This window comes from Anabrus simplex, chromosome 8 (assembly GCF_040414725.1).
Source record: "Anabrus simplex isolate iqAnaSimp1 chromosome 8, ASM4041472v1, whole genome shotgun sequence".
NCBI lineage: Eukaryota > Metazoa > Arthropoda > Insecta > Orthoptera > Tettigoniidae > Anabrus > Anabrus simplex.
The window spans coordinates 68,055,772-68,127,860 of NC_090272.1; the positions used below are offsets into that span (position 1 = coordinate 68,055,772).

The 72,089-nt window shown below is 42.4% G+C and overlaps 3 non-coding genes across 3 annotated transcripts; 2 read left to right on the forward strand and 1 right to left on the reverse strand.

Moving 5' to 3' along the window:
* Positions 1–20,805: 20,805 nt before the first annotated feature.
* Positions 20,806–20,878, reverse strand: TRNAR-CCU (transfer RNA arginine (anticodon CCU)). The gene has a single exon. It is a non-coding gene; the product is annotated as a tRNA-Arg (tRNA).
* Positions 20,879–38,164: 17,286 nt separating this feature from the next.
* Positions 38,165–38,246, forward strand: TRNAS-GCU (transfer RNA serine (anticodon GCU)). The gene has a single exon. It is a non-coding gene; the product is annotated as a tRNA-Ser (tRNA).
* A 698-nt stretch (positions 38,247–38,944) lies between these two features.
* TRNAR-CCU (transfer RNA arginine (anticodon CCU)) lies at positions 38,945–39,017 on the forward strand. Its single transcript has one exon. It is a non-coding gene; the product is annotated as a tRNA-Arg (tRNA).
* Positions 39,018–72,089: the final 33,072 nt, after the last annotated feature.

Below are 72,089 nucleotides of genomic sequence, written 5' to 3' on the forward strand. Positions count from 1 at the left end.
GTGTTGAAACTGTCAAATTGGGTTCTGTCAGAAACTAGTTTGCGTGTACAATATTTTCTCTGAACCATAGGGCCAAAGTGTGTAGCAAAGGCTACAATTAAGGTGTCCGAATAATTATGTGAGTCACTGTATGTTTTTACTTTTTCTACTTGTTTACTCTCTTATCACTTAGACAGAGGTACAATATGAAGAAAACGTTGTCACAATGTCAAATGTATTTGTTTTGCACCAAACGAGTTGGCCGTGCCATTAGATGCCTGCAGCTGTGAGCTTGCATTTGTGAGATTGCACGTTCGAACCCCGCTGTCGGCAGCCCTGAAGATTGTTTTCCTTGGTTTCCAGTTTTCACACCAGGCAAGTGCTACCGCCTTCCTTCTCACTCATATCCCATTGTCCCCACAAGACCTATCTGTGTCCGTGCAGTGTAAAGCAACTTGTAAATAAAAAAATTTAAAAAAATAAAAAATCTGTCGGGCAGAGTAGCTGAGACGGTTGAGGCGCTGTCCTTCTGATCCTAACTTAGCAGGTTCGATCCTGAGTCAGTCCGGTGGTATTTGATGGTGTTCAAATACGCCAGCCTCGTGTCGGTAGATTTACTGGCATGTAGGTATAAGAATTCCTGCGGGACTAAATTCCGGCACCTTGGCGTCTCCGAAAACCGCAAAAGTAGTTAGTGGGACGTAAAGCCAATAACATTAATTGTTAATTAAAAAGTCTAAAGAAAATCACAGTCATTAGTCTCTTCCTTGGGTTCCAGAGGCACAGTTTCACTTTCTTTTGTTGACTGGAGGAAAAGATACAAATTGGGAAAGAACCTGCATGACAAAATCGTCGTCACTATTATAAAGCACTCTGTTTCTATCTTAGACATCACCTTTAGGGCACAACAACTTAGTAATATTTGAATCCATGTATTATGAACTGAAAACAAAATGTGTTATTGTATGACATGACCAACTCGGCTTGAGCCAGACTGTTACATAAATAACAAATTTACGCACAGAAAAAACAGAAAACATCTGAACTAACACGAATATTAAATTCAGTTCTCTTACACGTGTACTAGAACACCAACTTCAAACCTAATGTAATAATAGATTACATGTAAATAAGAATAATTAAAAATAATGAAATAGCAGTTAAATAGCATACATGTTATTTATTTACTTGCGTCAGAAATATACATTTAAATTACATATAACAAATGACATTAGAGAAGTAATATACAGGTGTATCCATGATGATGTTACAAACTTTCAGGTATGATGAAGGACGGCAAATGGAACAATTTGAGATAAGGAACCATATTGCGGAAATGATCGAATCAAAAATTATTAATAATCCAGGATGTCGGTATTTCGTCCCGCAGTACAGAGATGCCATTTTTTAAGAAAGGCAATTCGTAATGCAACCGTTCGTACACGGGGTGAGTGAGGGGGTGGCTGGCGCGGCGGCCGTAGATTTTTTTTTTTTTAGATCTTACTAACTTACATATTATCATTGAAAAATCAATGAACACCATACAAAATGCTCTTGTCAGATTATGAACTAAGGTGATGAACAGCTCACTTCCCATCCACCAGGATGCAGAAGAAAACGCCGTTGCGAGACTGAAATCCCGGAAACCTGCCTGGAAGACGGCCAGGGAACTAACTGACATATCTTTTAGACCTGACGAAGCATGGAAGCAAAAATGGGCCAGATTACACCCACATGGTCTAATCAACATTGATGACCCAACAGCAAAACCTCCTGGGTTCAACCTCCCACGCACCATCTGGACTAGATTAAACAGGATACGCTGCGGTGTTGGAAGAACTGCTTCTGCATTACACCAATGGGGGTGGTTGGAGTCTCCTTCCTGCAACTGTGGTGCTGAAGTGCAAACCATCAGCCACATCGTGAAAGAATGTCCTCGCCGAGCATTCACTGGGCCTATGGAGGAGCTACATCAAGTAACCCCTACGGCACTCACTTGGCTGGAAGGACTTGACATCAGTTTGTGATGAAATCTCAGCACCTGCAGTTGTGTGTGTATGTGTGTGTTTACCTCCTAGTTAGTCTGTAAATACTCTATATCCATGTATTTAAATATGTTTATATTTTTCTAATAACATTTATATGTAAAATACATTCCAAACGATTGTCAAATGAAGCATCATACGTTAAATAATAATAACCATGCAATTCAACCAGATATTCAAAGACTGGCATATAAGAGTGTAGATTCTTACGTGCTAAAGTAACAGGTGATCTGCAGTACATATCTGAGTGGAGGTTGAAGGATCATTTCTTTTGTTGAGTACTGTAGTTGCTCCCTTAGCGGCTTGTATTTGCTATTTGGCAAACGTACGCTAGTGACATGCTTTTCCTTTTAATATCATGTGCATTCTCTGCACTAACAGAGCATTTAACAGTTGTTCATATTAGAACGAAACTCAGTCTTGTTCTCCTCACAATGCGCAACTGAAAAATCGCGGCTACACACACTACAAAACACGTGTGAATGAGATGTTGAGGAACGCAGTAAACAGGTCCATTCTTTCAAGTATTCCTCCCTAAATTTTTGAACTATGTTTGGTTTTTTACTTAGCGTCACTAATCACGGTAACGTCACCACACGTATTTTCCTGCACAAGAAAACGCTTCATTATTTCAAACCTTTCGCATTTTGTAACACACGATTAGCATATATCCTAGAAAATTTGGCAACCAAAATCGCAATAAACACTTCTTCAACTATCACGCACACAGTATCCACAATGAAACGGAGTTTGTCACCACTTTGCCGCCAAAAGAACTCGCATACTTTCATGGAAGTCTGGTCATGTGACGAACAAAGACAACTCCGCAATATATTCCACTTCACAGGTGCCTATTTTTCCGGAACTGGAAGCACACACTGCGTTCGGCACATGAAAACTCGAAGTATTCTTAAACGTGAGGCTGAGAAATCTGAAAAAAAATCTGAGAATTCAAGCTCTAATGGGATTCCTTGTGTATCTTTTTGAACACTTCATACACTTAGATTTAAAAATCAACAAAAAATCGTAATTTGTGTTGTGTAATTCGTAAAGGCGTAACTGTGATGGGTAATTCGTAATTATTACGATTGAATCGTAATAGTTGGCATCTCTGGACTCTTTAACGTGCCGGAAGGAAACGACATGGGGTTGTCACTTTTAAACACACTTAAAAGCCACCGATCTCAGTCGGTTTTGAACCTGTTAACTGGGGATTAGTAGATCAACGCCGTATCCACTAAACCACTGCGGCCAGCAGTCAAAAGTTAAAGCAAAAATCGGTCTGACACCTCCGACTGTACTGTACACAAAATATACAAAGAGATCCTCTTCAGTCTCGACAGATGTCTCATACACAAGGCAAGAATTCCCGCTGCCTGCGACGCAGTTCAAACAACACTGGGGATATTCGAACGGGTACGACAGAACTTTGTGCGACGATGTCTGGCTTGCATTGACGCAGGGAGCACTATTTCGAATATTTTTTTGTAAATGGAGCAGCTTGTGATACTTGTGCAGGTAAACGGAATTAAATGAGTAGAATTTTGCTTAAATTTTGACTCGATCATTTCCGGAATATGGTTCCTTATCTCAAACTGATCCATTTGCCATCTTCCACCATCCCTAAATGTAACATCATCACGGGTACACCTGTATATAATGACATTTTCCCATTGAAGTGCAACATCCACAGCCTGACGGATAGCGAAAATTAATTCCTCGGTAGAGCAAGAGAACACTTGCCCATATGTTCAACGGTCTGTAACTCTCCACAGTCGCACAGGATGGTAGATGTAGAGAAACCCTATTTCTGCTGTGTGGTCTTCGAACTTCCTGCTCCAGTTCTCGGACAGTTGGATGATTTCCAGTATGACTACTTCTCTTCATGTCCTGCGGGTAACTCTTCCGATGACTCAATCCAATTCCGATGTTGGATAATCAGGATCTCCATAACTGAATACCGATTTTCTTTGGAGGAATATCGAATTCCTCCTCAACGTAAGTCATTGTTTAGCAACTTGATGACCATGGAGACCTTGTATATTTCCAGATTTGCAGCTGCTACTCTTCTAATGGCAATGCTTGCCAGGACATTAAGTTTAACATCATCATCATCATCATCTGTTTACCCTCCAGGTTCGGTTTTTTCCTCGGACTTAGTGAGGGATCCCACCTCTACCGCCTCAAGGGCAGTGTCCTGGAGCTTCATACTCTTGGTCGGGGGATATAACTGGGGAGTATGACCAGTACTGTACCGTACCCAGGGGTAAATACCCTCTAGGACGATGCCTCCATTCCTGTATGAACATCCGACTAACTCAGGGTTGGGCAGAGTGTGGGTTGGTTGTCGATTGGGTCAGGATAAAAGTCGAAGTTCTACACTAAAATATCAATCAATGACAGGAAATGGAGGTATAACACGAATGAGAAACAATCATAGGGGTAAGATGGATTTATTAACAAATATCCCCGATCAAATCACACGAAAATAATTGAATAAAAAAATAATAACTTGTAAAAAAATGAACTCAAAGTAATAAAATAAATCGAAATCAGAAACGTAAAATGAGTGATAATACAAATTTGACATTAAAAGAAAAACAAGTTCAATAAAGAACATATATAAAAATCGAGACTGAGTATCTTCTCATAGTCCAATGTTTATGTTGTATGGCAACAAGTGTATGCAAACACTGCCATTGGTATTTCGGTATGGAGTTTCACATTATCGCATCCCAACGATACGGTTTCAAAATTAAGTTACTCCCGAGAGTCATCAAACTATTTCCGTAAAATCAAAGTTACATCATGTGAAAAATTACGACGGAAAGAAAAATAATTAAGACGCACCGGACGCTATGTAAGGTATGCAAAATACTAGGGGCAAATCCTACACTATATTTACAATAATTCAAATCATCAAACTAAACATATATATACATCGGATATCGAGTAAAGTCTTAAATGCTACACTGCTTCTAATGTGAATCCCGGTTCACTACAAAAGATCTAGACAGAACTAGATAAACCAACAATACATCAGCACTCGGGCTGTTCCCTTTAAAAACAACGAGACAAGGTATGCAATCACAAAATAATAAGGTAAAACCATCCTGTAAGAGAAAAACATATAAATAATCCTTGATGTCATGAAGAAAGCAATGGGCAACATTGCCTCCTTCTGCTGCGTTTGAGCGCTCAACAGCGCGGTCATCCGTCATGTACTTCCGGGTAGATTACGAGCTGTAAAGAAATATAGAACTCCACTACGCTAAAGATTGGATTTTGTCTCCCGTGGCCGCCGCAAGGAAATACTGTCTCTTTCACACATGCCGATAACACAGGCCAGGACTCAACTTGCCATGAGATAACGCCCATCATCAACTACACGGAAACTCCCGTATATTAATTGCTTCTTAGCATGCTTGGGCCATTTAACAACATCAGACTCAATAGTCTGGAATTAACACTGTCCATTCTGATCACAATATACTCAGAAGACACTAAGCAGGCACACACACATCTGCATAATTTCTCTCTATCTTGTCAAGCATACAATCGGCCTGCACCAATACATTATAATTAAGCATGCAATTATTATCTCATCATTCCTCATGAATCCTACTGGCCTTTCCACATAACGAGACGCTGTTCAAGTCCTTGGCAGACCATCAGGCAAACAGAATCCAACTTAACTTCAAAGATCTTAATTTAACAACGACGTTCTGCAGCTCCTTCTGGCAGCTTCTGTAAAACCATGCATCATGCAAAATAGCTATACCTGTCTCTCTGAATAACCGAAATAAAATGAATTGATACGTGTTTGACGTAATATAAAAATGAACCTGTCGATCTAGCCCTTCTAGCATATATTTAAGGAAAACTCGGAATATCCTACTCTAAGTACTATATTTACAACAATAACTGATCCTATCAATCCCTCATTTTCCCAAACATCTAATCATAAATCAAAATAAAAATAAAATAAACATGCATTAATCTCGTATCCGAATCTACCATAGTGACAAAATTAAACAAATACATGCCGTCAGGCTTACTTTAAATGAAACTGAAAATTCTATCTACACTGCCCTAGTACCTTAACATAACTTACATATCATGCCATATATAATACGTGCATCTTACTTTAGATGACTCTCGGGGAACCAGGATAGCAGCTTACATCCCCACTAATTTTGGGATCTACACCATGTTAATCACATCCTTAACATGTGGGAATGCACTTCCTTCCTCTGCAGGTGTATCCATCATCTTGCTGGAAAACAATTCACTGGAACACAGAAGACTATAGTTGATAACCTCTTCGCTGCTTAATGCTGCGAGCCGAAATACCCTTTCTTTTACCAGATCAGCTAACACACTGATTCACATATATATAACACACTTCACTAAAAGGGTAAAATTACAGTTTTAAAAGCAGCCCACGGTTCGGTACGGAAGTTCCACGCGAATACGCGCCCGTCGCGAAATAGTGAAACACTAGCACGTTTCCACAACACTTGTTACTCAGCGGTCACTACACCGTCTTTATCGATTAAAAGTAAACTCTGTCAAAGCACAGCAAATATTACGACTGCACAATTTGAAGTATCAACGAGAACCAGTTACTATTTCTGGAATAACGCCACGTTAATTACAATCACCAGTCACAGAGTTGGTACATCCGCACTGTTCAAACTTTTCCTACAGAGTGCCGAGTTAGTACATCCGTACTGCTCAAATTTTTGCTACAGAAAGACGCTCTCCAGAGCTTGGATTACTGAGGAGGCTTCGGTGACGCTAATATTGTTGGGGTTCCCGGGTATCTGAACCAACCACCAATCAGAGAGTTCGTCATGTATGATGATACAATACTTATTGTGATATATTTATAAAACACAGCTCAAACATTAGCAAATCTCTTCCACCAATTTCTATAATACATTACCAAATATATCTAACTTCAGAAACTGTGGAAAACCGATTGTTTACAGTAACTGACTTTATCCACAGATTGGTCATCCTGGAATTAATATATGACGCGGTGTAGCCTCCATGTTTGCCAAATCCATAAATTCCCATTGGCTGAAATATCTTGCTTGGTCAGCATGTAATACACGTGTCGGTCCTTGCCAGCGCTTGGGTACGCTTACTTTCTCACGGTCATGCGGAAATATGAAGCAACATCCAGCGACTTACAGTCTTGCTCAACATCCGGTATTAACTATCTTGGGATACGATACTTTAACATATTAGACTGTAACCTTTATAAATAAAATTCACATATTTGGTCAAATAATATTCCAATTATTATTATGGGCCGGTCGGATACGGCTCAGTACCTCGCCCAGGCGGCCTCACCTGCTATGCTGAACAGGGGCCTTGTGGAGGGATGGGAAGATTGGAAGGGATAGGCAAGGAAGAGGGAAGGAAGCGGCCGTGGCCTTAAGTTAGGTACCATCCCGGCATTCGCCTGGAGGAGAAGTGGGAAACCACGGGAAACCACTTCCAGGATGGCTGAGGTGGGAATCGAACCCACCTCTACTCAGTTGACCTCCCGAGGCTGAGTGAACCCCGTTCCAGCCCTCGTACCACTTTTCAAATTTCGTGGCAGAGCCGGGAATCGAACCCGGGCCTCCGGGGGTGGCAGCTAATCACGCTAACCACTACACCACAGAGGCGGACTTAAGTTTAACAACTAGGTTTTAAGCACCCTGTAATCAACCTACATGTCCCATTAAAGACCTTGTCCACTTCCTTTATACGGGAAGCTTTGTGCCACACTCGACTAGTGTACTCTGCTGCACTTCCTCTTAAAACAGTAATCAGTATTGTAGTAATAATAACAACTTCTTACCGCCAACCAAATACATGAACTGGATTCCCGAGTCTGCCGAGAAGGTAACAAACATAAAGTATATATCAGCATGTAATCCGTCCAGCTCCATGGCTAAATGGTTGGCGTGCTGGCATTTGGTCCAAGGGATCCGGAGTTGGATTCCTGGTCGGCTCGGGGCTTTTAATCTTCATGGTGAATTCCGATGGCTCGGAGACTGGGGTGAGTATGCCATCCTTAGCATTAGTATTAACCATGGATAGAACCCCATCCTCACCGAGGGGCAGGTCGCCTATAAGGTGTCAACTCGAAGGACCTGTACCAGGCCACTTTTTCCCATCCAACCGAGCTCGGTAGCTGCAGTCGCTTAAGTGCGACCAGTATCCAGTATTCGGAAGATAGTTGGTTAGAACCCCACTGTCGGTAGCCCTGAAGATGGTTTTCCGTGGTTTCCCATTTTAACACCAGGCAAATGCTGGGCTGTACCTTCATTAAAGCCACGACCGATTCCTACCCACTCCTAGCCCTTTCCTGTCCCATCGTCGCCATAAGCCCCATCCTGGACAGTGCGACGTAAAACACCCGTAAAAAACTTTCCCCTCCGGTGGCCTCACGCTATTTCTGTTAGCATGTATTCCACCCTTCTGTACAAAATGCTTCATAAATTGTCGCAGAGCTCTAAGCTTTTTAAATTTTGCCACTGCTCGGCACAAATTAGGGGCGTGTTATCTTCTGATCCAGTTAGAAGCTGCGTGGTTCAATTGACACCCAAATACAATACATGGCATTGAAAGGACAACTGCCTTTTGTATAGAGATCAACCCCTCATCCGACCCCAGCTAACATCCGGACAGGAGCTTCACCAGACGCCTCTGTCAACTCACTCTCTGTCTATATCCTCTTTTGTACACGGGCTGTAACGTTCTTAGTTCAATGAGAGTTAATAATAATAATAATAATAATAATAATAATAATAATAATAATAATAATAATAATAATAACAGGCAAACCTAATCCGTGAAACCCTCACAGACAACATATCAACAGTAAAATTTGTGGGTGAAATATCTTAAACCACTCAGAATAAATAGAGGTGTAAGGCAAGGTTTAATTCTCCTCTTCAACTGCGTCGGGACAAAATAGTAATAATTTGGAACGAAAAACTGAAAGAACACAAACTATCACCAATGACGCTGGGAAGAAAGAACAGATGTGTTGAAATAAACCGTCTAGCATTTGCAGATGAATTAGCCACACTTTCAGAAACACAAAAACAAAACGGAAGAGGTGATTGATATTTTTTGGACATTTGTACAGACTGGATGACAACAGGATAACCAAACAGATCTTCAAATATCTTTGGAACAAGAATTCAACAACAACCTGGATTAATAAAGTCAAGAAAGAATGTAGGAGAAGAAGCAAAAGAGAGAGATTTTTAGAAAGAAATTGTTAAAAATGGAAGGATTTCAAGGTCGGAAGGGAAAGGAAACAGGCTCAAAATGGTCCGAGGAAAGGAAAGGAAGGGCATAGTGAGCAGATGAAGGATTATTGGAGGAAGAACAAAGAACATCATAGGATGAAGCATTAAATTCGGCACGTGGTTCCAAGAAGACTATGGGAAAAATAAATAATAATAATAATAATAATAATAATAATAATAATAATAATAATAATAATAATAATAATAATCGTAATAATAATTCTCTATTTCTTTCCTTCTTACTTTCTTAATCGGTTTACCCTCCAGAGTTAGTTTTTCCATCTGATTCAGAGAGGAATTCCACATCTACCGCCTCAAAGGCAGTGTCCTGGAGTCGAGACTGTGGATACAACTGGAGAGGAGGACCAGTACCTTGCCCAGGCGGCCTCACCTGCTATGCTGAACAGAGCCATCCCTGTCTCACCAACAAATATCTCCTCAATATTTTGGCGTAGGCTATGTGGACTTACAGTGTACCAGGAAGATGAAAAGTGGGGAGATTAAGGAATTCCGGACAATGAAATGAAATGAAATGAAATGAAATGGCGTATGGCTTTTAGTGCCGGGAGTGTCCGAGGATATGTTCGGCTCGCCAAGTGCAGGTCTTTCGATTTTAATCCCGTAGGCGACCTGCGCGTCGTGATGAGGATGAAATGATGATGAAGACGACACATACACCCAGCCCCCGTGCCAGAGAAATTAACCAATGATGATTAAAATTCCCGACCCTGCCGTGAATCGAACCCGGGACCCCTGTGACCAAAGGCCAGCACGCTAACCATTTAGCCATGGAGCCGGACTCCGGACAATGAACCCTACCAGCATGAATTTTTCTCAGTGTTTGCCACCGCTACATTACCAACTACCCCAGCATCACAACTCCTGTATGACACGAGTGAGGTGTGTGCATGTAAGCTTGCGTTAAAGAGGTGAGTATTTCGAACGCTATTGTCGGCAACCCTGAAGATAGTTTTCCTTGATTTTCCATTTTCCATTTTCACACGAGGCGAATACTGCCGCTGTGCTTCATATTAATGCAACGGTCGCTAACTTCTCAGTCCAAAAACTTTCAAATGCCAGTACCATCGAAAACGTTAAATTGCTAATGTGAAGTTACGGAAAACCCCTTAGTTTTGAAAGACTAGCTGTGTACCGTGGATCTTTAAGTCCCCGCCTTCTATGCTCAGTATTGTGTGTTCGATCCCTGGAGTAACGGTTGGCATTTAAGTGTATGAAAAGAAGGGGAAAAGAAGGGGAAAATCCGTGTAATATGTTTACTACCACTTTGAAAATTTCACTTCCTGAATTATCTGCATGTCAAGTCTTCGTCCGAAAAGTTGGTAGGATCCTCAAATAAAGGCTTTTTTTGTTGTTATAAGGTAACCTCAAAAGCCGAAGGAGCGTACAAGGCACACAGCCAGAAAGTACTGATGCAGTACGACTAACTCCATGAACAATGTCTGTCATGAAATCAAGACGCACTAGTAGTGTTCTGAATGACATTATTCAGCACCATCGATACCTCAGAAGCTTCCTTACTGTCACTGAGACGAGAATTCAGTGATAACTATATTTTGATCTGCTTTATGCTAGGGGATAGAGCCGTGGGCACCCCTTCTCTCCTCGATTAGTCAGTCGGACTGCAGAGCTGTCGGACCACGGACCAGCCGTGGCCATCCCTCCTCTCCTCGGTTGGTCAGTCGGAGTGCAGAGCTGTCGGACCACGGACTAGTCGTGGCCACCCTTCCTCCCCTCGGTTGGTCAGTCGGAGTGCAGAGCTGTCGGACCACGGACCAGCCGTGGCCACCCCTCCCCTCCTCGGTTGGTCAGTCGGAGTGCAGAGCTGTCGGACCACGGAGCAGCCGCGGCCACCAACCCTCTCCTCGATTGGTCAGTCGGAGCGCAGGCTGTCAGACTACGGACCAGCCGCGGCCACCAATCCTCTCCTCGATTGGTCAGCCGGAGTGCAGAGCTGTCAGACCACGGACCAGCCGTGGCCGCTTGTAGCCCGAAGCCTACTCCAAAAGCAGACTTGAGGAGAAAAGTAGTTGACTAGAAAGAAAGAAGGCTGATTAAGAACTTGTAAGTTACAGAAAGCAGGAGTGCGGATAGATAATGAGACGACGCAAGACAGCAAGATTGGGAGAGATGGTATTAGACAAAGTTGCTGTCTCTTTCCAACTCTATTCAGTATAGGATCGTACGTGTAAGGGAAGAGGCGTATCAGTATTGGTGGAAGAGTTGAATGCAACAGATTTGCTCAAGTAATGGCGTTTTGAGCAGAAAACCAAAGGATATTGGATGTAATGTTAAGTTTTTTGCTACTTGTTTAACGCCGCAATAATATATCGAAGGATTTCGGCGACAGAAAGATAGGAAAGGGCTAGGATTGGGAAGTTAGTGGCCGTAGCCTTAATTAAGGTACAGCCCCAGCATTTGTCTGGTGGGTGTGAAAATGGTAAACCACGAAAAATTATCTTCCGGGCAGCTGACGGTGTGATTCGAACCCACTATCTCCCGAATGCAAGCTCACAGCCACACGGCTCTAACCGCACGGCCAACTCGCTCAGTGTAACGTTGAGTGACCTGGTGAGGAATATGGAATGAAAATAGAGGGAAAACAAAATGGATGATTATAGGTTTGAAGAACAGGGGAGTGAAGTACATAATAGGACATGAGGAAATAGAACAGATATCGGCCTTCAGGTATCTGGGAAGGTAGATAAGGGAGGACATGCAATGCGGACAAGAAATCAAAGTCAGGATAGCAATGGCTGGAGAAGCATATTAGGAAGAAGAGACTAATCTGTAGTAGTCTGAATAAAGGACTGACCATGCGCTTGGTACGGAGTGTTGTTATGTATGGGGCAGCAACCTGGAAGATGAGGAAAGAGGATGAGAAGAAGACTTGAAACATCTGAATGTGGACGTGGCGAAAAATGGAAAGGATCGGTTGGACCGATGGAGAGGAATGAAAAAGTATTAAATGTAATTGGAGAGGAAAGAGGCATGCAATGGATCGTGACGAATAGAAGAATAATAGAATATAATAGGATAGAATAGAAGAATAGAAACGGAACTGGGTCTAGGACATCATTTAAGAAGAGAATGCGTGCTAGTGGAGGTAATCGAAGTAATGGTACCAGGAAAGATAGTCAGAGGTTGATTGTACTAGATGCCAGACGATATAATCAGAACAGAAGGAGGCTATGAAAGAGCGAAGATGAAGGCGGAAAATATAGAAGAATGGAGGGCGATCAAATCGAAACCCACCGTTTGGCAGAACACTAAATTATCATGATTGTCATGATGATGATGATGATGTGTTGATGTACATAAAAGGCCTGGCGAGGCCTGACGTAGAGCTACTACTGTACTATGAATGTTACATTAGACTCTATATCGCAATACTCCATATTCATGAGCCCAGTGCGCGAAATGTAATTAGACAGTACTTTATACGAGTTGTGTCATTTACTAGATTAAACTCTGCGTATACAAAATACGAAAAGGGTAAACGAGGATACAAAAGTCTGAGTGAAAATAGACGATCCGTGAACTGACTGGGAAATTATCCACCGATGTTCTGAACTGAGAACTCATTAAATATTTAAACAACATGGATATTATGTACTCTACAGTGTCACTCTATAGTCGTTAGCAGAAGAACTAAAAATAATAAAAGACGTAAAGATAGCACCTTAGCCTTGTAACTGCGCTTAAAGGAACCAAATAATATTAACATTATTTCGAGAAAATCTGAGAAAACGTTTGCACACTCCTGGAACGTAATGACGTGCGGTATGAATCAGAAATAGATGCCCAAACCGCTAGTCTTGAAATTAATCGCAAGAGGACCAAATACATTTCACATTAACAGAACATCCGCGAAGGTTTTGCAGGAAAGGCAGCAGGTATGTGATGGAGAAAGTGTGGTTAACTCCAGTTTCACAAAAGACGGAGTTGTCCCACTATTAAAATAACGCCTTCATAGTCCTGGCATGTGTGTACATACACTTCGTCCTACGCTAGCTCTCATCTCACATATCTTGTGTAATGTCAAGATGTTGGTGTCACGTTCGGTGGCCACAGCCCTTAGTCTCAAGTGAGGTATCGCACTCTGCATCAGGAGAGCCGAGATCGCATCTCGGTGATAAAACTGGGTGGAACCTTTTAATTTATGGCCAAGTCTGTTATGGTCTACTAATTATATTGAAGTTAACACCTAACATTACAGTTTTATAGCGCGGTCATTTTTACGGACTGTCATGGCCTGTAACAAGTATTACAACTCCTCTGTTGCTTCAACAATGAGTGAAACCACCACCGCCACCACCGGCTGAATGGGCAGCGTCGAGGACTCCAGGTAGTTGGTTGCGTGGTTTGGGAGATAGTGGGTTGGAACCCCACTGTCGGCAACTCTGAAGATGGTTTTCCGTGGTTACCCATTTTCACACCAGGCAAATGCTGGGGCTGAATTATGGCCACGGTTACCTCCTTCTCCTTTCTAACCCTTTAATAACCCATCATCACAAAAAATGCCTCTGGTTTGGCAGGTCCCGGGTTCGGATCGAGTTAATTCCCTTGTCTTGGAAACTGGGTGTTTGTCTTTGTCTCAATACACACTTTGTGTGCACACAACACATCACAGTACCAACCACCATAGCGGCTCGATATAGTGCACACATCTCTCCACATAGTTATGTAGGCGTCAGAAGGGGAATCTGGACGAAAATAGGACCAATTTAACATGTGCGGCACAGTTCGCACCCGCGTTTCCAGCCACTAGTTTTGGGCAGACCGGAATAGTCAGTTGTTCCGGAACATTAGGAGCTTGAGGTGGAGTGTTTCGGTACAGTGTGCCGGCACACGGCACACGGGACTGTGACTGCGCAGTAGAGAGAACTTCGTGAGACAACATGACATGGTCCGCTTCAGCAGGAATGCGCTACTGTACCGGACGTGCTGTGTATAGTTACGACCAGCGTAAAGCTGTACGGAACGTGAAGGAATAGTCGGAACACTGAAATTTTTTCGGTCAATATGAAATACATATAACACGGTTACAAGGGCAGTACAGGTGCTTAAAAGTAACTAATCCAAGGATATTTTCACCAGTAATTGTGAGGAATTAGGACCAGGATAAAACTTCAAGGCACGTGAAACAACAGTCGGAACTCTGAAATAGGCACCCAGAAAATCATGTCTAAATGTTGTTTTTAGGATAAGAATGTTTTCATTCATTCTGAAATACACCTGTCACAATTACACTGCCAGTAGTTGTGTTTACAAATGTAACAACGTTATTTTCACCGATTAAAAATATATTCGCACAGTTGAATAAACATTCGTCAGTACTCTATTTACGTACACAATATACAAGCGGAACAAAAAGTTGAAAAATAACCCATAGAATCAAATCACTAAGATAAAATTTAAACACTATATACAAGCGGAACAGGAGATTAAAAATAAAACTAGGCCTATACAAGCATAACACGAAAATAAAAATTATGGGATGTTTAAGATTCAAATGTCTCGTCATTGTGCCAGTTGAAAATCCCCTTGCAGGCAAAATAGAAAAACATAAATTGCATTTCACTCTGTCCGGTTTTATTGTAGTAAGAAAGTCGTAAACAGGACTCCGTTGCGGCATTATTCAAAGTTTACCGTCTTTCGTACAGTACATATTACGAGGCTTCAATGAAAACACTCTTACAAAACAGACTGCATTAAGTTATCCGCATGTACGGAAAGCCAGTTGCCGGTGCAACGGAACTCACAGAACAAAGAGGATACGACGGAACATGGAACACTCCAGCACATGGCGGCACACTGCCGGTATCGACAGTCAGCTAGTGAGCGAAGGGCACTGCATAGTGGCGCTTCTGACGGGATAGCGAGTCACTGTCTCGGTGTCGCTTGAGAATGTTTCGGAACAACTGACGCTCCGTGTTCCGGAACAGAGGAACATAACTGTGCACCGGCACAGTGTGCCGAAACAGGGACATAGTACCCAAGTCTAGTTTCCACCAGTATGTAGGAAAATGGTGGAAGACGAAGAAGTTCAGGGTGACCCAAACGCTGCGCAGTGTGCAATCTCACACAGCTCCATAATTACAAATATGTATGTATGTATGTATGTATGTATGTATGTATGTATGTATGTATGTATGTATGTATGTATGTATGTATGTATGTATGTATGTATGTATGTATGTATGTTCAGTCTTCAGACCTAAGGCTGGTTGGATCCTCAACAGCTCTGTCATCAGCTGTCATAGATTACCTAGGCATCACTGAAGAGGCGTACTAGGGAAATGAGGAGCGAGGTACTTTCCCGTTGCTTTCCTCGCCGAGCCAGAAGTTGCTATTACATGCCAGTCTGCCAAGCTCACTGAAATGCATGCACCAACCGACCCTACGAGCAACATTTTCACACCATTCATAGCAGGGACCGGCTGCAGAAGGAATGGCATTACTAGCATCGCTCATACCTCAGTCAATTTCACATTGTCAAATCCAAGGATAAGACAGAGTCAGATCAATGAAAGTAACAAAATTGCTCTAGCCCATACCAGAAGACATAGTGCACTGTAAACACTAGGCCCTGCCAGCAAAATCCTAATTACAAATAGTAATATGAATGTATTTGGTTTGAGCGAAAGCAGGCTGACGGACAATATCAGTTCTGTGCTAGTAAAAAAATAGATGGCTATATTTACGCAGGTATTACCGCGCAGGTAAACGACATAAAGAGCAAATTACTCTGTAAATCAGCCCTGTCCATCGCGGCGCCTGCGGGTGTCATGTCACCCGCGATGCCCTTGAATGGCTCTCTTCGCAATTAATTTCCAAATTAAATTTTAATTAATATTTGAAAGCAATCCTTTTGTATTTGAATAAAGAAACTTTTCGTCTTAAAAGCACCGTCCTCAACCTCAGACAATTTCTTATATTCTTTCCTCAAAATATAAAGTGCTCTGAGCTCATAAAGGCATTAATCTGATCTAGGCCTAACTGACTAGGGCTCGCAGTTGGTGAAGGGATGATTAGTAGAGATGAGAATTATATACACTAAAAACAGTTAAAATAGGCAGGGATATAGGCTCTTAAATTAACCTAAATAGGCACTAACATGTAAAATAGGCAACAAAATAGGCATGAAAAATACTTATAATTTAATAACACACTCAATTACTATAAAAGTAATTTACAACAAGCAACTTTTCAATGTTTTCCGGTAACAATCTTGTTCTCCTGTCGGGCAAAATGTTTTGTACTGAGAGAGAGATCTCTCAACATCACAGGCAGTGATTGGACAAAACTTCAATGAAGCCACTTCATCTGGTTTTACTTCAACTGCTTCATCTACCTCAAGTCGTAGCATCCTGGCTACTATTACCGTCGCTTTCCATTATGGATTCTGCTGCAGGACTCTTATGGAACTTTGTGCTGACAGCGACAACCTTCCCAGAGGTTCGGTCAAAACTTCTCCTGACTTCTTCCACAAACCCTAAATGACTCCACCAGGGGAAAGCCACACTTCTCCAACTTGGTGATTGCTCCCAGCAGCTTGTTGAAGAAGATGCTCCAGTTTTTGCAGGAGGATATTAGCTTCCACCATTGCAGTGCACAGGTCTATAGACAATTGTTGTTGGTCGCTGTTTACAGTGGACTGATAGAAAAGCTGCGATCTCAACGCTTTCTGTACACGTATCAAATGCATCGCAATATTTCTATGTTGATCTATATGGTATCTTTTCACATTTGATCTGAAAAATAATAAAATTGACTTAACTTATAATGTTCCTGTATCATAAATTTCTACAACTGGGCTAACTGGGAACAATGCTTAGTATAATCATGCATTTCTTTCGGGAAAAGACTATTAGGGGTGATGCTTCTAGAAGTACAAAATTTTAAGGTAGGAACAAAAGAATTCGTAATTTACATGGAAATATGTCCTCAAAAATGTTCAGTTATAATTTGGCAGTTTCCTGTCGAGTTCACCGGGTGAAAAAATAATAAAAATGACGTGAAACGATACCCGAGTAGCGTAGAGGAGAGAGAGCAAATGGTTGCGCGGTTTGAGTCACGTAGCTATCAGCATGCATTCGGGAGATAGTGCGTTCGAACCCCACTGTTGGCAGCCCTGAAGACGATCTTTCGTGGTTTCACATTTTCGTACTAGCAAAAGTCGGATCTGTACCTTAATTAAGGCCACGGTCACTTCCTTTCCACTCCTAGTCCTTTCCCTTTCCATCCCCACCATAATATCTATCTGTGGCGGTGCGACGTAAAGCAAATTTAAACAAAAAATTAAAAAATAAAATCTTAATAGTGCTTATACGTACAGTCAATTGCGTGCAAACGGGCAAACGACCGTCAGCCCTGTCGTAACCCCCTTCCGTACTTTCTGAAAGTGATAATAATAATAATTTCGTGTGGCTATTTCTAGCCGAGTGCAGCCCTTGTAAGGCAGACCCTCCGATGAGGGTGGGCGGCATCTGCCATATGTAGGTAACTGCGTGTTATTGTGGTGGAGGATAGTGTCATGTGTGCTGTGTGAGTTGCAGGGATGTTGGGGACAGCACAAACGCCCAGCCCCCGGGCCATTGGAATTAACCAATTAAGGATAAAATCCCCGACCCGGCCGGGAATCGAACCCGGGTCCCTCTGAACCGAAGGCCAGTACGCTGACGATTTAGCCATGGAGCCGGACTCTGAAAGTGATGAGTGAGTCAGACCAGTGACCTCCCAGCCTGCCTGGGGATTCTGGTATAGTCTACTGCAGGGCCTCTCAGGGTGCATGCGCTTGGTGCATGCGCTTGGTGCATGCGCTGTGCACGGTGCAAAATACGACTTCGCTTGGTTGACCAGAGTGCAGACCCCCCCCCCCCCTCCTCGATTTGGAGAAATAGCGCGGTCTCTCTCTTTCCCCGCGCCTGTCTCGCTCGCTCCCCTGTCTCCCTCTTTCACACTTGCTGCGTAGCGCTCCAAATCCGAGCCGAATTGAGCCGAGTTGAGACGAGCTTAGCCGAGTAGCCCAGAGACGAAGCGTTGGTCCGAGCCGTGCCGAGCAGGAGCGATGCACAGTGCACGGAGCTCTTGCGCCTCGATTTGCACGCGTGAGATTTTGGTCGTTTGAGAGGCCCTGGTCTACTGGCATGTATTTATGTTTATATTAATTTTCATAAAGCAGCAGGAATAGATGAAATTAGACCTGAAATGGTGACGTATAGTGGAAAGGCAAGGATGAAATGGCTTCATAGAGTAGTAAAATTAGCATGGAGTGTTGGTAAGGTACCTTCAGATTGGACAGAAGCAGTAATTGCACCTATCTATAAGCAAGGGAACAGGAAGGATTGCAACAACTATCGAGGTATCTCATTGATTAGTATACCAGGCAAAGTATTCACTGGCATCTTGGAAGGGAGGGTGCGATCAGTCGTTGAGAGGAAGTTGGATGAAACCCAGTGTGGTTTCAGACCACAGAGAGGCTGTCAGGATCAGATTTTCAGTATGCGCCAGGTAACTGAAAAATGCTACGAGAGGAATAGGCAGTTGTGTTTATGTTTCGTAGATCTAGAGAAAGCATACGACAGGGTACCGAGGGAGAAGATGTTCGCTATACTGGGGGACTATGGAATTAAAGGTAGATTATTAAAATCAATCAAAGGTATTTATGTTGACAATTGGGCTTCAGTGAGAATTGATGGTAGAATGAGTTCTTGGTTCAGGGTACTAACAGGGGTTAGACAAGGCTGTAATCTTTCACCTTTGCTGTTCGTAGTTTACATGGATCATCCGCTGAAAGGTATAAAATGGCAGGGAGGGATTCAGTTAGGTGGTAATGTAGTAAGCAGTCTGGCCTATGCTGACGACTTGGTCTTAATGGCAGATTGTGCCGAAAGCCTGCAGTGTAATATCTTGGAACTTGAAAATAGGTGCAATGAGTATGGTATGAAAATTAGCCTCTCGAAGACTAAATTGATGTCAGTAGGTAAGAAATTCAATGGAATTGAATGTCAGATTGGTGATACAAAGCTAGAACAGGTCGATAATTTCAAGTATTTAGGTTGTGTATTCTCCCAGGATGGTAATATAGTAAGTGAGATTGAATCAAGTTGTCGTAAAGCTAATGCAGTGAGCTCGCAGTTGCGATCAACAGTATTCTGTAAGAAGGAAGTCAGCTCCCAGACGAAACTATCATTACATCGGTCTGTTTTCAGACCAACTTTGCTTTACGGGAGCGAAAGCTGGGTGGACTCAGGATATCTTGTTCATAAGTTAGAAGTAACAGACATGAAAGTAGCAAGAATGATTGCTGGTACAAACAGGTGGGAACAATGGCAGGATGGTACTCGGAATGAGTAGATAAAGGCTAATTTAGGAATGAACTCGATGGATGAAGCTGCACGCATAAACCGGCTTCGGTGGTGGGGTCATGTGAGACGAATGGAGGGGGATAGGTTACCTAGGAGAATAATGGACTCTGTTATGGAGGGTAAGAGAAGTAGAGGGAGGCCAAGATGACGAAGGTTAGACTCAGTTTCTAACGATTTAAAGGTAAGAGGTATAGAACTAAATGAGGCCACAACACTAGTTGAAAATCGAGGATTGTGGCGACGTTTAGTAAATTCACAGAGGCTTGCAGACTGAACGCTTAAAGGCATAACAGTCTATAATGATAATGTATGTATGTATAAATTAAATGACCTTTTAGGGAATAAAGGGATGCATGGGCCTTAGTAACTTAAGTTACATATTCATTACAGGCTGGTGACCCCATGGTTTGAAAAAGTCTTATTTATGGTACCTTATTAAAGAAGACGATTACTTGGACAGTGCAGGGACATGCAATGAGGTATTAAATCGGGAGATAGTGGGTTAAACCCCACTGCCTGCAGCCATGAAGAGGGTATTCTGTGGTTTCCCATTTTACTTGGTAGATAGAGTGTTAAGTAGTTCACTGTGCTGAGTGAATGGCCGTGCGGAGTAAAAATCTAACTTCCACTGCAGTCTCAGTCTCGGTGAGAGTACAGTATGGTAGTTGCTAAGGTACGGGCGTTGATGAGTAATGACAGTCCGACCACGAATAGCGCGTCCGGAGAGTGACTGCTCAGGAGGCTAGTTGAGCTGCAATAGTACTTGCTGGACCAATGAGGAAAGCAATGGCAAACTACCTCGCTCTTCGTCTTGCCAGTACGCTGATCATTCGTCCAAAGAGCTGGACGTCAGTGAGTAATACAGCATTCCTATCCAAAATCTTGGAAAAACACCGAATGAGTCACATACCGACACCTACAGTAATCCTACTGTAATAGAAAGTAATGTGAGTGTAGAATGGACTCTGTATACCTTCAAAAATCGAATTGCTTCTACTGGATTTGAAACAGCTATGTTGGGAAGTAGAAGAATACACTCTACCACACATCCATAGTGAAAGCAAAATTGCGTACCCCTGGTGGGACTCGAACCCACAATCCCCGGTTTAGGAGACCGATGCCTTATCCATTAGGCCACAGGGGCTGTTGGCAATAGCAGCACGAGATAAATCTTGTGATACGCTACTGATCTCAGCTTGTTCAGTGTGTGTGTCCTGGGAACAGACTGTCAACAACAAGCCAACTACAATACGTAAACCGCCAGCAGTTCCCACGGCTGTGCCTGTGTTGATATCAGACATTTACAATAGATTATTGGTTTTGTGTACTGTTCCTAACAGTTGTTTGAAGTTGTTGCTTTCTTAAAGGCTCCTAACATCTAGGTCATCGGCCGTTGCGAACAGTTGAGCTCGGATTTTCTAACCCCTACTCGACACGTTCGATCCTGGCTTACAGTTAGTGCGGTGCTGTACGCCAACATCACATCGGTAGGTTTATTAACACGTAAGGAAACTCCTGTGGGCCAAAATTTCGGCACCTCGGCATTTACGAAAATCCATGAGCGTTGGTGTTATTTGAGGATCCAACGAGCCTCAGGGCTGATGAACAACAGATGAACAACATCAATACATGTACAATAATTTAGGCTATCTGCACAGCTCCGAAGAACAGCGTGTAACACATGTATAAGATAATAAGGTGTAGTGGTTAGTGTGATTAGCTACCACCCCCGGAGGCCCGGGTTCGATTCCCGGCTCTGCCACGAAATTTAAAAAGTGGTACGAGGGAACGGGGTCCACTGAGCCTCGGGAGCTCAACTGTTTAGAGGTTGGTTCGATTCCCACTTCAGCCATCCTAGAAGTTATTTTCCGTGGTTTCCCACTTCTCCTCCAGGCAAATGCCGGGATGGTACCTAACTTAAGACCACGGCCGCTTCCTTCCTACTTGCCTATCCTTTCCAATCTTCCCATCCCTCACCAAGGCCCCTGTTCAGCATTGCAGGTGAGGCCGCCTGGGCGAGGTACTGGTCGTCCTCCTCAGTTTTATCCCCCGACCCAGAGTTTGAAGCTCCAGGAGGTAGAGGTGGGATCCCTCGCTGAGTCCGAGGGAAAAACCAACCCTGGTGGGTAAATTGATTAAGAAAGAAAGAAAGAAGTAATACAACCTACCGTTTTCCCATTTTTCACTTCCAGACAAATGCCGGAGCCGTTGCCATTCATATGTCAAAGCCGATTCCTTCTAGCTCCTTACGCAATTTCATTTATCATCATTCATGTTCAACTGAGTTTGGGTTCAGGAAGGGCATCTGCCATAAAAGAAATGAAAATCTACAGCCTGTTTCCAGTCATTGACCGAATCAGGAATGGAATGAACGAAGCCCCCATGTAGCGGCGAGGATAGGAATTGTGCCTGCTGCCGAAGCCTGTCGCATTCCTCCGAGCATCTGCCCGTAAAACATGCCATAAATTAATCTCACTGGAAGTCAACTGAGTAGAGGGGGGGGGGGGGCGCTCGATTCCCACCTCAGTCATCCTCGAAGTGGTTTTCCGTGGTTTCCCCCAGGCAAATGCCGGAATTGTACCCAACTTAAGGTTAAGGCCGCTTCTTTCCGTCTTCCTTGTTCATCCCTTCCAATCTTCCCATCGCCCACCACAAGGCCCCTGTTCGACAGAGGAGGAGAGGTCTCCTGGGCGAGGTACTGGTCCTGCTCCCCGGTTTTGTCCCCAACCGACCCAAAGTCTCACGTTCCAGGACACTGCACTTGAGGTGGTAGAGTTGGGATCTCCCGCCGAGGCCGAGGAAAAACTAACGCTGGAGGGTAAACAGATTAAGAAAGAAAGAAAAGAAAAGAAGATGCAAATAAATGCTAGAATTGTTATATGATTTTTAAGGTTTTGTTTGAGATAATTGAATTATGATTTATTTAGTCCGTTTACCCTGCATGGTTGATTTTTCCCTTGGAATCAGCAAGGAACCCCGCCTCTACCGCCTCAAGGGCAGTGTCCTGGAGCGTGGGATAATTCGTCAGGGATAGAATTGGGAAGGGGGACCACTGCCTCGCCCAGGGGGCCTCACCTGCTGTGCTGAACAGGGGCCCTGTGGGGGATGGAAAAATTGGAAGGAATAGTGAAGGAAGAAGGTAGGAAGTGGCCGTGGTCCCCGGCATTTGCCTGGAGGAGAACTGGGAAACCACGGAAAACCACTTCGAGTATGGCTGAGGTGGGAATCGAAACTCCTGTACTCATCTCACCTTACGAGGCAGAGTGGACCCCGTTCTAGTCCTCGTACCACTTTTCAAATTTCCTGGCAGAGCCTGGAATCGAACCCGGACCTGTGGGGGTGGTAGCTAATCACACTAACCATTTCACCACAGAGCCACAGGGGCGGATAATAATAATAATAATAATAATAATAATAATACCCGTGTGGGGATTTACCGGTTACCTCCATCGGGCGCGTCCCATTGGAATTGGGGAAGCTCGCTGGCTCTGCCGCCAGCAGAGTCAGAGGGTAGTAGGGAAATAAAATACCACCGTGAAAAAAAAACTGGTCCCTTGCCAGGGTTACGGCGAAGACTGGTAAATGACCAGAAGCCAGAAAACATCTTGAGGCAACCTCTAGGGCTAACAACCCTAGTTGTAAAAGGATGGGTACCCGTCCAAAGCAAAGTCAAGTCAAAAAGCATGATGGCACAACATTTCAAGAAACATACCCCAGGGGGTAAATCTTCGGATAAATCCCTCGTCGTGAATGCCACGGCGCACAAGTCTTGTTCGGATTCTGGGGGAGACACGACATCATGCAAGAGACGAGTCGGAGCGTCTCGGTGTACCCCGAAGAGTCAAAAACTCAGGCCAAAATCTAAAACCTTTCTAGCAACTTTCAACATAAATTCACTTACACAAACTGGCAAGCTGAAAACCCTCACCAAAGCTCTTCACGAAAATCAGATATCCATAATGGTCCTACAGGAAACAAGGTACGCAGATGAAGAGATTTTTGAATCCGAAGGCTACCGATTTTTCAAGAGCAAAGCGCAAAGAGGAATCCTCAATGGAGCTGTGATGCTTGGAACCGCGTTTGCTGTTAGAACCAAGATCCTTAAATCGGTTGCAAATTTCGAACCTGTGAATGACAGATTGTCTATACTCACAATTAAATGCGCGAACAAAACCTACGCCCTATTTAACGCACATGCTCCTACAAACGATAAGAACAAGTCTGATCCAGACGAAGTTGATAATTTCTGGGACCTACTGGATGAAAAATTAAACAAAATCCCCAAACACCATGTCAAGCTTCTTTTGGGTGACTTCAATGCCCAACTAGGTCGTGAACAGAAGTACAAGAAAGTTATAGGAAATTACCCTGCTCACAAAAGAACCAATCCCAACGGCAAAAGACTGGTGTCCATTTGCGTAAATCACAACCTGCGGGTCATGTCGACGCACTTTCGCCATCTACCCAGAAAGCAAATGACTTGGCGTTCTCCTGTCCAAGCTCTCGGAGAGTTCCAAATTGATCATGTTGCAATCTCCAGGATAAACAGCCCTGAGATTATGAATGTGAAGGTAAAGAAAGGCATCAATATGGCCTCAGATCATGATACGTCTCTTATCAAATTCAAACCAATTCCCGCAAACACAAGGAAGACAACCAAACAGATCACACGCTTCGACAATGCTAAACTTCGGCAAAGGGTCGAGGAGTTCCAGGAGAAGGCTAGACCAAATGACTGTGACTTTAACAACGCCAAAAGTCTCCTTGTTGAGGCCGCCAAAGACGTTGCAGAAATCAAGAGAAGCAAAAAGCATGCCTGGTGGAATGGTACCTGCGAATCAGTCCTCCAAGAAAGACTCAATGCGTGGAAACAGTACTACTCTACGAAATCAGAAAATGATTGGGAAACCTACAAAACCCAACGTGCCCAAGCAGCTAGGGTGTTCAGAACTGAGAAACGTAAATACGAAAAATCTCTCGTTGAAAAGATAGAACAAAACTTTAGGAAGAATGAAAGCAGAGAGTACTACAGAGCCTTCAAACGCAAACTCACTGGCTATAAACCACCATCTCTATGCTTTGAGCGAAAGGACGGCACACTGGCGACGTCAAATGAAGAAAATTGCAGCATTCTGGCAGATTACTTCAAGAATTTACTTAATTGCTCTAAACCGCAAAGCGCCATTGAGACCAAGAAACCCTTACTCAGGTACCCAGATTCCAGACCGCCCGACAGAGATGAAAACAAGCGCCACATTGCCCGTCTCAAAAATAACAAAGCGCCCGGTGAAGACTCAGTAGTAGCAGAACTATGGAAATATGCCCCAGAGGAAACACTTGATATCTTGCAAAAGCAAATAGAAGAAATTTGGAACAAGGAGACTCCACCCGAAGATTGGAAAATAGCTTTGATCCATCCACTACACAAAAAGGCAGCATGAAGAACATCAACAACTACAGAGGAATATCTTTGCTACCCGTGACTTACAAAATTCTATCAATTGCCATCCTGGAGCGTTTGGAAGCACAAGTCGAACATCAAATAGGTGAATACCAAGGAGGGTTCAGAAAAGGTCGCTCAACAGCTGAACAGATCCAAAATCTCAAAACGATCATCAGATATTGTACACTAAGGTACAAGCAGTATGTGTCTGTCTTTGTGGACTTTAAGAAAGCGTATGACTCCATTGACCGGGAAGTCCTGCTAAACATCTTAAATGAATTTGGAGTTGATTTGAAACTGCTGGCATTAATTAGAGCCAGCCTGACCGGTACAAAATCCAAGGTGAAGTTCCACGGATGTCTCTCGCATTCCTTTGACATCAAAACAGGAGTCCGACAAGGTGATGGGCTATCCCCGATACTCTTCAACTGTGTTCTTGAAAAGATCATCAGAACCTGGCGGGTGAGATTACAGGAAACCAACTACAGTCCATTGAGAATAGGAACCAAATCCAAGGGGATCGCAACAGACTGCTTAGCATTTGCCGATGATATTGCTGTTATCTCAAACGACATAGAAACCGCTAGAGCTCAAGTTGAAATTTTAAAGGAAATTGCCGAACAAACTGGTTTGCAGATATCGTTTGAGAAAACAGAAGTAATGACTAACATCAAAGAGGCTCCACCAAAACTCCATACAAAATACGGGGCCATCACCCGAGTAGACAAATTCAAATACCTGGGTGAGATCATTATGAAAAATGGACTGGACAAAGAAGCACTTCAGGAGCGAGTACGCAAACTGGAAATAGCCTACCAAACATCCCGCACAATCTACAACAAAAATGCCTTTCCCAAAACACCAAGATACGTCACTATGAAACAGTTCTGAAGCCAGTAGTTCTATATGCAACCGAAACCCTGTCTCTAAATGCCAACAAAGGACTCCTTGAAGAACTGGAGAAAAGAGAACGCAAAATTGTGAGAGGAATCTTGGGATTGAAGTACAAAAATGGAATCCATCTAAAGAGATCCAAGGAGGAAGTCTACAGCAAGATAGAGAAAATTACCGACACAATCAGAAAAAGACGGGCACGATTTTACGGTCATCTGAAAAGAGTGGACGGAAGAAAGTTAACTAAAGAAATCTTTCACTTTTTTTATTCAAACCCCAAAACCACAATTTCCTGGTTTAGAAATACCAAAGAAGACCTGCAAATGCTACATATCTCAGCTGAAGACGCCCTTAACAGAGATCTCTTCCGCAAGAAAATATTGACGAACGGGCTAAACCGAGACGAGCAACCGAAGAGAAGACACGGTGCCCCTTGGACAGAGGAGTGTAAGCAACTTGGTTCTAGGGGCTGACAAAGAGCAGCCATTCGGGTCTGCTCGGGAGAGCAGTCAGCCCAGTCACTCGGGTCAGCTCGCCCGGCTATGTTTGTTCTCATTCGGTTCGCTTTTTCAGCTGCTAGCGGCTCCCTCCCGAAACATTCTCTCGACCGCGACAATAAAGGAAGTATTCTTGTTTTCATACCCAACATGCTTACATAATAATACAAGAGCATAATAAAATACAGTATATTATAATAAAGCAGGCACTTTATATGAAACAATAAAATATTTCTGCCGGTAGAGACTTCAGTCTTTTTACATATAAAGTAGGCATCGGTTAAAATTAAATGGCGTGTAGCTTTTAGTGCCGGGAGTGTCCGAGGACAAGTTCGGCTCGCCAGATGCAGGTCTTTCGATTTGACGCCCGTGTTGTGATGATGATGAAATGATGATAAAGACGACACATGCACTCAGTCCCCGTGCCAGCGAAATTAACCAATTATGGTTAAAATTTCCGACCCTGCCGGGAATCGAACCCGAGACTCCTGTGACTAAAGGCCAGCACGCTAACCATTTAGCCATGGAGCCGGACAACTTATCGGTACGGTACGTAGATAAATATGTTATATTAAAGCATGCACTTTATACAGTGTAAAACTTACCAAACCTAATATTTTCATCTCCAGCAGAGATTTCAGGCTCTTTCACAGTTACATGATGGAACAGTATAACTGTTTATACACATGGTTTTCAACACTCGTGTTTTTCACAAAATGTCATATTTTTAAATAGGTCTATCGGTAAATGATACTATACAGAATTTACACATATTCACTGGTGCTAGAGTTACACACGCTTTACGATTACTATAATGGTGAATGTTAACTTAAGCCAATCAACTGTATGTACACATAGTTTACACAAATTTACAAGTCCTTAGCGCAACAGCAAATTCGCAGCAATTAATTCTTGCTCATCATCGGTTGGCCTCGACAAGGACATGGATGTCTTAACATGTGGCTTCTTAGTGCAAAACAATCTTTTTTGAAGCTCGAACTTTGTTTTTAAGTTTTTAGGTGGATTAGGTGTCTCAAAAATTGTAGTTTTTCGAGCCTGAATAGTTGGAATAATGGATTTAAGATGTTCTTCAACTATTTCAGCGTCTTCTGTCGATTCTATTGCTGCAAGAATTTTTTCAAACTTTCCCCTAAGCACTGACCTGTATTGTTCAATGTTCTCGTTTGTTTTTCTTTTCAGTGGATTCCTTAATTGATTTAGGATAGTTTCTTTTTCTTCGCATGTTGGGTCTTCTTGAATTAGAAGAAAATTTTCTGTGCCATTTTCTGTAATTATCTGTATATCTATTTGAACTCATCCCTATTAAATGAATATGTTTGCACATATTGAATTTGATAGAGGAATCGTGGCAGGTGCAAGTGTAAGCATGAATGCAGATTTTGCATTCTGTGCACCGTAACTCGCAATTGCAGTCTTTTTCATCCGTTTTTCTAACATCATAGAATTCATTCCTCTTCTCTGAAGGAACTCTCCACACGTCTCCTTCATTAGTGATTCCGTCTGATGTCAGAGACAATGATTTCGCGTGTCTCTGTCTAATGAATGACAGCTTGTTTGTCAGTTTTCCTTTACTTAGGAAAATCAGGCGATCGTACAATTTGTCTCGGACGAACCGCATCAGAGTATGAATGGCTATGTCTAATCTGCTGGGTTTTTTGCCTCCCATATATATATGCTTTATGACCCCATGCATCCGATCAAGAAGCATGTTCGTGTTTAAACCAGCATGCAGGCGATAGCAATAGGCCCAACTAGCAGTACAGTGTTTGCTATTGGCTTCAAAATACACTCCGAATTCCCGTGTGTCAGGGTCACTTTTTAGGTCATGGACTTCTTGATCCAACATTCTTGAAAAAGCAGTTTCGTCCCTTTCTTTCAACAAGACTCTTAACTGTTTATATACTTCCGCTTGTTTTTCGCGACCTTTGATTTTACAGAGGTTTTTCCTCCCTGCCCGATCGACATGCCATATGCAAAACAGCCGGAATTTAGCTGGCATCATTATTCTTAACCAGGCATTGTAAAATGTGTCTGCCATGTCCGACATGAATACCTTGGGTTGCAGTGCTACTGACAGAGCGTCCCTAATTTGGGACAAGAATACTTCCATAACTGTTGTATCAGACCTATTTGTAAACATGAACGCACATGGAAAACCTTGGTATTTATCGTCAACAGTTAGGAGGGTCGTCAGCTCAAAACCATACTTATTTAGACCATGTGTACTATCGAGACAAATGTAATTAGTTCCGTATCGTTCGAGTGTTTCGTTTTGCGCCTCATTCATGATAACGAGGACGAAATCTTCTTCATTCAGTTGCGGACATGTCACCGAAGATATACCTTGAGCTTTATAAAAACTCACTAAATCGCCACGATCTTGCATTACACGAACCCATGATTCGACACTGGTATAGTCATTATTGTGCCGTACAGCTTCAGATTTTAAATTGTACGTGTGTTCTATATTCAGAAGATCCTTCCTTGTAGGAAGATGTAGACGCTCTATGTCTGATTCGCCGAGAGAAAATCTTACGTCATCCAAGATGCAATCGAAAGGAATTTTCATGGCGATTTTTCTAGCAATGTCATCTCTTTCAGATTGCGTTAGTCTCAGACGACCTAATTCTTCACGGTGACCAACATGTGAAGAACAGAAGTTTACAGTGACTTCTCCAGATGAATGGAAAGTAACGTCAATCTTGGCTGGGCAGTGTCCACTTATTTTCTTCGAACCAAGTACCTTTTGGTGTCGCATGTGTTCTCCTCTTGGCTTAAATTCCCCATCCCTGTGGCATCTGAAGGTCATTTTAGTGGCATCGTCCACTTTTCGTACATATTTCGAACGCCATGTAACGAATTCACAAACCTGGTTCTTTTCTATTGTGCGCTTCCAGTTATAGAATTCCTCACCACTCGAAAATTCTGAAGTTTAATTTTTGATTGGAATTCCATGCTCATTTTCAAAATGTTTAACCTTATCAGATTTTGTTGCTCGTTTCTCTAAACAAAGCGGGCACTTCACCTCCGAATACACTTCACTGGAAGGTCTTGTAGTGGGCCTGTGTTTCGCACTTTTATGACGCATTAAATTGAACTTCGTGTTAGTGCTGAAAGTGCACAAATCACATACAAATTGTGAATAAGTATTTGAATGTTTAACTTTTACATGATTATTTAAATTTTTCCTATAATTAAATGACGTGTTGCATACACTGCAGGTAAACTTATCCCTTGTGGAAGTTACTAGCTGAAATATAGATATGAAAGGTTAGGCCACTTTAACTGCTATCTCTTTGCAATATAATACAATCAATAACAGTACTGAAAACATCACAGAATTAGAGATGCATAACAAATATTGCAAAAAGAATCCGACAATTGTCACGCTTTAAAACTGAGACGTCCAGCACATATCACCAAAAGAAATATCTATCACGCTTCTCATGAGGAAGATGACTGACTGGGGACAGTGAGTGTCCGTACATGTGAGTCCGGACGAACACAAAAGAACAGGCAAAATGCTTGTTAATTAATGAGCCACTTTAAGTACTATCTCTTTGCAGTAGAGCTTAAACGCATATTATTCAACAACAGTACTGAAAACATACGAGAGACGCATGCCAACTATTCAAAAAGGAATCCAACAATTACCACGTTTTAAAACTGAGACATCACAAATCACCAAAGAATTAACTCTTACGCTTCTGATGAGGGAGATGCGAAGCATGTGTCCGGGCCACCGCCGTCTCGATCATCCTAATCCTCTTATAGGAGGATCGAGACGGCGGTGGTCCGGGCATACACGGAAGGACCCGAGCTGACCCGAGTGACTGGGCTGACTGCTCTCCCGAGCAGACCCGAGTGGCTGCTCTTTGTCAGCCCGTAGAACCAAGTGTGTAAGCAGGCTCTAAAGAAGGCCAAGTTCAGTGTCGAATGCAACAAGACTTAACGTGGTCCTTGATGGCCCCAGCGAATTATATATATAATAATAATAATAGTAATAATAATAATAAAGTTATAAAGTTAAATCTATTTTTGCACCACACAGAGTCGTAGGAGCTTCTATGGGCGCACCGGACCTCTGTATCATGCCCAAGGTGATCAGTATGCACATCCGTGAGTTCCAAAACACTTTCCACGGTGGTTCTCCGTAAACTAATCGCGGGAGAAGAAGATTATTAAAATTATATGAAATGATACCTGAAGTAGGATGGAGGAGGGGTCCTTCCTTTATGCTTGCCAAAGACCCACCAATGTGGCCCTGGTAGTATTCTTAGTTTTTTTTTTCTACTTATACAGAAGAATTAAAACAGAGACTGTGCATTTGAGGAATGCGACCATTTTGTATGTTGCTATTGCTCGGCTTAGGCCAGCTGTGATTAAGACAAGTTTTCTATTGCCTCCGATAGAGCTCGCATCATGTGTGCGCACAAGGGTGCCACCTTCGGTGAAGATAAGAAAACCGCGCAGTTTGAAATCGTCATACCGTGCGTCGGAAGCAATGCGGTAGTGTCACTGTAACTTTACTTTTAGCCGTTTTTATACATTTTAGCAGGACTCCAGGGGATTTTAGAGTTCTATTGGCCACTTCGTGACCTAATCTGGGGGATTAAATGCCCTAGATGAAAGGTCCTGTCCAGGCCATATCCTAATTTATGCGGACCAATTGTCTTGTCTAGGCCATATTCTAACCTACTCCTCGTCTTAACTTCTCTGACGTTGGCAACCATTGTTAAGGCGACACTCCGGAGATGAAAATGGACATTTTGTTCATTTTGGTTAAACATTTTTAAAGACTGAAATTGAAGGGATTGAGTTTCTTTTTTCTTGTCAAGAAGTTATCCCACTGCATTTAAACAATTTATCACTGTAATAATGCTTTGACCGAGCTCGATAGCTTCAGTCGCTTAAGTGCGGCCAGTATCCAGTAATCGGGAGATAGTGGGTTCGAGCCCCACTGTCGGCAGCCCTGAAGATGGTTTTCCGTGGTTTCCCATTTTCACACCAGGCAAATGCTGGGGCTGTACCTTAATTAAGGCCACGGCCGCTTCCTTCCACTTCCTAGGATTTTCCTGTCCCATCGTCGCCATAAGACATATCTGTGTCGGTGTGACGTAAAGCAAAATAAAAAATAAAAAAATGCTTTGAATGCCAATTGCAATTTTGCATTTAAATCCCATTAATATTTTCTCTCGTTTTTTTGTTGATGCACGTACACTCAGTAAGCGAGTGAAACTATACAACTTCGGCAACGGTTAAATGCCAGTTAAATTTTGCTGATTCAGTTTACGTTGTATGTATGTGTGTATGTTGGGTAATCAGCCCGAAGGCTGGTTTGATCCTCTGCAGCTTCGCCAACAGCTGTCATAAATAGCCTAGGCGTCACTGAAGAGGCAGGTTTTTCAAATTAAAAACAAATAGTCTCAGTGTATTTTGGTGAAAACCATGACTGCACGAAGTGTCACTGGATGAAACTGAAAGTACATTGTTTAAAATCTGCTATAAGTTATGATGGTGCCGTCATTGCCATGAATATCAGTTGGGAAATATCTGCGAGTTTGTGGTTTGAACTATTCTTGAAAGGCCTTTCTGAAGTAGACCTTCCCGCGTAAAATGCAGCTTTATAAAATGGTAACGTTGACTTTAGAGAGTGTAGTGGAGCGACGATGCTTAGATTTAAAAATCACTTTTGCTGCTGGGGTAACGAATATGTTCACCGCACGACACTGCTCAGCATAAAACTCTAATTGGTAAGTTTCTCCAAAATGCCACTGGGGCGTTGGCCGCCTATGACACGGACAAGAAGCTGTTTATCGTAAAGATCATGTTCACAGTTTCAAACGTATTGTTTTGCCGCCCCAAGTGTTGCTAATGGCTACATAATAAGATAATAAGATGCTTGTTTGTTATTGAGAATTGATAGTTTCGAGTTAATTCGTTTTCTATTGTGTAGTATAGCGATATTTTTTTCAATTTGTGTTGACAAATATCTGTGGTGTAGTGGTTAGTGTGATTAGCTGCCACCCCCGGAGGCCCGAGTTTCGATTCCTTACTCTGCAACGAAATTTGAAAAGTGGTACGAGGGCTGGAACGGGCACCACTCAGCCTCGGGAGGACAACTAAGTAGACGGAGGTTCGATTCCCACCTCAGCCATTCTGGGAGTGGTTTTCTGTGGTTTCACACTTCTCCTCTGGGCAAATGCCGGGATGCTACCTAATTTAAGGCCACGACCACTTCCTTCCCACTTCCTTGTCTATCCCTTCCAATCTTCCCATCCCTCCGCAAGGCCCCTGTTCAGCATAGCAGGTGAGGCCGAGGTACTGGCCATCCTCCCCAGTTGTATCCCTGACCCAGAGTCTGAAGCTCCAGGACACTGCCCTTGAGGCGGTAGAGGTGGGATTCCTCGCTGAGTCCGAGGGAAAAACCGATCCCGGAGGGTAAACAGATAAAGAAGAAGAAGAAGAAATGTTGACAAATCTTCGCATGTGTGATATTGTGTGCATTTTTTGTACTTCCAACAGAAAAAATCAAAGGGATGCTATCATTTCACGAGTTTCCTGCAGACAAGGACAGATATGACTGGCTCAAAGGGGTTTCTCCCCATAACTTCGCCCTAAACAAGAATACTCTTTTAGGCGCTAATTCGTTTTTTTTTTAATGATGTAGTGTAGTGTAGTGTAGTGATTTGGTTTCCTTGATCTGTGTTTGAAAATAGTCGAACATATCATATTTCTGTGTGCCTTTTTGAATTCAAACAGGAAAAAGAGCAAAGGGACGCTATCATTTTACGAATTTCCTGTAGACCAGGACAACATTAGGGAGTGGTTCGAAGTGATTTCTCGCTATAACTTTGTCCCTAGCACTAATTCTCCTTCTTCTGTTGTCTGTAGCGTTCGTTTTCAATTGTCTCTTTCACTGTAGAACAGGACCTTTCAAACGCCTAAAATCTCACGCGTGTAATTCGAGGCGTAGAGACTCCGAGCACTGTGCATCGGTCCGACTCGGCTCAACTCGGCTTGACTCGGATGGTGTAGTGTGCTGAGAGTGACGAAGCGTTTGGTGATAGGCGGCTTGTTTATCAGTGAAATGGATAAGCGGAAGACAACAACATAATAATCGAGCAACCTGTTTCGAAGAAAGCAAAGACTTCCGAAAGTCCATTTCAATCGAACTGGGAACTTTCGTTGTTTTTTTTTTTTTTTTTTTTTGTCAGTCTTGACGATAAAGCCAAATTCTTAATCCGTGGGACAATAGTTATGTGATAAGTTAATCAAAAAGATCTATTTTCCAATACAAAGGCTTTGCTCAGATTCTACGAGAATTTATCGAGAATTTTCCTAAGCTGCATAGAGAAACAACTAAGATTATTTCTATGTTTGGTTCCACATGCATATGTGAAAGGTATTTTTCCTGTTTTGACTTGTACGAAAACTAGACTGCGTGAGAGTAGGCCTTTTTTCTTATTGTGATTTAATGAAGGATCTCAGAATTGCTGTCAGCCGGTCCCTTGTTCCAGGCATAACTGGTATCATTGCAAAGATGAAATGGCGTATGGCTTTTAATGCCGGGAGTGTCCGAAGACAATTGCAAAGATAAAGGAAAAGAAGGGCTAGAGAAGATAAATTGTCTGCTCAAACCAAATTGAAAGAAGAGCGTTTTAACGCCGGTAACCTTGTCTCATACAACAGTGTCACCGCTCACCGCACATAAACATTTCGCAGTGAGGGGAGAATCAGCGGGGAAGGTAGAGAAGGCGAAGGCAGGCCGAAGGGGTGAGACAAGTGTAGGGGAAGTGGAGTGGGGGTTTGCACTCTGGTCAACCTAGTAAAGTAGTCTCCTGTACCTTGCGCCGTGCCATGCACGGGCGCATGCACCCTGAGAGGCCCTGCTGTAGAACATCTAGCACAAACTGAAGATATGTCTGAAGCAGAAATCATATGCTATTACAAGCACAAGGATAATTAAAAGACCTAAGTTTGTATTACACTCTAATTCCCTACTACCTACTACTTTCATCGAAATTTTCTACTCATACTTTCGGACATGTATTACCCCTAAACTATATTTTATTGAATAATGCTTTGGGTGGAGTCATATTTGCCACAAAACAAGCACAAAACACAATTTTATCCAAGATAATCTGAACTTCAACATTCAAACACAGACAAGTAGCAACCTCGCGACGCGACGCTCGGCCGTAGAATTGTGCATTTTTTGGCGATTCATCAAGTACGAAATCTAAGCTTTAAAATTATGTATAAAATATAGCATACAGTGTAAGGTATTTAATTTCCATGTTATTGGATATGATGCCTACTCACTTACGCATATTAGGAATCGCAGACAAGGTTTGGGAAGTTGCAGAAGAACTCTTAAAACTTATTTTTAGTGGGACTTTTTATCCTGAAGGAAGTTTTCATTTTGTTAGGTTGCCTGGGAGGTATATTAGCTAACCTGCATATACTAATATATGAAGGATTGAGTATTTGTTGTCTGTGTGGTTCAGGTTTTAGTAGCTTCAGTATTTCTTTATTTCTGAGGATACTGGTCAAGAGTTTATTCATATTTAGTTTATTTTACAATAAACCGTGTTTTACTTGCAGCATAATGCCTAGAAATCAAAGGATATTATTAAAAACAAGGTGAATTAGAGGAAACTCTAACTCATGTAAAGTGAGGTTATGCGTGATGAGAATGAAAATGACCCGGTATGAAACTGTGGGAACTGTGATACCGGAAACGATGTGGAGAACTTAACTGATATTGACTCAAAGGAAAATAGTGCTATAGTGCTTCTAAAAGGAAAATCTTTCAACATCTTACGGAGGGCTACAAAACCCTGGAGGAGGAAGAAACTGCCAAACCTTCAGGTTCAAATGAAATTATAAACATAACAGAATTACAGTCAGCACTAACCAAGTTTGTTGTTTGTAGAAATTGTCACAACAATGTCACACTTGCCGTTACAAAGCATGTGGGACTTGCATGTGAACTCTCATTACACTGCGAACATTGCAGTGCAGAACTTTTCTTTTCGAATTCTGGTGTTGAAAAATTTAACAATGAAGGGAAAGAAATGTGTGCATGGTAAAGGTCAAAACCCCAAACAATCCTTGAATAATGTTATTTGGAATCGTCTGCCAAAAACAACGTTCGTGGGAATAAAACCATTGGTGCGTTGAAGCAGTAGCAGCTTTCAATGAGGGTTCAATTGCAGAATGTTATGTATTAAAAGGGTTAGGGTTTGCACCTGGATCTAATTGTAATCCTGCAATTAAAATTGTTGACAAAATCCGGATTGCAAAGGCTGAGCAAATGGCAGAGAAGTGGGAACTTCAACATTTAAACACAGACAAGTAGCAACCTGACGACGCGATGCTCGGCCGCCGTTACTTTAAGATACTCCAGATAAGCTCCCAGACTCACAGCAATGGCGATTTTGGACGTTTTTTAATCTTAACAAGCCGCTCTACCTTCTGGAATGAGTTTTTGATAATACTGAAGCCATTAGCTGTCCATAATACGTCGTGACATTTTGCGAAAGAAAGACATTGTTCGTACTTCTTCATACCAGTTTTCTCCAATGTTCTCTACTTGATTTTCTGTTGTAGTGTACTTTCGGGTCCGCCTCTGTGGTGTACTGGTTAGTGTGATTAGCTGCCATCCCCGGAGGCTCGGGTTCGATTCCTGGCTCTACCACAAAATTTGAAAAATTGTTCCAGGGGTGGAACGAGGTCCACTCAGCCTCGGGAGGTCAACTAAGTGGAGGTGAGTTCGATTCCCACCTGAGCCATTCTGGAAGTGGTTTTCCGTGGTTTCCCACTTCTCCTCCAGGACACGGCCGCTTCCTTCCCTGTTCCTTGCATATCCCTTCCACCCCCCACCAATACTCCTGTTCAGCATAGTGGGCGAGGTCCTGGTCATCCTCCCCAGTTGTATCCCGACCCAGAGTCTGAAGCTCCAGGAGACTGCCCATGAGGCGGTAGAGGTGGGATCCCTCGCTGAATCCGAGGGAAAAACCGACGGTAAACAGTTAAAAAAGAAGAAGAAGAATCCAGTTAGGAACAGAAATATCTCATATCTTACATTGTTGGTCCACGAAAAGTTACGGTGCCGACCGTCGTTAAATAAAAGATAATCCTATGGTAGACAAGTATGAGTTCCCCTCAGTGGCATTATCAGGTGCCATTCTACCTTCCCACTTGCTGCTCAGTTGATATTGCTTTGTTCAGATGGAGTGAGATTTGGTAAAGTCTACATTATGTAAGGTAAACAGACAACATTCACCCTCCAGGGTTGGTTTTTCCCTCGGACTCGGCGATGGATCTCACTACTCGTTCTTTGGATACACCTATGCAAATAAACCACGGAAAAACATTTCGAGGACTGAGGAGAGTATCGAACCCTCTCTAGTCAGGTGACCTCCCGAGGGTTATGTAGCGCATACCTATCTAAGAAATGTCACTGTAGCCTAATATTTGGAACATAATAATTCCTTTTACACAAATGAAGTGAAAAATCTGCAGTGAATTAAGAAATACCGACGTTACTAGAGAAATATCTGGAGAAATATATATACGTATTTACGGGCTGTAGACAGGTCTCCCTTATGTTGTATTCCGCTGCTCGTGCCGTCTTTTGTTTCTCTCTTGAGGTCCAGGGCTAGCACCGACGAATGGGAGTGATATGACTGTGAATTCTCATTATCTTTGTCCATATGACTAGCGCGGGCAGTTCAAACAGCAAAATAGCATGATCTCTGGAACAATAAATATATTACTTTTTTGTTGAAAGGAAAATAGCATGATCCCTGGACCAATAAATATATAATTTAATGAATGAGTTAGGGCACAAAACGAATGAGCAACATGAAGAAAACGACACGTTATTAATGCAAACAACTTCATTGAGCAAATACATCACACGCTAAAGTGTTAGACAAACACATAGGCTACGGAAGTGCTGCGACGTAGTAGAAAAAGAAAAAAAAAATAGTTGTAGGGTAGTAAAGTATGTATCCATATTATTCTCTGCAAGTAAAATATTTCGTACTATTTCTTAATTTACCACAGAGTTTCGACTTTATTTGGGTAAAAGCAATTATTATGTTCCATTTGGGACATATAGTACAGGGACATTCCGTAGATAGGTACGAGCTATGTAACCCCTCCTGAGGCTGAGTGGACCCCGTTCCAGCCCTCGTACAACATTTCAATTTTCATGGCAGAGCCGGGAATCGAACCCGGACCTCCAGCGGCGGCAGCTAATCACACGAACCACGATGCCACAGAGGCGGACTAAGAAATAAGCAAGAAATTCGATGCATATTACTCGTTAAACACCTACCGTATGCAAATAAATAGCGATTTCCTTACATTGATATCACCCATTACGATCTGATATATGTATATCGCTATCTTCATCATCCTCGCATATTCCCGAGCTTGATTTTAAAAATTAATATTTTTAAACAATTTGAAAATCACAAATTGGGAAGTGTAAACATAATTATCAGGAAAGTTAAGGCTTATGTCCACTCTTATTGCAGTATGCAAAAGGTGTCATAAGCGTGACGAGGTGGCCGAGTGGTTAAGGCGTTGGACTGCTAATCCAATGTGCTCTGCACGCGTGGGTTCGAATCCCATCCTCGTCGGAAATTTTTAAGTTCTGAATGTATCAGAAAAGTGCAGCGGAAGCGTGTGTCAAGATTAATTGAAACAAATTACGAAAGCTGAAGTTGAATCAGTACTTGAATATTCGAGCAGGGGCGTGGGAGCTTGCTAACGGTTAGTAAGTTGTTTGCAGTGGCTGCTCTCGCTGCTCGTTGGCAGTAATATCCAGGTTCTGTAATGATCTTCATCTGTCTCCTGCAGTGAAGGTTAGACGAGGTACCAACAATGGTTAATAATAAAAAATAAAAAAAGATACAGATTGGATCATGAGTATGATGGTTGTTATATCATCATTTATTTTAACACCACTTTGTTTGCTATTCATTTCATGCGATATCAGAGTTGGAATTTAATCCCCCAGGAGTTGTGTTAATCTGCCGGAAGCCAGCATACGAAGCTGTAACATTTAAACACGTGATATCAGCCACAATAGAATCCACGATCTTTGGCACATAATAATAATAATAATAATAATAATAATAATAATAATAGTTTTACGTCCACTCACGGGTTTTCGTAGATTCCGAATGCCAGAATATTGGCCCGCTGAATTTTATTTTCATGCCAGTATACCTACCTACGCCATGTTAGCTTATTGTTGCCATTCTGTTTCCAAGATACAAGCACTAGACCTGGCATACGACAACGTGTACAGTATCGCCTACAACAATCTGCAACAGCCCCTGTGGCCTAATGGATAAGGCATCGGTCTCCTAAACCGGGGATTGTGGGTTCGAGTCCCACCAGGGGTACTCAATTTTGCTTCCTCTATGGATATGCGGTAGAGTGTAGTCTTCCACTTCCCAACATAGCTGGTTCAAATCCGGAAGAGGCAATTCGATTTTTGAAGGCAGACAAAGTCCATTATATATATTACTTCATGCCTTACTATGTCGGTATGTACCTCATTCGGCGTTTATAAAAACATTGAATTAGGAATACTGTATGACTGATGTCCAGCTCTTCGGAGGTCCGGCCCTGCGGTGTAGGGGGCAACGCCCGGCGGCCCCGGGTTCGATTCCCCGCCGGGTCAGGGGGTTCTTAATTGTAAATGATTAATATCCCTGGCCTGGGGACTGGATGTTGTGTCGTCCTAAACGTTCCTTTCCTCACATTCAACACTAAACTTCCGCAATTCCAATTACACGCAGGTTCATATCGTATGGTGCAAGTAGTAGCAAAAGATCTCTAGTGGTCGACGCCACGAACAAATATCATTTAAAAAAAAACTCTTCGGATGAATGATCACCGTACTGGCATTCAGAGAACCACGGGTTTGAATCTCGATAGGATCAAGGCTCTTAAGTGCGTATGGTCAATTCTCCCGGTTCGGGGGTTCGTCTTAACAACACTTGCAAGGTCTGGGAAAACAAACCAGGTAAGTCAATTTTTATCGAGAAGGAGTTTGATGTGCCATTAGATTCTCCATTGGGACGGCTCTTTTAGAGGTATGAAACAGGAAAAAAAAAAAAGTTATGGGTTTACTTACCTTCACATTTTTAACGTGCAGTTGAAAAGTGGTACGAGGGCTGGAACGAGGTCCACTCAGCCTCGGAAGGTCAACTGAGTAGAGGGGTGTTCGATTCCCTCCTCAGCCATCCTGGAAGTGGTTTTTCCGTGGTTTCTCACTTCTCCTCCAGGCAAATGCCGGGATGGTACCTAACTTAAGGCCACGGCCCCTTCCCTCCCTCTCCCTTGTCTATCCCTTCCAAACTTCCATCCCACCACAATGCCCCTATTCAGCATAGCAGGTGAGGCCACCTGGGCGAGGTACTGGTCATCCTCTTCAGTTGTATCCCCCGACTCAGAGTCTGAAGCTGCAGGACACTACCCTTGAGGCGGTAGAGGTGGGATTCCTCGCTGAGTCCGAGGGAAAAACCGACCCTGGAGGGTAACCAGATAAAGAAAAAGCAGAAGAAGAAGAAGGGGGAAAACCACGCAAGTTATCTGCTCGCCAACAAAAAACATTTCGCCCTTATCTCATTGTAACTGGTGTGAGTCGACTGTGCTTTTACATTCACTCATTAGTGCAAGTTATTATTTCATAACTTCGTAATATTGTAATGTGCGGTTAAGATGTGGCGGCCCCGTGGTGTAGGGGTAGCGGTCCCGGGTTCGATTCCCGGCCAGGTCCGGGATTTTTACCTGGACGTGAGGGCTGGTTTTGAGGTCCACTCAGCCTAAAAATAATGCCCGAGAGGATTCGTCGTGCTGACCACACGACACCTCGTAATCTGCAGGCCTTCGGGCCAAAGCCCTTCAAGAGCTGTAGTGCCATGGTACTTTTTGGGGGCGGAGGAGGGGGGGGGGGCTGTTAAGATGTGAACATTGGCGAATGAAGTAGACTACCGTATACCAGAAACGAGCCTAAGAAACGGAAGAGAACAGGCCGGATTGTAGACGTCGGTAAGAAATTAAGGTGAAAGTCACCACTGAAGCAGAAAAAGGTAATATCAAGTCTAAAAGGCACAATGATCAAAATGCCTATTTGGGATGGTTAATTACAGTACTATCTGTAAGAAAGGGAGAGCAACCACACAGAATTTACAAAATTACTAGATGCTACAATTGCATATAGTGTTCGAGTTAGTGACAGGTCTGACCATAAGCGTGATTTATGTATTCTGCTCTTCGTCGCACCGACACTTATAGTTCTTACGGCAACGATGGGATAGGAAAGGGCTAGGAGTGGGAAGGAATCGGCCGTGTGGGTTAAATTAAAGTACAGCCCCAGCATATACCTGATGTGAAAAAGGGAAACGACCGGAAACAATCTTCAGGGCTGCCGACAGTGAGGTTCGAACTCACTTTCTCCCGAATGCAAGCTCACAGCTGTGCAACCCTAACCGTACAGCCAACGCGCTCGGTCATAATAAGCGTGATCAGGGCCGAATTTAACTACTGCAACGCCTCTGAGCCCAAATAATGTTGCGCCCCCCTTCCTTAAACTTGATAAGATATAATTGCATTTACTGTTATTTTATATAATGACGAAAGTAAACCGCCTCTGTGGTGTAGTGGTTAGCGTGATGAGCTGCCACCCCCGGAGGGCCGGGTTCGATTCCCGGCTCTGCCACGAAATTTGAAAAGTGGTACGAGGGCTGGAACGGGGTCCACTCAGCCTCGGGAGGTCAACTGAGTAGAGGAGGGTTCGATTCCCACCTCAGCCATCCTGGAAGTAGTTTTCCGTGGTTTCCCACTTCTCCTCCAGGCAAATGCCGGGATGGTGCCTAACTTAAGACCACGGCCACTTCTTCCCCTCTTCCTTGCCTGTCCCATCCAATCTTCCCATCCCTCCACTAGGCCCCTGTTCAGTATAGAAGGTGAGGCCGCCTGGGCGAGTTACTGGTCAGTCTCCCCAGTTGTATCCCCCGACCCAAAATCTGAATCTCCAGGATACTGCCCTTGAGGCGGTAGAGGTGGGATCTCTCGCTGAGTCCGAGGGAAAAACCGACCCTGGAGGGTAAACATTACCTCCAAGGTAAAATATCAAACATAAATACAATTAGATAATAATCATTCAATTATTATTATTAATTCAACGTAGAGAGCAAACGGCTGTCACTTCTGCACAATTCACTACCCCGTCTTTTAAACATTAACACATAATCACGACGAGAGTGGAAATTCTCTTGTTAAGGATAATCGTTTGGTTTTTAAATACCTTTTCTTGGTACAGCAGACCAATGGAAACGCAACTAAAGCTGGGTGTACACTCATAAAAATTTTCTGTGCCGGTATCATAATTTTTTGAGTTATAGTTTGGATCCTTTGGAAAAACAAGTGTAACACTGTTGTCTGAGACGCAATTCGCTTTCTCTCGACTTCTCCTCTTCTGCTAATCTGCGACAATTTGGGCCACGTATCGTAATCGTTTTCGACCATACGTGGTGTGTACGTAACACGAAAAACCCTTAATAAAACTCTCACTAACTGAATAAAAATGGCTTTCACTTTCACGGACTTCTCCGGAACTCTTGGTATTTATTATGGAAAATTAGCAGCCTCGCCGATTCACTCAAACCACGCGGTTGTTTCTAGATGGCGTTGATTCACCGCCCACTTGACCGAGTTGCCATCTTGATACCCGTACGCAGAACCGAGGAGATTGTGCTTCAGTATTGTGGTGGTATTTATAATATTAACAGCAGGTGCCCGCGACTTCGCCCGCGTTTATTAATTCAACCGTGTTAGATTTGTCTAAACCGTTTAATTAAATGCAAAAGAAAAACTAAATTTATTAACATACGTCGTTTTCACTTTTAATATTGGACGTTTTCTATTATTTTAACATTTCACCCCCTTTCAACCTCCACCTGTAGGGGTGTCTTACCCCTACAGTTTTTTTTCCCAAACTAAGTCATATGAGTATCATGTTTGGTAGAGAACTATGCTGGAATATGCACACGTACATCCATGATCTCGGTCATTTTGGACATTCCATTCACCCCTTCTAACCCCCATCGCGTTTGGGAATGAACTTTGGTTCAAACAGCCTCCAGAGTGTCACAGTTTAGCTCAGCTACCCCAAAGACTATGAACTCTCCATTAATATCGCTAATGTTTCGGATTTTTACATTTCACCCCTTCCTTTAGGTGTGCTAGGGGTTTCTTGACCCTAGAGTAATTTTTCCAGATTAAGTTATATGTGTATCTAGTTTGGTTGTGAGCCATGCTGAAACATGCACACACATTCATCCGTAAAATCTGTCATTTTCGACATTTTCTTTCTTCACTCCTTCTCACCTCCTATACCATGGGGACTGAACTTGTATTTTATATACCGTTTAGAGAAGAAGAGGAAGAAAAATATTATTTTAAGAAACACATCATTATCTGTAAATCCTGTTGGTTAGGCAACCTGCTGATCAGACTTGTCATGCGGTTTACTTACCGTCCCCTATTTTATTTTATTTTATTTTATTTTATTTTATTTTATTTTATTTTATTTTATTTTATTTTATTTTATTTTAATTTTTTTCACCCTTCTGACCCCTATGCTGAACTACTCATCAGATTTCGTTCAGGCCACTTTTTAAACCCTCCCAGGGGTAATAAGATCAAATTGTGAAGTTTTCAGCGAAATCGGTCCAGTAGTTTTTGAGACCATTTGAGACATACATACATACAAACAAAAAATAATTTTTATATAATTATAGTGTATAGATTACCGTCAGTTTTCACATAAGCGGAAGGAATATTTCGTTATTCTTGTTGGGAGCTTTCGCTTTTGAATACTACGAAAATGCGCGATTTTCTTTTTAAACTCGTTTTCTAACTATTAGACCTTTTCATTTGTGCCACCCCATAAATTTGCTACTCTGGTCAAAGGCCCATACAGCTCTGATTACATGGAATCACAAAAAGCAAAAGGAAAGCTTAAAAATGACTGATTGTTCATCGTGAGATAAGAGACATCTTCACAGGAAGCTTGACGAATCTACAAGTCCACTGATAAGCAGTTACATAAACATCCTTAAAGGCCGACAAAGCCATTACAGCATAAAATATTCCAAAGATACCTCTTTGTCTGAGAAGCTGTATATGGAGCAGACGTTTCTGTTGTTTAAAGAACTTCATCGCAGTGAAGTGTTGCCAACTTAGGGTTTCCCATCTAAATCTAGTTTATTTAATCCAACGTTTACCGGCAAAAAAAAAAAAAAAAAAAAAAAAAAAAAATTCCCGTTTTTATAAATACAGAACTCTCATTTTCTTACAGATAGTGCTCTAATTAACCCTCGCAAATAGGCATTCTGCTCATTGTGATTTTTAGACTGTTGAAATAGCTTTTTATTTCAGCGCTTCTGCTTCAGTGGTGACTTCACTTTAATTTCTTACCGACGTCTACAATCCGGCCTGTTCTCTTCCGTTTCTTAGGCTCATTTCTGGTATAGTCTACTTCATTCTCCAATGTTCACATCTTAACAGCCCCCCCCCCAAACCCCATGGCACTACATCCCTTGAAGGTCCTATGCCTACCAAGCGACCGCGGCTAAGCCCGAAGGCCTGCAGATGACGAGGTGTTGTGTGGTCAGCACGACGAATCCTCCCGGCCGTTATTCTTGGCTTTCTAGACCGGGGCCGCTATCTCACCGCTGAGGCACTCAGTCTTGGCTTGGCAGCCGTTAAGAATGGAGCTCCCGTTGGATGTTACCGCCAAGTGCGAAGTGCACGCAGTTACTCAGTGTTTGAACGCAAAAGGTACTGAACCGATTGAAATCCATCGCCAATTGACGGAAATGTACGTGAGTCGTACATGGTTGTCAAAAATGTTCGTAAGTAGTGTAGAGAGTTTTCAGCCGGTCGGACTGAAATTCACGACGAACAAAGGAGCGGGAGACCGTCAATTTCCGTCGAGACAGTCGTGAAGGTTGAGCAAATAATGCGTGAAGATCGGCGGATCACCCTGGATGATCTGCACTTTGGTTCCTGAGGTTTCTCCGAAGCGCCGCTCATAGAATTTTAACGGAAAGGTTGAAATACCGGAAGGTGTTCGCAAGATGGGTGCCACGCATACTGACTGAAAACCACATGCGGCAACGAGTTGATTCTTCCCGCACATTTCTTCAACGCTTTGCAGCCGAACAGGACAACTTTTTGGACTCAGTTGTCACGGGTGACGAAACCTGGGCGTTCCACTTTACACCTGAGACCAAGCAACAGTCACGCAGTAGCAGCATCCCTCTTCGCCAAAGCCGCGGAAATTCAAGCAAACACAGTCTGCCGGTAAAGTCATGACAGCTGTATTTTGGGATTGAAAAGGGGTCGACTTTATGCCCACTGGGACCACAATTAACGCTGACAGGTACTGTGAGACCCTGAAAAAACTCAGACGGGCAATTCAGAACCGGAGAAGAGGAATGTTGAACAAAGGCGTAAATATTCTGCATGGCACGTCACCCGGCAAACCGTTGCTCTTCTGCAGCAGTTTCAGTGGAACATCACCACCCACCCACCCTATAGTCCCGACTTGACGCCCAGTGACTATCACTTGTTCCCTAAGTTGAAAGAACATTTGGCTGGAAAGCAATTCAGCGCCGACGACGAGGTGAAAGATGAGGTTCACAACTTCCTGAACAGCATGGCGGCGAGCTGGTATGACATGGGCATACAAAAACTGTCAAAGCGTCTAAAAATATGCATCGACCAAAATGGTGATTATGTAGAAAAATAGCTGAATGTTCAAGCTGTAAAATGATGCAAACCATTGTAGAAATAAACAGGTCGATGTATTTATAAAAATATAGTAGATCTTATTTTTGGGATTACCTTCGTATTTGGATTATTTTTTAACCTTTTCTAGTTCTCATTTAGTTTTTCTACCTTATATTGGATGATGATCTAGCTTATTAAATGAAAATCGGGTTGGCAACACTGCTTCATCGTGCAGTTCATGTGTCCTATAAAACCTACAGGTACATCATATACATTTCACAATATCTTTCGGATACCCACGTAGTGACACATGCTTTCATTGTGACGAATTCTCAGCCAAAGTAAAAAATCGGTCCTCAGAAAAGGATAAAGGAATTAAAAGAGCTCACAACCTGAGATGTCCTTCAGAAAAGAAAAGGGGAATCATTCTACAAACGCAAAAAAAAAAAAAAAAAAAAAGAATGCACGCTATAAAAATGAAGCCGTTGGAAGCAATTTGTATGGATTTCGCTAAAAATGCCCCCAGTACCGAATATAAGTACCAACAATGTTTACTAGAAGCGTTAGTTATCAATTAATTCATTCTGTACACCACATTAAATTAATTAATGTAAGTAATGAAAAAGTATGCAAGGTGAGGATCAGGAAAGGAGTAAGACAGGGGTGTTCCTTATCGCCATTTCTATTTAATTTGTACATTGAAGAGGCCATGAAAATGTTTAAATCAAAGACACCTGGCATTAAAATAAATGGAACAACTGTACACTGTATTAGATTTGCCGACGATATTGCACTTCTGGCTGACAATGAGAAAAACATGCAGATCATGCTCAACAAATTAACATCCATCTTAAAAGATTTCCAAATTAACATTAATGTAAGTAAAACTAATGTTATGGTTGTAAGCAAATCTAAAATGAAGCCAGAGGCACATCTCAGAATTGGAAATATTTTAATAAAACAGGTTCACAAGTTCTGCTACTTGGGATCAGTTATTACCGATGACAACAGATGCACTGTGGAAATAAAGAGGAGAATTTCCCTGTGTAAGAAAGCCTTTGAGGAGAAGCAGCAGCTCTTAATTAATAAATCCTTAGATAATGAACAAAATAAATTGTTTATCAAAACATTCATTTGGAGTGTGCTGCTATATGGCTGTGAAGGATGGACTCTCTTGAAGGAGGACGTGAAACGACTAGAGGCAGTGGAAATGTGGCTATGGAGGAAGATGACAAGAACTAGCTGGATTGAGAAGAAAACTAGTGAAGCAGTGCTTAGAGAAATAAACACCCAGAGACATTTAATAACATCGATGAAAACGAGGAAAGCATCAGTTTTGGTCACATTCTCCGGCATAATGACTTCATAAAGAACTTGTTCGAAGGCGAGGTGATGGGAAATAAAGGCAGAGGGAAACCACGGAAGAATATCATTGAAGAGGTAGTTGAGATGATGGGATGCCAAGGTTATGGAAAGATGAAAAGGATCGCAGAGAGAAGATATCAATGGTTGCGGCGACAAGGCAAAGCCTTTAGATAATGATGATGACACCACATTTTCTCTACACGACAGTCGGTTTTCTATGTGTACCATGAAGGTATTGGCAATGAAATAGTCTCGTTTCCCTTCATTTCATTATGGAGGGCGAAACAAGAATTTCACTATTCTTCGCTTCATGCACTATGCGCCTCATAATTTCATGGTTTGACAAACATGCAGGTCATATTTTCAGAATGAGGACATTCATACATGGAATATGATAATGACCTTGAGTTGTGGAATTTGAAACAATGAAATCTCCAAATGAGTTCATAAGCAGGATAGAAAATTCAAGAATAAAACCATTGCCTTTCGTTGTGATGATAGTCTGGCAGGAAATGCTGTATACTTGGAAATATCTTCTAGATCAGAAATATGTACTGAGGTGTCCATTTAAGTCCCAGTCCGTGAGGTAAATTCTGTCATCATCCTACCACCCTCGTCTACTGAACTGGTGAGTTACATATGATGGCTGCATCGTATCCAACATTATAAAAATTAAAGGCTGACAAAAGTGCTTCAACTCAGAAGAAAGTAGAATTCAAGCTACATTCTTCGTAATATTCAGGCAACTTTTTAATATAATCTTTTAATACTATCCTTTAAATTAGTTGTGTGGAAACTGTGAAACAATTCTCACTATTGTCCTCTTCTTCGTATTACCAAAGCTAAGTACCAGGGTGTAACAACCTCATGAAATTCTGTGATCAGCCAGCCGTGTCGTTTTTCCAGGGATTGCAATATTTACATAAGGTACGAATTCTAGTAGCAAAGCAAAGTAGCTCAACTCACTAAGAGCCGTCAAGGAGATTAATTATTTTCCTCGCTTAGAACCACACGGACTTATTATTTCTCGGCTTATTCTTTCATCCGTAACGAGTACGTGTACGTTCTTTGTTCCGACCATGTATGTCGTTTGGTCTTTTTCTCTTCTTCCTCGAAACCTTGTGTTTGTGTAATTTTCGTGATTGCATTTCGGCTCTTTAGGTGCTGCTAGCCGAGGTGGTAAAGGCATAATTTACATCTGCAAGAGTAAAAGAAATAACGTCATGGACTTTATTTTATGAGTTCTGTAGTACATGCCCTGTATAATAATGACGTGTGGCTTTTGGAGAGGGCCAATGACACTTTACCACGTGATGACAATGGCACGAGCTGCTCGCTGATAATGTGCTGGCCAGTGGCGGCTGGTGATCATTCTATTGGTGGTATCAGTACAGTAAATTCAAAATTTGCTATCAAATCTTTCAAAATTTCAAGTACAGACAGTACATATTTATTTACGTTATAAGTTACATGAAATCTCATTATTTAACTGTGCTATTGTATACAAGACTGTTCTTTCAATGAAGTATCAATTGAAAAGATTTTTTAAATTGAGAAACCAATATAAATATTTACTTTAACCCACATGAATTGTTATCAAAATTCTAGTTTAAGACAATTATTGAATAATCAAACAACCTCGCAGAAAATAAAAATGATTATGAAGAAAACACATGTAGGACCTACTCACTTAAACGTGTTTGTTCCAAAACCTCGAATCGAATGACACCTTCAAATGAACTAATAAGAACGGTACTGAAAGTAACACGTTTAAATTGAGAAGGCGGCGGTGGTAGTGGTGATTATTGTTTTAAGAGGAAGTACAACTGGGCAACCATCCTCTATATAACACTAATGAGAGAGAAAAAATGGAAGGGGTCCGACACTTCGAAAAATGAAGGTATCGGCCTAAGGAAGACAAGGGCCACGAAGGGCGTGAAAATGAAAGACTCCCTAGGCCTCCATACGTAATACCGTCGGGGCCGGAAAAGAACAAGAGTTGACCAAGGAAGGTCAGATAGGATAGATGAGAGTGAGGAGCCAGGCACAAGTAAGTGGAAGCAATGCCAGGACTCAGCTAAGGGCCCCGTGTTCATCAACCCACGCTCCAAAGTTCAGAGTCCCTTGGTCCCCTTTTAGTCGCCTCTTACGACAGGTAGTGGATACCGTGGGTGTTATTCTACCGCCCCCACCCACAGGGGTTTTAAATTGAGAAACCAATATAAATATTTACTTTAACCCGCATGAATTTTTAACAAATTCTAGTTTAAAACAATTATTGAACAATCCAACAACCTCGCAGAAAAAAAATGATTATGAAGAATACATATGTAGGACCTACTCGCTTAAAAGTGTTTGTTCCAAAACCTCGAATCAAATGACATCTTCAAATGAACTAATAAGAACGGTATTGAAAGTAACATGTTTAAATTGAGAAGGTGGTGGTGGTAGTGGTGATTATTGTTTTAAGAGGAAGTACAACTGGGCAACCATCCTCTATATAACACTAATGAGAGAGAAAAAATGGAAGGGGTCCGACACTTCGAAAAATGAAGGTATCGGCCTAAGGAAGACAAGGGCCACGAAGGGCGTGAAAATGAAAGACTCCCTAGGCCTCCATACGTAATACCGTCGGGGCCGGAAAACAACAACAGTTGACCAAGGAAGGTCAGATAGGATAGATGAGAGTGAGGAGCCAGGCACAAGTAAGTGGAAGCAATGCCAGGACTCAGCTAAGGGCCCCGTGGTCACCAACCCACGCTCCAAAGTTCAGAGTCCCTTGGTCCCCTTTTAGTCGCCTCTTACGACAGGTAGTGGATACCGTGGGTGTTATTCTACAGCCCACACCCACAGGGGTTTTAAATTGAGAAACCAATATAAATATTTACTTTAACCCGCATGAATTTTTAACAAATTCTAGTTTAAGACAATTATGGAACAATCTAACAACTTCGCAGAAAATAAAAATGGTTATGAAGAAAACATATGTAGGTCCTACTCACTAAAAGTGTTTGTTCCAAAACCTCGAATCAAATGACATCTTCAAATGAACTAATAAGAACGGTATTGAAAGTAACATGTGCTTGCCTCACATAGCAATAAATAACCATAGCTACTGCCAACATGCTTGGGCGCACAAATACTCGTACTTGGTCACAATTATAGTTGCGCACGAAACTGAAACTTTTGCCTTACCTTCAAATTCAAGGCTACATTACATACACCTCTTTGCAAGGGATATCCGCTACCTGTAACGACATTGGGAAATAGAAGTGCGAGGCCAAAAACTGTACCGTCAACAAAAAGTAGCCGGGTTTCTGGGATATAGCGGGCAGTGGCGGGGTAGGGGATATATATATATCAAAACTGAAAAGAAGTTACAAAATGTTTTTTTAATGCTCTCTGAGCAGAGAGGTAAAGGTTGACAGTTTATCAACGTAAAGGAACAATATTTACACATTTATTACAATTAAATAGAAGTGCGGCGTGATGATACAATTAAAAACCATTTACCGTTTGCTACACACTAAGAAACTAACAGACACTAAAGAGACTACCATTCTGACGAATGCGCGCGGCAAGCAGGTGAATCAAACCTCAAGTGTCCATGACCTTGGAAAAATATACCCCTGCTACGATTCCTCACAGCACCTGCAAAGTGTCTACTACTTGCTGTGGCGCTATACAAATCGGTTATCCGCAACGAACGATATTTTGTACATATTTCCGCTAATAATTTTGTTAATAATTAAAGAAAATAATTAGATTGATAAGACAGCAAGGCTTGTACAAATTGCTAGTTTTAGTCATTCATATAATCCTAGTTTCGGTCGGATGAAATGAAATAAAAATGTATTGATTCCTCCAGAAAGTGAGGAGGACAACTGCCCCTCACCCTCCCCAATCGCCGCTACTGTCCGCTAACACCCTACATGATTACACACAAAAATATTTTAGCGACGTTATTCGTAAACACATAAAATGAACACCAGGAAAGTTAGCAATTTTGATATTTTGTGCTTGCGTTCTGGTAAGTAAAGGTAACTGTGTTGCCAACTTACATTAATGAAACAGAACAAACTTCCCTGCAAAATTCTTAGATTATTACTTTAGAAATAGAAGAAGATTTATTTCTGTCGCTGATAAGAGTTCAAAAGAAAGGTCACTACATGTGTATTTTAACACGAAAGAACGAAGAATATCTTGTCGTTGAAATACATAATAGTTGTCATATACAGTGACAAAATCACTATATTGGTAAAGCTGGGTGTTGTGCTTTCAATATGCAGTGGATAAAATTGAAGCGTTGCATCACGCAGCCACTGGCACTCCCTCAGTCCTTAACAATACATTCAAACCTGAGCCAAACAATCTTTGGTACAGTGCCTTATGTTAGGAAGCGGTGCCCGTGAGATCCGTCGCACATACTGAAACAAGCACCGCCAGAGCGCATGTCGGTTCGCGCGCTTGATAAAATGAACGCAGAATAAGATATGCATACATTTTCTTGAAATTGAATATAAACTGTTCATTAGAGGAGAAGAATCTCACATTCATTATTACAATGGTCTTGTCACGGCACAGCCGCACTACCTCACGAGCTGCCCCTGATGCTGACCTTTCAACTGCACGCCAGACGACAACATTCGGGCTTTGGAGCTTCGAGGTGTGGTGCCATTTTCTCGACAGTAGCCGCTCTTGCTGGCTGTACCCATACCACGGTATCAAGAATGTACCAAGATTAGAGGAATCGTAGACAGACATCGAGCAGAAGATCAAATTGCGACCGGTCCTGAGTGATTGGTCAGTGAGTCGAGCATCGGGTGTCACGACTGATATCACAGCAACGATGATCCACAGCTGAACATTTGACTCGCCAGTACAATAGTGGGCAGGTTCATCTGGTTTATACAATTACAACATTGCGACGTATCTTGCGTCGACTCGAGTTCGGGAGGCGTAGACCAACAAGTGTACCCATGTCATCACAAACAATGCCTTGCATAGATCGAAGAACGCCTTCAGTGAAATTTGGACGCATGAAAGAGGGTTGTCTGGATTCACGAGTCCAGTTTTGCGTTGCACTGTGCTGATAGCCAAGTCCGTATCTGGCGTAAACAGCTTCTCTCACCTGTACTGTGGGCGTCCAACAGGCCAATGGTGGCGGTGTTACGATCTCCTTTCATGTACTAGAACCATTACTCATCGTACCATACATTTTGAGGAACGTATTAGCCGACAATCTGCACCCGTACCTCTAGGCAGTCTTTCCCGACCATGCCATATTCCAACGGGACAATGCACTGTGTCCCAGGCTCAAGTCACTGCACACTGGTTGGAGGAACATGACAATAAATTCTCCACTCTGCCATTGCCCCTGAATTGCCCGGACTAAAACCCCATCGAACATATCTGGGATATGCTAGAACACGCAGTGAGGGCTGATCCTACGCCTCCACAAGACGTGTATTAACTACATGAGATGCTGCAGCAGGTATGGCTTGGATTGGATATGGACGACGTGCGTCACCTTGAAGATTATATCTCCCTACGTCTGCAAGCCACGATCGCCAGCAAATGCAGACCAGCTCGTTATTAGGCGGGTGTTTCAAGAAAACTGTTTATTCATTATATGTCTATGCTAATATCTTTAAATGTTGATTTTGGCTCATAGCCCCTTTTTGGAATTTCTAGTTTTTAATTACTAATCCAAACACCATGGAGTTTGGCAGAAATATACCACTTCATGAAAGAATTTTCATGGTTCATGTCACAAATCCACTAAGTGTACGTATTCGAGAAGACGTTCGAATATATTTTGTCAATATTAACATCGATAAGTCGATAACTAATACTAAAGAAACGTGGCAAAACATGTACTATTATAAAAGCCATCAGTTGTATGTACGGAAACCAATACACTGTCAGCACATAATATTTAAAAATTAAAACCAATAATCCAATAATTAACGAACCTATTACCACGCAATTTTGTGGTGGTATAATGCAAGGGATTTCTATTTTATTATCTACATTCCATGCCCATCTACTTCATAATATTTAAAAATAATAGCAGCTCGCAATACCCGTTTTAATTTGTCAATTCTGGATCTAAACGAGCGATCATTATGGAATATTGTATTAAAGTTACTTGTTGAACTAGATTTCTCTTGTCTTCGCGGCGTATTATTATTATTGCTAGAAGATTAAAGTCGAATTGAATGTTTCCGACGACACAAGATTTGTAAAATGCTGGGAATGGCTGAGGCCTTAATTAAGGTAGTCTACAACTCCAGTATTTTCCTGGTGTGAAAACGGGAAAGCACGGAAAACCATCTTCAGGGCTGCCGATGGTGGGGTTCGAACCTACTGCCTCCCAAATGCAACCTCATAGCTGCGCGGCTCTAACTGCACGCCCAAATCACTTGGTAAATTGGTAAATTGTTCCATCCTTTACTCTTCTTCCTACAAAACGAATATTTGCTTCAACTTGTCCTTTTGAATTCCAGTTTTATCTTTCAAAAACTCTATTCGAGCTTTGTCGTCTATTAATATCATTACACGCCATCTTACCTCTAACAGCCAGGAACATACCGATTAGCAAGACGACTCGTCTCCTTATTCTCAAGTTTTCCCAGCCCAAAGATTGTAACATCCTCCTAACACTACTCGTTTGGCGGAAATCACCCAGAACAAATCGTGCTGTTTTCTTTTGTATCTTTTCCAGCTCTGGAACCAAGTAATTCTATAAAGAAATCAGCATAACAGGTGAAATTATATGGGACAGGCCTAGCTATAGAACGTTGCTGAACAAACATCACTTTTCTGAAAATCTAAGATGAGAATCATCATTGCATGGTCGGAAGAACGGAAGGAAAATCACAGCGAGGGGATGAAGAGATTTCGGGAAGAGAAGAAAGCAAATTAATCTGCTAAATAAGTTCAATCGCACTCCATAGTTGCGCACAACGTTGTGGAATATTGTAATTATAATGGTAATTGTTCCGGGGGATACCGTGGTGAAAGAAGTTGTGGGCATGCATGTGTCTATCTAAGATATTCAAAAGATTAATTAAAACGTTAAAATTGGTGTTATATTTCTTTTCTCGGTTCTTTTATTCATCATCATCATCATCTGTTCACCCTCCAGGTTCGGCTTTTCCCTCGGACTTAGCGAGGGATCCCACCTCTGCCGCCTCAAGGGCAATGTCCTGGAGCATCAGACTCTTTGTCGGGGGATACAACTGGGGAGTATGACCAGTACCTCGCCCAGGCGGTCTCACCTGCTATGCTGAACAGGGGCCTTGTGGAGGGAGGGGAAGATTGGAAGAGGGAAGGAAGCGGCCGTGGCCTTAAGTTAGGTACCATCCCGGCATTCGCCTGGAGGAGAAGTGGGAAACCACGGAAAACCACTTCCAGGATGGCTGAGGTGGGAATCGAACCCACCTCTACTCAGTTGACCTCCCGAGGCTGAGTGGACCCCGTTCCAGCCCTCGTACCACTTTTCAAATTTCGTGGCAGAGCCGGGAATCGAACCCGGGCCTCCGGGGGTGGCAGCTAATCAGGCTAACCACTACACCACAGAGGCGGACGGTTCTTTTATTTCTTTTCAAAAACAAACTTTATAATTCAGGTACAAAGTTCATAAGATAGGGTAACAATTTTAGAATATCGAATAACAACAACCTAGAGCTTGAAGCTCCCTAATTATACATTCTCCATGGGTGCTGTGGCTCCTTTCAAGAGCAGTCAAGGTGACGAACCTCCCAATTTCTTTTACAGAGTCCCTTTTGCTCCACAGAATTATGTAGGATACTACTCTCCAAAGCCTCCGTGGCTCAGACGGCAGCGCGTCGGCCTCTCACCGCTGGATACTGTGGTTCAAATCCCGGTCACCCCATGTGAGATTTGTACTGGACAAAGCGGATGCGGGACAGGTTTTTCTCCGGGTACTCCGGTTTTCCCTGTCATCTTTAATTCCAGCAACACTCTCCATTCTCATTTCATAGCATCTATCATTCATTAATAAATCACTTTGGGAGTGGCGACCCCATCGTACTAATAGCCTATGTCTGCTTCATTTAGTACATCCCTGACCCGATCAATGACTGCAAAACAGGTTGTAGGTTTTCATTTTGACTACTCTCCAAACATTATACCACACCGGCCTTCCAAAGGTACCATTTAGCAATTGCAGAGAAGGAGCGTCTTTGCACTGTTGAAATTTTACACTGGGAAACCTAGTTCCAGAAAGGTCCAGGCCTATCAAAGGCACAACCTACATTAGACACTCAACAGTCTAACCTCTTAACATAAAAGAATGAAATTAAATTTTACAGGGGTATCGAAACCCATTCTAAAGGATCTTTGTGCAAAACAACAGGTTAAAGTTGCTGCCCCAAAAATAAAAATGATATGGAAGCAGACACTTGAACTCCTTGCAATTTGCAATAAAAGATTAAAATCCTATTTGGGTTTCTGGCCCGAAGTTAGGGAGGGTAAGCCTATACTACCGAGGTGACTAGATGGAGAGGAAATATAAATTACAAAGATTTCAAACTGAAACAGGTTACAAGATCATAGTCACCTCACAATCAAGTTGATAGGGAACGCAAGAGGGTATCACACTCTCTATTCCCTGATTTCGGCTAAGTTCTATTAACTTGTTTGAAAGTTACATTTTAGAAAAGTTATATTAGTAAAGATTGTAAACCTTTCCCTCGAGCTAGCTTTCAAAGACTATCACTTAAATAGGACTGTCATTACCTTGAGCTGATGAATTACTCTGCGATGGGCGAGGCTCTCCGCCTCCTTTATAAACACACACACTAGACTGGAGCGATGAATAAGACCACCTGGTCGAAAAATGTGCCAGATTTTATACCGGAGAGGAAAGATGCAGAAAACTCTGGGCTAAGGCCCGGCACACCCCCAATTTCCATTGGGTAATTAAATAGATGTCCGCCTCTGTGGTGTAGTGGTTAGCGTGATTAGCTGCCACCCCCGGAGGCCCGGGTTCGATTCCCGGCTCTGCCACAAAATTTGAAAAGTGGTATGAGGGCTGGAACGGGGTCCACTCAGCCTCGGGAGGTCAACTGAGTAGAGGTGGGTTCGATTCCCACCACAGCCATCCTGGAAGTGGTTTTCCGTGGTTTCCCACTTCTCCTCCAGGCGAATGCCGGGATGGTACCTAACTTAAGGCCACGGCCGCTTCCTTCCCTCTTCCTTGCCTATCCCTTCCAATCTTCCCCTCCCTCCACAAGGCCCCTGTTCAGCATAGCAGGTGAGGCCGCCTGGGCGAGGTACTGGTCATTCTCCCCAGTTGTCTCCCCGACCAAGAGTCTGAAGCTCCAAGACACTGCGCTTGATGCGGTAGAGGTGGGATCCCTCGCTGTGTCCGAGGGAAAAGCCGACCCTGGAGGGTAAACAGATGATGATGATGATGAATTAAATAGATACAATATAGATGTAATCGGCTGAAAAATAAATATATGAACTTTTCTATCGGCCAGCATCCAAAGTTGGCTGTCAACTTTAACATATCAACAAACAAAGAATAACCAATTCAGTGTAGTTAACCTTAAAATAAAAATATACTTAACAATTTTAGTAATTCCTCTTCACACCAGAGGGCATTGGCATAGTTTGTAGCAGAGTCATCTGTTGACAAAAGTTCACCCTTCTTGCGCTAGTTGTTGCAAGTTTTAGATTTAAGATGGCTTTTCCAAGGCGCTTCATTCGAATACCTCACGGTACAGTAATACTAATAATATTGTCCAACTCCTTGGCTAAACGGTCAGCGTTGAGGTCTAAGGTTCAGAGGGTCCCAGGTTCGACTCCCGGCCGGGTCGGGTATTTTGATCGCATCTGATTAACTCTTCTGGCTCGGCGACTGGGTATTTGTCCCAACACTTTCCTCTTCATATTCAGACAACATACTAAACTACCAACCACGGGGGTGGTGGTGGTTTTTTAAAAAAAGAGGAAGTACAACTAGGCAACCATCCTCCATTAACACTAATCAGAGAGATAAAATGGGATCCGACACTTCGAAAAATGAAGTTATCGGCCAAAGAAAGGCAAAAGCCATAAAGGGCGTTAAAATAAAAGATTCCCTAGGCCTCCAAACGTAATAACTTCGGGGTCGGAAAAGAACAAGTGTTGACCAAGGGAGGTCGGATAGGTTAGATGAAAGTGAGGAACCTGACACAAGAAAGTGGAAGCAAAGTCAGGACTCTGCCATGGGCCCCCAGCCTGTAGGTAGCTTTAATTAGTGCTTGGATTCGTTCTTAGATGCGTTGGTATCTCATTGTCAGACCTGCCACATCTCACGCGTTGAGCGTGAAACACTCATTCTAGGCAAATCTCACGCTCACAAGTTAAGAGCTCCTGAGGCCCTTTCTAGTCGCCTCTTACGACATGCAGGGGATACCGTGGGTGTTATTCTACCGCCCCCACCCACAGAGGGACACTACCAATCACCACACAAACACGCAATATGATTACATCCCTCCATATAGGGTTGCCATAAGAAAGGACATCCGGCCGTAAACAGGGCCAAATCCACATGTTAGACATAGTTCATACCTGCGATACCACAGGTGTGGGAAAAGTGCTATAATAATTGTACCGGTTGGTACACCTATACGCCGCACATTTGAATTTTCCGCCTTAAAGTACTCCTCTACAGCTGAAACTCTGAACATTAAAACAATTAATTCAACTGTTTATCAGAAAATGTCACTGAGTTAATTCCGAATTGTTTTTGTTTACTAATTATCAAAAAGTGTGGACATTCTCTCATAGATGTCTCTACCAAAAACTATGATCATGCACCCTGGTGCGAAGTGAAGGAACTTTTCTTGAAGATATTTTGTATTCATAAGTTTGTTCTTTACTAAATGTTGTTCTTTCATTTGTGGGTTGGCAATATTAATCTTTCTTCCCGCCAGTTTTGAAATTAGCCAATCGTAAATTGCTGTCATTAATTTTTAGCCAATGGCGTCTTTCTTCCGCATTGTTGATGTGTAACTGTAAGCTATCCAATAAACGACTGTGGGTGTGTCTTAATCATTCATGAATGGTCTCGAATCTTCCCCGAGAGTATAAAAACTGCTGATTTTCCTGGCTCTCGGCCAATCGTACAACATCTTGCTTAGTGTATGGAAGTATAGCAGGAGGCGGGAAGCACCTCTTTCATCCGCCAGCAGCTCTTCTACAAGGTAATGGCCTTTTAACATCTTTAATTCTTGCTAGCTCAGCAGTTTAGCCCTCGGGGAAGGTCCGAAACTTTTTCAATGTAACCTACCCTTCGAAAAATGTAACTTAGTGCCGGCTTATGTAAAAGTTTCTTATTACTTTAACTTTAAATCGGGGATAGAGAGTGCTTTACCCTCTCGAGCTCCCCTTCATCTTGAGTTGAGGTGACTACGTTTTCATAGCCGATTTTCTACTCTTAATGTCTTAAAATTTTCTTATACGAGTCACCTCCCTAGCTTGGGAATAGCCCCTGTATCATCGCCCTAGTGCCCCTTAGGTTTTATAAGGTTTCATGTAGGAGCGCAAGCAACGCCTCCATTCATATTGGTATTTTGGGCCATTTAATTAACCTATTATTTTTCTTTTAAGGCCCTGTGGGCTGGGTATGATATACCCCTGTTTAATTCTTGTAAGTTGTGCCTCGATGGCAAGTTTTGGTAAAGTCTGGTGTTGCCTTTAAGAGGCTTGAAAAATTGAGAGCGGCTCAGCTCTTTCTTGTGTTTGAAAAGTACCTCTGGGAGGCTTGAGGTTAAAAGTTGGGAGCTAGTGCTCCTTGAATGAAGGGGTTTTCTGCCCTTTGAATAAATTAGTGTACCTTGGTAATGTTGGGCTAGTAGCTCAAGGAATTATAAAACTTGGGGCTCGTAGCCCAGATCTTGTAATGATCCCGTAAACCTTATGCTTTCGCTTGTAAAATTATCTTTGTACCTGTGTTTTTAATTGTTATTTCACGTAGTGAAAATTTGTTAAATCTTGTTGTCTATTGAAAATATAACCTTTATTGAAATTTTAATTCATCTTTCGGACTTGTAGTTAGACCCATTCCAGCCCGCACCTTCTTTCACCTCTGCCTTCCACGGATAACTTCGTAATAATAATAATAATAATAATAATAATAATAATAATAATAATAATAATAATAATAATAATAATAATAATAATAATAATAATAACGAGGGTTCAATACAATGGAACCATATTCTAATTGGGGCCTTACCAGTGTCTTCCACGTCCGTGAAGATTACCGAACTGCCAACATTCACTATTGAGGATGAGTGAGATTCAGGGAAAACGAGTGAAAAGAAGCACGGAATCCTGTGCCTGGGAAGCCACGTTATAGTGGGTCTTATATTTTGCAGCTCTTGTGAAGTAAAGGATCATGCTCTTCTCTTAAAGACGAAGACTTCGTTCGCTTCATTGCAGCGTAAAATTACCTGAAACATTGACGAGGGCATAGTCCAGACTGATGTCGCGCTTTTGCCAACTAATGTACACAAGAAGTAACTTATTGAATGAAATAAATCGCATGCTACATGTTCGAGTGCACTTCTAGCAGAGGGACAATGGCAAAGTTGCTGTCGTCATTGGCAGATTACCGTTAAATATTTAACTCCGTCTTTGTAATATGCCATCTATCAGCATCTATTGAAAGAACCAAGACAGTCAGTGACAGCGAAACCCGACTGAGAAATAAATTAATTTACAATATTGCGATTCTCAACGGGAAAATTTCAGTTTTAGTGCGTGAGAACGTGAGGTTTGCCTACAATGAGTGTTTCACTTCTCAACGCGTGAGAGTTGGCAGGTCTGACAATGAGATACTAACGCAACTAAGAACGAATCCAAGCACTAATTAAAGCTACCTACAGGTTGGTACTAAAAGCTCTATAGCCTACACGAATTTCTCCGCACTCGTAGAGCACACCGCCGGCCCCGTGGTGTAGGGGTAGCGTGCCCGCATCTTACCAGGAGGCCCCGGGTTCGATTCCCGGCCAGGTCAGGGATTTTTACCTGGACCTGAGGGCTAGTTCGAGGTCCACTCAGCCTATGTGATTAGAATTGAGGAGCTATCTGGGGAGTGAGATAACGGCCCCGGTCTCGAAAACCGAGAATAACGACTGAGAGGATTCGTAGTGCTGACCACACGACACCTTGTAATCTTCAGGTCTTCGGGTTGAGCAGCGGTCGCTTGGTAGACCATGGCTCTTCAGGGCTGTCACGTCACGGGATTTTTAATAATAATAATAATTGTTACGGAATTTTCCGTGGAAGTCAGAGGTGAAAGAAGGTGCGGGCTGGAATGGGTCTAACTACAAGTTCGAAAGATGAATTAAAATTTCAACAAAGGTTATATTTTCAAAACTTAACAATGTTTACACAGAATGTAGAGCGTACAACAAATAACAACCAGTTAAATCAGGTACAAGGCAACTTTACAAATTCTGGGCTACGAGCCCCAAAGTCTGAGCTCACAGCTCACACCCACAAATTACCAAAGGGCAGAAAACCCCTTCATTACATGGAGCTCTTGTTCCCGCTTAGTAATACCAAGCCTCCTAGAGGCACCTTCCGAAATACCAGAAAGAGCGGACCTGCTCTCAATTTTACAAGCCTATCCCAGGCCACAACAAACTTCACTTCTAACTGCCCTCAAGGCACACAAAGAAACAGGGGTATTTGATACCCAAACTACAGGGCCTTCACATGAAGAAAACAAAACATCAGGTTAATTAAATGGCCCAAAATACAAAATTGAATGGAGGCGAGTACTTGCACTCCTACACTAAAGTGTTTTTTAAAACCAATGTGGCGCTAGGCCGATAATACAGGGGCTAATCCCAAGCTAGGGAGGTGACTCGTATGAGAAACTTTAATACATTAATGAAGAGAAGAAACGGTTACGAAAACGTAGTCACCTCAATTTCAAATGAGGGGGAGCTCGAGACGGTGAAGCACTCTCTATCCCCGCTTTACGGTAAAAGAGATTTGTAGTTTTTACATAGACTGAAAAGGAATTTACATTTTAAAGAGATGGGTTACATATTAAAGGTTTCGAACCCTCCCCGAGAGTTAGACTGCTGAGCTAGCAAGAAATAAAGATGTTAAAAGGTCATTACCTTGTTGAAGATCTGCTGCCTGAAGAACGAGGCGCTTCCCGCCCCCTGCTACATATTCACACACTGAGTTAGATGTTATACGAGTGGCCCCGAGACAAGAAAATCAGCAGTTTTTATACCCTCGTGGAAAATTCGAGACCTTTCAAGAATGGGTAGACACCCCCTCTCAATTTTTATTGGTAGAATGAGAATTACACATGGAAATTTGAAGAAGACAGCTATGATTGGAGGAAAATTAATTACAGAAATTACTGATTGGATAAATTGAAAACAGGCGGAAAGAAAGGATTAATATGCCAACCCACAAACCACAGAACAAAATTTAGTAAAGACAAAACTTATGAATACAAAATTTCTTCAAGAGAGTTCATTCCATTGCGCCAGAGTATATTACCGTAGTTTTTGGTAGAGACCTCTGTTAGAGAATGTCCACACTTCTTGATCAATGAAAAACAAAAGCAAATCAAAAACACTCAGTGACATCTTCTGATAACTAGTAGAGTTAGTTCGGTGGTTAAAGTTCCGGGTTTCTCCAGTAGAGAAGATTCAATTGGCGCAAGATTTGAACTTGCGTCGCGTAGAGGTGTACCTCCCGGTACAATAATAATAATGAAATCGCTGAAAAAGTGGGTCTAAAGTCTGTGATGAGGAGATTGAATATATTGCACCAAAGCGAGAGGTATAGGGAGGTAAAAGATGGAAAGATTAAAAGGACAGACAAGTTCAAATACCTGAGTGAATGGATCCAACTCAACGGATTGAATAAAGAAGAAAAGAACGCAAGAGTCAGAAAATTAGACCTGACCTAGAAGCTAACACAGAACAGGTATTACAAACGGGCAATATCCTACAAGGGCAAAATCCGACATAACTCAATAATAAAAGCGGAAGTATTCTACATTTCAGAGTGCCTCATTTCAATTAGAAAAAGGGGAGCTACGAAAACTCGAGAAGAAGGAAAGGAAGCTTCTGAGGAAAATTCTGGGACCGCAGAACACTACTGATGGGACTTGGAAGAAAAGGAAAAATGAAGAACTCTACAAGTACAGTCGAACCTCGATATCTCGAACCTCCATTACTCTTCACGTGTATTTATATCTCTATTACTCGAAATTCGGTCACAAGATTTTGCCGATTTCTCGAAGCAAACATTTCCCTCCTTGAAGGCAAAAAAATACTCTGTAACTTGAATTTTGTGCAACATTAACTGTGCAGTACGGCATTTGTGCTTTGTGAGGAACAAGTAAAGAAAGGGTTACGGTGATGCTTGGAGCTAATATGATGGGAACCGAAAAACTAAAGCTTCTAGTGATCGGAAAATCGGCGAAGCTTCGCTGTTTCGCGAGTGTGAATTAATTACCGGTCACGTACGAAAGCAACCCCCGAAGTCGCGGATGACATGCTCCATTTACGAATCTCGGCTGCGTGGTATTGATGAGAAGTTTCAACGTGAAGAGAGGAAAGGTTAACCAAAACAAACAGAAGAGACTAAAGGATTTTTTTGCAAAAGTATTAACGCAGGTATATTTCTTGTTTCACTACTGAATGTACTAACTTCTAAAAATTACAATAATAAAGGTTATAATTAAAGTGACGCCGTAAAATACTGTTAAAAATAATGTATTCAGTATAAACCCGTAAATACAAGTGATTCAGTTATGTGCTGTACATGCTCAAAAACGGTATTCTATATATCTCGAAATGTCGATAACTCGAAATAAAATTTAGCTCCCAAGGTGATTCGAGATGTCGATGTTCCACTGTACACTGAAAAGATTACGGACACAGTGGGGAAACGAAGGCTGAAATTCTACGGACACCTAGCGAGAATGGATGACAAACAGCTGACCAAAATTATCTTCAAATACATAATGGGATTAAGGGCCACTCCAAGTGGGTAGAAAGGGTCAGGAGGGATGCGGAAGAAGTTAGAATTACACTGCAGATGATCCACAATAGAAGAGGGATCAGAAGATGCGTTGACAGTCTAAAATGATTTAAAGAGAAACCACTAAAACGGAGGTCCGAACGGATTATTTCCGAAGAAGAGAGAAAGATGAGAAGGGAAATAATGGAGAGGTTTTGGGAAGTGAAGAGAAGAGAAGAGAAGAGAAGAGAAGAGAAGAGAAGAGAAGAGAAGAGAAGAGAAGAGAAGAAGGCCAACAAACAAACAAACAAACAAACAAACAAACACAAATTTCAGGAGCCTCCTTTATAAATCCCATTTACTACAAAAATTGTAATAATTTGAAGCTTGGCTTTCCTTTCTATTTGCCTTCTGCTAAAATAAAGTTGAAATACAAATGAATGTGATGTATCAAAGGAAAGGAAAACGGTAATTGTGAAATAAAATAAGAACTGGGAGGCAAACACGACTGGCTTCAATTATGACGACAAAAGAGGCGGCGCATTCTGTAAGTACTGTACACCTTTAAAATGAATGATAACGATGTATACAAAAGACCGGTGGCATATTTATAACGATTCCTTTTACAGACCACACAAAAGCACTGAGTAAAAGTGGCAAATTGAAGAAAAATGATACTTCTTGTACAAACAGTTTCTATGGAAACTGCGGTTACAAAATATTACAAAAGCACTTCATTCAATAATGCATAATGCGATTGCGAAACAAAGATTAGAAAATAGACAGTCATTGTCATCCTTGATTAGTAGGATTGTTTTTAATGGCGTATGGCTTTTAGTGCCGGGAGTGTCCGAGGACGTGTTCGGCTCGCCAGATGCACGTCTTTCTATTTGACGCCCGTAGACGATCTGCGCGTCGTGACGAAGATGATACATACACCTACCCCCTGTGCCAGTGAAATTGACCAATGATGGTTAAAATTTCCGACCCTGCCTGGAATGGAACCCGTGACAAAAGGCCAGTACGCTAACCATTTAGCCATGGAGCCGGACATGTGTAGGATGTATTTCTCAGACAAGGAAGAATTTCCCCATACAGCCAAATTTATGTACCCTTTGTAAAGAGAATAAGGAAAGCATATTCCTCAAACTTTTCAGCTTCACCTAGAGGGCCTCTCAGGGTGCATGCGCCTGGTGCATACACTGTGCACGGTGCAAAAGACGACTTCGCTTGGTTGCCCAGAGTGCAGATCCCCACTCCTCGATTTGGAACAATAGCGCTGTCTCTCTCTTTCCCCACGCCTGTCTCCCTCTTCCTCACTTGCTCCGTAGCGCTCCAAATCCGAGCCGCGTTGATCCAAGTTGAGCCGAGCTTAGCAGAGTAGCCCAGAAACGAAGCGTTGGTCCTAGCCGAGCCGAGTGGATCCGATGCACTGTGCACAGGAATTCTGCGCCGCTGTTTGCACGCGTGAGATTTTGGGCGTTTGAGAGGCCCTGACATAGAGTATCAACTTTCTTCCCCTCTCCGCAGAACCGCACTGAACATCCGCGGTATCCCCTGCTTGTCCTAAGAGGCGACTAAAGGGGAACCAGGGGATCTCAACTTGGAAGCGTGGATTGGCGAGCACGGTTCCGCTAGCTGAGACAGGCATTGCTTCCACTTACTTGTGTCAGGCTCCTAGCTTTATCGCTCCTATCTGACCTCTCTTGGTCAACATTTGTTCTTCTCCGACCCCGACAGTATTAGGTTTTCGATGCCTAGGGAGTCTTTCGTTACGACGTCATTCGCGGCCCTTCCCTTTCTTTTGCTGATACCTTCATTTTTCGAAGTGTCGGACCTCTTACATTTACCTTCTGATTAGTAATAATAGAGGATGGATGTCTAGTTGTACTTCCCCTTAAAACAATAATGGCCATCTTCCTCAATGGTAAGGTAATTTTAAAAAAATGTTTTATTAGTATTACAATTTGCATACACGCCGGTCTTCTTTCGACCCTGAACCACCAAGTGATATACCTAAAATATGTTCACCACAAGGAACACCTGGGTTCACTGGACCCGTACAACTTTTCATGTTATTTAGTATATAAGAAAACATCTGGGTGAGATTGTACACTTAATAATATTTTACTCACTTCCCTCAATATGTGTTCATTACTTCTGGTTATCTTCTACAGAAGTTATATGAAAAGATAATTAAGAACGGAAAACGCAAAATGTGGAAACACATACACACACAACATAATATTTAACAACTATACATATTTAGTCATACAATTGAAAATGTTAATTTAAACACAGAGTACTTAGTTTTTTTTATTTATTTCTTTTTAAATCCGTTTACCCTCCAGGGTTGGTTTTTACCTCGGACTCTGCGATGGATTCCACCTCTACCGCCTCAAGAGCAGTGTCCTGGAGTGTGAGACTTTTGGGCCACTTTGGCCTCACCTGCTATACTGAACAGGGGCTGTGGAGGGATGGGAAGATTGGAAGGGATAGACAAGGATGAGGGAAAGACGCGGCCGTGGCCTCAAGTTAGGTACCATTCCGGCATTTGCCTGGAGGAGAAATGGGAAACCACGGAAAACCACTTCGAGGATGGCTGATGTGGGAACCGAACCCTCCTCAACTCAGTTGACCTCCCGAGGATGAGTGAATCCCGTTCCAGTCCTCGTAACACTTTTCAAATTTCGTGGCAGAGCCGGGAATCAAACCCGGCCTCTAGGGCTGGCAGCTAATCACGCTAACCACTACACCACAGAGGCGGAATAAGTAGTTCTTCAAAGATATAAATCAATTAAAGCAAAGCAAAGTGAAGTCACCTCTCTACAGTCCATGAAGGCTCTTGGAGGAGTGGATGATAAAGGCTTCCACCATTGTTAACCTCGGCACGTGATGGGGTAGAGTGGTTAGCTCTACGCCCGGCCGCCTTTGCCCCCAGGAATTAACCTGGTACTCATTATTGGTGTAGACTGAGTGAACCTCAGGGCCATATGCATATAAATGAATTAGACTGTTAATATTCAATATAAAACATTCTGCAAGTATTTGTTACGAGAGATTCAAAACAGTCGCTGTCACTTCCACTTACGTCATCAATGTTACTGTCTTTTCTTTTGTTATTTGCTTAACGTCGCACTGACACAGATAGGTCTTATGGCTACGATGGGACAGGAAAGGCCTAGGAATGGGACGGAAGCGGCCGTGGCCTTAATTAAGGTACAGCCCCAGCATTTGCCTGGTGTGAAAATGGGAAACCACGGAAAACCATCTTCAGGGCTGCCGACAGTTGGATTCGAACCCACTATCTCCCGGATGCGAGCTCACAGCTGCGCGCCCCTAACCGTACGGCTAACTCGCCCAGTAATGTTACTGTCGAGCGGTTGAATTAGAGCGTCTATAATGACTTCTTCATTCATTTTTCTGCAAACCAATGGAACAAAACAAAAGTAATAAAAATAGTCTTTATGAAGGAATCATTGAAGGTACGCGTGGGTTCTCGGGACCCAACCACCATTTGAGAAGCAAAACTAACAAGAGACGCACGCACAACAGAGTTTGAGACTGAAAGCCAAGTAAGAGGTAGGAAAGTATAGGAAGGTGCAGCACAGTGCTATCACACACATTCCGGTACTGATAAAATTAAGTTTCCTTAGAGTCCATACGACCCAGGTTAAGCGCATCATCAGTCTGATTTCCTCGATCTTCATATCTTCCCTGAGACGATAAAGGGAACAGACGCGTTGTCTTAACCGCAGTGACTGGTCCCTCGTCTCTCCTTAGAGCTGTATTCACCAGCGTCAATTACTTTTGCCGTTAGCTTAGATTTTCAAAACTGGTATAATATCATTATCTCGGATAACGCTCACTTCTGTATTCACCACAGAATTTATCAACTCGGTTTACCAAAACGAAGTCTTCGTTTCAGTTTGAATTTGAACCTTACATTTTTCATACTGACGCACGGAAAACAGATGACTACGTCCTGCCGTCACTATCGTAATGTAAACTAGTTTTTCATTCCATTCGGCAAATAATTTGTCTTAAATTATGTCCGATATTGAGCATAAACGAAGAAAGACGTCTAATATGACTTTTCAAGAAAGTGAATTGTTAGTGAATATGGTGGCAGACGGCATTAAACCCATAGAGAATAAGAAAACAAATTATAGCCTACACATTGCATATTTCACTCAAGAAATGTGGCATTATTCCTTAATTCCTCATTAAAAAGTCATCCAGTCGTGTACCGTAAGTTATAATGGAGAATTTTTCTTAGGCCTATCTATGTGTTGGTAATTCCAGGTTATGTTCGATCATGGATAAGAGTGACAGTGTGTTTCAGAATCAGTCTCATCGTAGTCCTCAAGGTATGTAGTGCGTTCCTTTTATCCAACTTGGGCATTTTATTGCATAATCTTGATCACATTCCTCGTCGCTGTGATTTTTCTTTCAGTTAGATATTCCAGCCGTCTACGAGCTGGCATCTTGGAAGGCTATATTATCTTAGATTTCCCATTTTACCGGCCAACCAATCTCCGGTAAATTTTGAAATTAAGATAATACCCGTTATCAGAGATAATGTTGTTGATGAATACAAACTTACTCCCTCTGTGGGTGGGGCGGTAGAGTAACACCCAACCTCTCATAAGATGCGACTAAAGGAGGCCCCAGAGGATCTTAACTTTGGCGCGTGGGTTAGCAACCACGGGGCCATGGGCTGAGTCCTGGCATTGCTTCCTCTTACTTGTGCCAGGTTCCTCACTTTCATCCATCCTATCCGATCTGCCTTGGTCAACTCTTGTTCTTTTCCGACCCCGATGAGATTAGACCACTCGAGGCCTAGAGAGTCTTTCATTTTCACGCCCTTCGTAGCCCTTGTCTTTCTTTGGCCGAAACCTTCATTTTTCGAAGTGTCGGATCCCTTTCATTCTTTCCCTCTGATTAGTGTTATATACAGGACGGTTGCCCAGGTGTACTTCCTCTTAAAACAATCACCGCCACAAAATTTAAATGTTATCTCGGTTTACGTAGCTTTAAATCAAGGTAAAAGCTTTTACTCGCATTGTTGAATACGAGTCTTAGACGAACGTCACCCACCTTGTCCGAAACTGAAGCAGCTCCCATCCGTTGTCTGATGACATGGTCGAGTTTTGTATGTCCTAACGACCAGCGCAGCATGTTCATTTCCATTCCATGAAGGGCTTGCTCGTGTCTTATTGAGGCTGCCAGCATTCTGAATCATAGAGAGCAACAGGTTGAGTTGTGGATTTGTACATTCTCGTCTTGTCGCAGAAAACTCCAGTGACTTGACACCATTTCAACGACGCTGAATTTTCTCGCGCTCGAGCATCGAGAATCCTTTCGCCATCCCGGAATATAAAGGAAGTATTAACATAAAATTCGTAAGTGACAGACGTAAATACTGTACACACAATTACGAGACTGGTTTCATATTACGTGTTTGGTAGCAGAGTCAGACGTTCACCAGCTTTATAAATTCAACCAGTGACCTGTCAGTATATTTGTAAACAACATGTTAGATGTAGTCTTTTATGTCTATATTGATTAATATAATTTCCGTAGAGTAACGGTTAATGTTATTAGCTGCCGTCATTGGGCGCCTGGGTTCGATTCCCGGTAATGGCAGTAATTTAAAAATGGTAGGAAGGCTGGTATGTAGGCCTAGTTGAAATGGTACATGAAGCTCACCTCCATTGGAGGTGTGCCCGAAAAGAGCCGCACCACCTCAGTATGAGACCACGAGGTATGGCCGGCTCGATGGCTAAAGGTTAGCGTGCTGGCCTTTGATCGATGGTGTACCGGGTTCGATTCCAGGTTTGTCGATTTTAACCTTCATTGGATAATTCCGATGGTTGGGTGTGTGTGCCGTCTTCAACATTAGAATTCATTACAGGTAGGGCCCCATCCTCACAGATGCGCAAGTCACCTATACGGCGTCAACACCAGGCATCTTCGGAGGCGACACTCCATTATTATTATCATCATTATTATTATTATTATTATTATTATTATTATTATTATTATTACCGGGCGAGTTGGCCGTGCGATTAGAATTGCGCAGCTGTGAGCTTGCATCTGGGAGGAGTGGGTTCGAATCCCACTGTCGGCAGCCCTGAAGGTGGTTTTCCGTGGTTTCCCATTTTCGCTCCATGCAAATGCTGGGGCTGTACCTTAATCAAGGCCATGGGCGCTTCCTTCCAACTCCTAGGCCTTCCCTATCCCATCGTCGCCATAAGAACTTTCTGTGTCGGTGAGACGTAAAGCAAATAGCAATAATAATAATAATAATAATAATAATAATAATAATAATAATATAATTTAATTTCGTGTGGCTATTTCTAGACGAGTGCAGCCCTTGTAAGGCAGAACCTCCGATGAGGGTGGGCGGCATCTGCCATTTGTAGGTAACTGTGTGTTATTGTGGTGGAGGATAGTGTTATGTGTGGTGTGTGAGTTTCAGGGATGTTGGGGACAGCACAAACACCCAGCCCCCGGGCCATTGGAATTAACCAATGAAGGTTAAAATCCCCGAGCCGGCCGGGAATCGAACCCGGGACCCTCTGAACCGAAGGCCAGTACGCGGACCATTCAGCCAACGAGTCGGACATAATAATAATAATAATAATAATAATAATAATAATAATAATAATAATAATAATAATAATAATAATAATAATAATGTTGCATGAGAGGAGGAACCAGCGTAACTAGTCACCTGTCATCAATTTTAAATGCTGAAAGAGCAAAGAATTACGGTCATGCAGAGAGCCAGCAGTTACAAGCTGACGAGGAATGCAATACTAATATATCATACTGTGAGCTACAGTTTGCATGCTACAGCCCCGCCCTTCTTACACGGTATTGAACCCGTTGTCTATTAACATGACCCTTCTTAGCTTCCACAAGGAAAGGATCCCATATATCTTCGAGAGAGCTCAACATGGTTTCCAAACTATAATTCTGAAATACTGTGTCCTTGCAATTATCCATTTCTATTACACTCTAATGTCTGTTGTAAAAAGTGACTGAAAGAGACCCCCCGAGACTCCCAGTTTGAGAGAGTGGTGTGCTTTCACGGGGCCCTTACCTGAGTCCTGGCATTGCTTCCCCTTACTTGTGCCAAGATCCTTAGTTTCATTTATCATATCCGACTTCTTTTGGTCAGCTCTTGTTCATTTCCGACCCGGTATTATTCCTCCTATGGGTGGAGGCGGTAGAATACACCCACGGTATCTTCTGTCCGTTGTAAGAGGTGACTAAAAGGGACCCCAGGGACGCGAGTATACTTGGGGGCAAACTATGACGACCTTGCTCCACACCACTGCTCTCCAGAGGCAGCCCGGTGTCTATTAGCGGCTTATAGGATTTACTACCTCTATTGTAGGCGGAGTTGCCAAATCGTCTACTGCACTCGACACGAAGAAAGGGTAAAGACTGATGAGTGCGAAAGAAAGTGGTTTGGCAACCTCTCCTCACCGAACAAGGATGCTTAGAACTTGTTAACTCAGCAGGGTGCAGGGTGTGATTCACTGCAGACTTCCAGCTGGCTTCCAGAAACTGAGGCCGTCATGTTTTGACCCAAGTGTACTATTTTTTTTATAACTCTGAAACGCCCATCACAAAACGTGATGCTATTTTGCAACGCTGTTACTTCTGTATATATTAACCCTATAATGCCGAAGATTATTTTGTAACATGAACTCCGAAGAGAGGCTTCGTCGAACCCGCTACATCAAATTATTTTAAGGAAAGAAAATACAAATTTTATTAGGATATTATCAATTTTTAAAAATGTTGATGATCACTGGAAAATATTCCTTGTATTCAATAACTTGAAGTATTTTGAAATTTTGAACACTATGTAATCGGAGTAATACAGTCATATCTGAACCATTCTACATAACCCCGTCTTCATCTTCAGTTCCACTAACCAATTCATTCTCTGAAGATGATTCTTCGTTAATTACTTCATTTAAAACCCTTTCAGATGATGGCATTTTCTTGGAAGTGATCTTTCGAAGGACAAACGCATCAGAACAAGAACATAGCTGACTGTGAGACTGAAATGTACAAACAATGTAGACACTTAAGAAAATAATGTCATTGTTGAAAAGTGTATCCTTGACCAAATTACGTCTATCAGGAGATAAAATTTTCCCTTGGTTATAATTTTATAGGGTCCGGATTATTAGGTGCTGATAGGTTAAAATGCAAACGTATTTAAGCCAGTAACAAGTATACCCTACACTGTACAGCGGTTATGCTATGAGATTTGCATAGATATTAGGGGCACAGCATATATAACTCCTTTAATTTATGCTACTCTTCCTACATTATGGTACAACGGGTTGCATGACACTACCTACAAATCAAATTACTTTACATTCTAACCTATTACCACCTAAAAATCCGAGGTATAGTTATAAAAGTATGCTATGGACTCCAAGGAAAGTGGTTCGTTTAATCCATGCTCATTTTTTTTCAAATGTACAATATGACAAACAAAATTATAATACTGTAGTCTTATATAGCCCACAAGTCAAGGGACAATTAGTGGAAACGAGAAGGATATGTAAACATTTTAAAGGAATTATCAGTGTTTATCTCTGTATCTATTAACCCTATAACTCCGAAGCTTATTTTCGTAACATGAACTCGTCGAACCCGCTATATCAAATTACTGTAAGGAAAGATTTTAAAAAAAATTGTTTTACGTCGCACCGACACAGATAGGCCTTATGGCGACGGTGGGACAGGAAAGGTCTATTACAATTAGTCTACTGGGAAGGAGAAGGATATGTAAACATTTTAAAGGAAAGTTGTGGGTTCAACGAATCCCCACTTCGGAGTCGCAGGGTTAAGGAGTAGACCAAGGTATAAATGTGACAAGCAGATTAGAGTAGATGGAGGCACTAGTAGTTACTTAGAAATGAAAAGTTTAGCACAGGATAGGGTGGTATGGAAGCTGCATCAAATCAGTCTATGGACTGATGACCCAAACAATTACAACAATTGTTACTTTTTACAAACTATAATTTTCACTCGTAATTTAATTCTTGTCCGCCTCTGTGGTGTAGTGGTTAGCGTGATTAGCTGCCACCCCCGGAGGCCCGGGTTCGATTCCCGGCTCTGCCACGAAATTTGAAAAGTGGTATGAGGGCTGGAACGGGGTACACTCAGCCTCGGGAGGTCAACTGAGTAGAGGTGGGTTCGATTCCCACCTCAGCCATCCTGGAAGTGGTTTTCCGTGGTTTCCC